The sequence below is a fragment of the Polistes fuscatus genome, unplaced genomic scaffold (genome assembly GCF_010416935.1).
Source record: "Polistes fuscatus isolate 324 unplaced genomic scaffold, CU_Pfus_HIC Scaffold12, whole genome shotgun sequence".
Taxonomy (NCBI): Eukaryota; Metazoa; Arthropoda; class Insecta; order Hymenoptera; family Vespidae; genus Polistes; species Polistes fuscatus.
This window is the reverse complement of record NW_025113020.1, coordinates 944,400-1,016,488: the sequence shown is the minus strand read 5'-3', so window position 1 is coordinate 1,016,488 and position 72,089 is coordinate 944,400. Positions and strand designations below refer to the sequence as shown.

Genomic DNA, 72,089 nt, shown 5'->3' with positions numbered 1-72,089 from the left:
CGTCATTTTCTTTTTTCAAATCGTTTATTTCAGTTTTTGTCGAATCAACATCCTAACCGAAACTCTAGGGATCAGTTGTTGTTTTGTTCCTCTCTAATTATCTACACACTACCATTTTATTTTCAAATGGTAATCGTAATTTTCATCATCTTATATGTTACGTTTATTTTAATCTATTATTGGTTATTAAGCTATGACTGTTTTTTGTCCTTAAATCATTATATTTTTTAATAGTTAATTTGAAAATAAAAAGAAATACATCTTCTATTAGCGTTATTAATTATAATATTGTTGTGACATGTGATTTTCTATAAATACTATATAAATTGTTTATTAATGCAGCTGTATGAGCTTTTCACTACTAAATTGATCGTGCAATCAACTATTAAACTAATTCAAAGAGTAATTTCCGGCCTTATTTTCATTTCTGCTTATACTATTAGTTATTTCCGCTACGTAACAGTAAGTAGACTTTAATTTTATAATTATATTCCTTGCTTTAGTTTAATAATAATTTATATAGAAAAAATTTATTTCTAATTTCAAGATTAAATTACTTATTGTTCGATTTAAACTTGATCACGAGAAATTTTCCGATCCCCAAGAACTTAATGTTCTGGAAATGTATACTGTTCAAAGCAAATCTTTTGTATATACTTCAATGTGTAAGTTCGAGTAATTATTAGAGAATAGTATTTGATTCATATTTCTGCAATATATATTTTCTTTAACTTTTACAGTTTTCTTTAATGTTAACTGGTTTTTTATAATATCTCCATCAATTTTCAATGCTTTTTTATATTCTCTTGGCATATTAGAAGATAACCAATTAACATTACCTTTAATCAAAAATAATATTGGTAACGCTGGGATGCTATATTTTACCATGCTTATTGGCCAATCAGTAGCAATTGCAATGGTAACAGTAGTTGGCAGTCTAAGTCTTTCAACATTTTTGGTTTTCATCCAGCACGCTTGCTGCCAATGTAGCATTCTTAAGTACGTTTTATCTAGGAAATTCAATTTTTAGTTTTTTGCGTATTAAATATTTTCGAAACAATTTTTTTACGGTATTATTTCTTATACACAGAATAAAAATTCGTCAACCATTTGAAATAAATCAGAAAACAGGACAAAATATTAAATATTTTAGAACATTAACGGAAGAATACAAATGGATAAGTGACATTGTAAATCGTCATAAAATATCTATTGAGTAAGTGGAAATAAATATTTCTGTTTATTAAATTTTTTTAATATTTAATAATTCTTTTTTTTTAAGATACGTCGAGATGCTTAGACACGTTTCGAATGTTGTCTACTTGATTATAATTCTTCTAGTAATAATTCTTTTCATGATTAACTTTCTATGTGTAAGTTAAAGACGCTGCAATTAGTAGCGAATTTTTATATGTTATCAAAATTTTGTTTTGTTTAGATTTTCTTGACAAATATTTTGAAGTTATACTTCTTTTGGCGCGTTTGAAAAAATTTAATATGAGTGATTTTTTTCCATGCGCATGGTAAAAATCGACTTTACGAAGTATGTCGGTGTTGATGCGACCGATGCCTTAATCGGTACTCCAGTGGATAGTAGTGAATCGAAAAATGCCCTTACGAGTGATATCGAGATTCCTTATTAATGGGAAGGAGGATAGGAAAATAAAGAACACAATAACAACTTTATTTGAGCCCAATCAGTACTAAAAAGTACGCTTTATTGGCTCGTCAGTGAAAAGCCTTTCGGCATAAAAACCCTGGTTGAAAACGATGAAGAAGAATCCACAAATCCGGATAATTCTGGCCACGTGCAGGACCTTTGTCCCTTGTCGCTGGCCGAACTTAGATGATATGGTATTACGCAATACAAAGAATTCTCCTTGAAGTAGTTCTCGCAAGTCTCAGCTAAATGAATCTCGAGCGATGAATCCAGAGTGACAACAGGCACAAAAACGCGCTGGCTTTTATACCAAAAGGCGATGCAATGCTGCACCAATCACCGAAAAGTCCGAGCATAACGCGGCTGTCGATACATATGATTGGCGTAATAAATGTAGTGGGAGAACGCGAGCTAGAATAAAGAAAGAGCCCTTGCAGGCATCTTAGCGCTACCGTGGTTATCACTAAAAACAACGATATTGCTTTGTCGCACGCGTCTAACGCTTTGGCAGGGCCGTACGCGCCTAGGTGCTTCGCCCTACTCACTCGTTGCGTGGGATACGCAACAGTCGGTATTTACGATATAATATATCGATCGATTGAAAATATGTTTATTTTCTTCTTTTTGGTAATAAATAAATAATAATAATTAATAGCTTATCTTCTCGTACTTCCAATCTTCCCCATTTTAACTGGTAACGCTATATATATATTTATAAAGTTAAATAAATGAATAAAAATATAATAATAAAAGAAAAATAATCGGCTTACATTAGGAAATATTATCGATTATCAAGCAAGGAGGAGGGAACAGGTTTCTTCATCAACTATATTCTATATATAAAGAAAATTGATAATAATATTAATAATAAAAATATATTATTAATACCATTAGTTACAAATAAACAAGGAAAAATTAAAAAGTAACAAGGAAAATAATAATGACAATAAAAAAAACAATAATTATTATTATTTTTTTTTTTGAAATTATTTTTTTTTTAGTTATTTTTTTGAAGTTATTTTTGAGGGTATAAAGATTATATTCGTTTTGGTACGTTAAAGAAGTATAACTTCTTACGTGTGTACATAAGTACAAACACCAGTCTATTTTATTATTTTAATGGATTATTAAGAAATTAATAAATATTATACTATATATTATATTATATATTATACTTTATATTATTTATTATACATTATATAATGTAGTATAGTATATAATATATATATTTGTAATATAATTGTAAAATATATAATAATATATAAATAGTATAATATATAATAAATATTATAATATATAATAGTATTTAATATTTAATAGTATATAATATATTATACTTTATACTATATATTTATTGAATATTGTACTATAAATTATACTAAATATTCGTATTATATTATTATTCGTATTATATTTTAGTATAAACATAGTATAAACACGACGATTTTTAAGCTACGTCGTTTACGTAAAGATTGCTGTTTTATTACTTGTGCTGTTGTTACCGTTTGTTAAAAAACATATTTAAAAACATAAGTTTTCACGATTATTGCACTTTAAAATATTAAAATTTCGTTTCAATAAAGATGTGTTATTATAGAATTATGTTTTTTGTGTTTAAAACAAGTTAAAAAATATGGAATAAACGCTTTTTACTACCAATTTATTCTTTTACATTTTCTTTTAGATTTTTCAATTTTCGGTATTATTAAAAACTGTAGAAGACAAAATTGAATGCATCTTTTGTGTAACTGGTGCAGCAATTACTGTGTATATCAATTTTTATCTTGGACAAAGGTTATTGGATCATAGCGTTTCAGTTCTTGAAGAATTGTAAGGACATATTAAATTTGCTTATTTTGTAATCTTCTAATATTTATTGGTCAGTAATATGAAGTGAAAAAATGTTTGTTATAGATCTTTAAAATATTTTTTTCTCATTGCTTTTTCTTCTATCGTTTAAAAAAGCAAGCTTGTATAAAAATGACAATAGAATATCTGTTTATAGGTATGACGTTCCGTTTTATACATTATCTATACATACACAAAAATTGCTACTATTTATAATAACTAGAAGTGGAAAACTGTGCTTTCTATCAATCGGAAATATGTTTGTATCTTCTCACCAAGTTTTTGCTGGGGTAAGTATTTAATTAATATCGATATTGCATTGACTGTTTTCATGATAATTTCAATTCTTTTTAGCTTATGCGAAAAGCACTGTCTTTTGCAATGGTATATAAAAGTGTACAATAATTGAAGGCTCTCGAAAAGCAAGAGACACAAATCTGTTACAGAAATTTTAAATAAAAATAACAAATGATTGTTTATAGTTGAAATACTTACTTATATTAGAAATAATTGACTCATCTAAGTATATTAATGTTTTGACAGGTACATTTGCTTTACAAATTAATAAGTTTATATTTTTTTCCTACTTTCTAATTAGAATATTCTTTAAGGTGAGATTATATGTATAAATATCTTGTTATTGTATTCTTAATAAGAACCCTCACGAAAGAAGAAAACATTTGTAGGAATAGTTTTTGCGTAATAGCCAAGCGTAATATACTAACTGTCGTAGGAAATGAACTCCATTTTAAAGCAAGTGTCCTGCACGGCAGTCGAAGTCCAACTGACACGGACTGCAATCAAGCAACCCTTCTGCGCATGTCCACAGATATTGAAAGTAAAAAGTATTTTTTCCCCCTGTTTAATTATGCGAATCACCATATGTTCCAATAAATGCAAGCAAGTATGTCCCGATAGAAAATATTTTACGTAGAATAGCTATAAGATTGGAAAAAATTCTCACTAGTAATTATATTGATTAATTTATAGCACTTCAATTATTAGACTGCTTGTTTCAATTTTACATTATTTGTAAAAGATAGCAATTTGAATTAATTAAGTGCACGTAGATAGTTGTATTTCGTTCAGTTTGCTGGAGAAGTTCATAAGAAACTTTACCATGTCTCCGATAAATCTTGATCTCGCGAAACATCATTTTCTTTTTTCAAATCGTTTATTTCAGTTTTTGACGAATCAACGTAAAAACCGAAACTCTAGGGATCAGTTGTTATTTTGTTCCGCCGTAATTATCTACACGATTCCAATTTATTTTCAAATAGTAATCGTAATTTTCATTATTTTATATGAAATCTTTATTTTAATTTATTATTGGTTATTAAGCAATGTCTGTTTTTTGTCCCAAAATCATTATATTTTAAATAGTTACATTGAAAATAAATATAAATACATCTCCTTTTAGCGTTATTAATTATAATATTGTTGCGACATGTAGCTGTCTAAAAATATTATATAAATTGTTTATTCATGCAGATGTATTAGCTTTACACAACTAAAATGATCAGGCAATCAACAATACAACTGATTCAGAGAGCAGTTTCAGGCCTTATTTTCATTTCTACTTATACTAATAATTATTTTTGCTTTGTAACAGTTAGTAGACTTTTATTTAATAATTATATTTCTTGCTTTAGTTTAATAATTTTTTATATAGAAACAATTTCTTTCTAATTTCAAGATTAAATTACTTATTGTTCGTTTTAAACTTGATCACGAGAAATGTTCCGACCTTCAAGAACTTAATATTTTGGAGAAGTATACTGTTCAAAGCAAATCTTTTGTATACGCTTTAATGTGTAAGTTTGAGTAATTATTAGCGAATGGAATTCGGTTCATATTTCTTCAATATATACTTTCTTTAACATTTACAGTTTTCTTTAATGTTAACTGCTTTTTAATAATATCTCCATCAATTTTTAATGCTTTATTATATTATCTTGGTATATTAGAAGATAACCAATTAACATTACCTTTAATCGAAAATAATATTGATAACGCTGGGATGCTATATTATACGATGCTTCTTTACCAAACTATAGGGGTTTTAATGGTGACAGTAATTGGCAGTCTTAGTATTTCAACATTTTTGGTTTTCATCCAGCACGCTTGCTGCCAATGTAGCATTCTTAAGTACGTATCTTGTAGGAAAGTCAGTTTTTATTTATTTGCGTATTATATTGTCGAATCAATTTTTTTACGGTATTATTTCTTATACACAGAATAAAAATTCGGCAACCATTTGAAAGAAATCAGCAAGCCGGACAAAACACTACATACTTCAGTACACTAACGGAAGAATACAAATGGATAAGTGACATTGTAAATCGTCATAGAATATCTATTGAGTAAGCGGAAAATTATTCTTTTAATTCTTTATAATAATTTTTAAAACTTATCTATTCATTTATTTTTAAGATACGTCGAGATGCTTAGACACGTTTCGAATGTTGCCTACGTGATTTTAATTCTTCTCATAATGATTGTTTTCATGATTAACTTTTTATGTGTAAGTCAAAGACGTTGGAATTAGTAGCCAATTTTTATATGCTATCAATATCTTGTCTTTTCTTTGTTTTAATGAAAAATTTTTTTCTATTATTTTTATAGCGTTTTTAAGATATTATTGAATAATATACTATATATATATATATTATACTATATATGATGCAGTATAGTATATAAATTATAATTACAATATATAAATATTTTTATAATATAATAACATAAAAATATAATTATATTATATATTATACTATATACTACATATTATACGGAATATTATACTATATATTATACTATATGTTCGTATTGTATTTTATTATAAAGGTTTTGAGATGTAAAAATAACGATATTTCGACTATGTCGTTTACGTAGGGACTGCTATGTTTTATTAATTGTGCTGTTATAAATGTTTTTTATGAAACACTTTAAAAACATAGGTTTGCACGATGTCTGCACTTTAAAGAATTACGATTTTGTTTCAATAAAGATGTGTTATTATAGAATTATGTGTTTTGTGTTTGAAACAAGTTTAACAATATCAAAGAAAGTCTTTTTACTAAAAATATGCTTTTATCTTTTCTTATAGATTCTTCAATTTTCGGTATTATTAAAAACTCTAGAATACAAAATAGAATGCATCCTTTATGTAACTGCTGCAGCTTTTACTGTATATATCAATTTTTACCTTGGACAAAGGTTGTTGGATCATAGCGTTTCAGTTCTTGAAGAATTGTAAGGACATATTAAATTTGTTTATTTTGTAATCTTCTAAAATTTATTGGTCAGTAATAGGAAGTAAATAATTTTTGTTATAGATCTTTAAAATATTTTTTTCCAATTGCTTTTTCTTCTATCATTTAAAAAAGCAAGCTTGTATAAGGATGACAATATAATATTTGTTTATATATATATAGGTGTGACGTTCCATTTTATACATTATCCATAAATACACAAAAATTGCTACTATTTATAATAACTAGAAGTGGAAAACCGTGCTTTTTATCAATCGGAAGTATGTTTGTCTCTTCGCACCAAGTTTTTGCTGGGGTAAGTATTAAATTATTATTGATATAGCATTGACTGCTTTCATGATAATTTCAATTCTTTTTAGCTTATGCGGAAAGCACTTTCTTTTGCAATGGTATATAAAAGTGTACCATAATTCAAGACTTTCGAAAAAACAATAGATAAAAATATGTTAGGAAAATTAAAAATAAAAATTACAAATAAATATTAATTTTAAAAATACTTACTTATATTAGAAATAAATGACACATCTAAGTATATTAATGTGTTGACAGATACATTCGCTTTACAAATTAATAAGTTTCTGTTTCTATTATACTTTCTATTTAGAATATTTATTAAGGTAAGATTTAATATATTAATATCTTGTTGTTATATTCTTAATAAAAACCTTTACAAAAGTAGAAAACATTTGTAGGAATGGTTTTTGCGTAAAAATCAAGCGTACTATAATAACTGTTGTAGGAAATGATTCTCCTTTTTTAAAGCTAGTGTCCTGCACGGCAGTCGAAGTCCAACTGACACGGACTGCAATCAAGCAACCCTTCTGCGCATGTCCACAGGTATTGAAAGTAGAAAGTATTTTTTCCCCCTGTTTAATTATGCGAATCACCATATGTTTCAATACATGCAAGCAAGTATGTCTCGATAGAAAATATTTTACATAGAATAGCTACAAGATAGGAAAAAATTCTCACTAGTAATTATATTGATTAATTTATAACACTTCTATTATTACACTGCTTATGTCAATTTTACTTCATTTGTAAAATGTAGCAATTTGAATTAATTAAGTGCACCTAGATAGTAGTATTACTTTCAGTTTGCTGGAGAAGTTCGTAAGACACTTTACCATGTCTTCGAAGAATCGTTATTTTGCGAAAAATCATTTTCTTTTTTCAAATCGTTTATTTCAGTTTTTGACGAATCAACGTCCTAATCGGAACTCTAGGCATCAGTTTTTGTTTTGCTCCGCTCTAATTATCTACACACTACCATTATGTTTGCAAATGGTAATCGTAATTTTCGTTATCTTATATATCATCTTTATTTTAATATAATTCGTTATTAAGCAATGACTGTTTTTTGTCTCAAAATCATTTTATTCTTACTAACAACATGGAAATAAATACAAATGTATCTTCTATTAGCGTTATTAATTATAGTATTGTTGCGAAATGTAGTTGTCTAAAAATATTATATAAATTGTTTATTCATGCAGCTGTATGAGCTTTTCACTACTAAATTGATCGGGCAATCAACTATTAAACTGATTCAAAGAGTAGTCTCCGGTCTTACTTTTATTTCTGCTTATAGTATTAGTTATTTCCGCTACGTAACAGTTAGTAGACTTTTATTTAATAATTATATTTCTTGCTTTATTTCAAAAATATTTTATATACAAGCAATATACTAATATTTTCAAGATTAAATTACTTATTGTTCGTTTTAAACTTGATCACGAGAAATGTTCCGACCTTCAAGAATTTAATATTTTGGAGAAGTATACTGTTCAAAGCAAATCTTTTGTATACGCTTTAATGTGTAAGTTTGAGTAATTATTAGCGAATGGAATTCGGTTCATATTTCTTCAATATATATTTTCTTTAACATTTACAGTTTTCTTTAATGTTAACTGCTTTTTAATAATATCTCCATCAATTTTTAATGCTTTTTTATATTCTACTGGAAAATTAAAGTATAAAAAAATAACATTACCTTTAATTGAAAATAATATTGGAAACGCCGGGATGCTATATTATACCATGCTTCTTTACCAAACAATAGAGGTTTTAATGGTGACAGTAATTGGCAGTCTTAGTCTTTCATCATTTTTGGTTTTCATACAGCACGCTTGCTGTCAATGTAGCATTATTAAGTACGTATCTTGTAGGACAGTCAATTTTTATTTATTTGCGTATTAAATATTTTCCAATCAATTTTGTTAGTTTGTTATTTCTGTTATACAGAATAAAAATTCGTCAACCATTTGCAAAGTATCAGCAAGCCGGTCAAAATACTAAATACTTCAATACACTAACGGAAGAATACAATTGGATAAGCGACATTGTAAATCGTCATAGAATATCTATTGAGTAAGTGGAAAATTAATCTTCTAATTCTTTATTATAATTTTTAAAATTTAAATATTCATTTATTTTTAAGATACGTCGAGATGCTTAGATATGTTTCGAATGTTGTCTACTTGATTTTAATTCTTCTCGCAATGATTCTTTTCATGTTTAACTTTTTATGTGTAAGTCCAAGATGCTGGAAATAGCAGCGAATTTTTACATGTTATCAAAATCTTGTTTTGTTTTTATTTTAATGAAAAATTTTTTTATTATTTTAATTGATCATTAAGATATTATTGAATGTTATATAATATATCTTATATTATATTATACTACATATTATTTATAATTATATATATATTTATATATTATATATTAAATATTATACATTATGTATTTGCCAAAATTCCTCCAACATGGAGTTCTCCGGAGATTGTGTTAAGCTAATTATGAGGGAGGTGAAAAGGTGAATTAAAATAAATAAAACACTTGGTTGAGCCAATAAGTGCAATGCTTTATTGGCTAGTCAGGGAAAAGCCTTGCGGTATAAAAACCCTGGTTGGTATCAAAATACTAGTAAATATCGATGAACCACGGACTATGCACGTGATCCACTTCTCGTCACGATTAACCTGAATGGGCATTCAAGTTGAAAAGAATTAGAAATAATATTTCTTACCGTTAATTATCTTCTGTCTTTCGCTACCGTAATTATGTGTTAAATATCGCTTCTGCGATCTACCACTGTCGTTATGTTATCTGTAAGGTATAGTCGCTTTAGTATATGAATTCTCTGTTTTTCTAATAATGCTCTCGCTCGTTGTCTCCAAGTATCCTCATAAGCATCCAGCGAAAGAATAGACCGAATGTCTTTGGTAATGGGCCCTGCAGTGTCTACGCACTCGAGATCCGAGTAGTGGGGGTATGGATGCTAGTGTCTAGTAACTCCCTATCTGCTAGGGGCACGTATTATGAATATGGATTTTGGTTACGATCGGTTCCGATCGTACACATTATATAATGTTTAGTATAGTATATTATATAATTATAATATATAATAAAAAAATATATAATAATATATAAATAGTATAAATATAATAATTATTATAATATATAATAGTATATAATTTATAATTACATTATATATTATACTATATACTACATATTATACAGAATATTATACTATATGTTCGTATTGTATTTTACTATAAACGTTTTGAGCTGTAAACATGATTATTTTAGACTATATCGATAGCGTAGAGATTGCAATGTTTTATTACTTGAGCTGTTATAACCGTTTGTTAAAACATTTTTAAAAACATAGGTTTGCATGATTTCTGCACTTTAAAATATTACGATTTCGTTTCTATAAAAATGTGTTATTATAGAACTATGTGTTTTGTGTTTGAAACAAGTTTAAAAATATCGAAGAAAGGCTTTTCACTATATAAATATGCTTTTATCTTTTCTTTTAGATTCTTCAATTTTCGGTAATATTAAAAACTCTAGAAGACAAAATAGAATTTATCCTTTATGTAACCGGTACTGCTTTTACTGTGTATATCAATTTTTATCTTGGACAAAGGTTGTTGAATCATAGCGATGCAGTTCTTGAAGAATTGTAAGAAAATAATTAATTTGTTTAATTAGAAATATTTAAATATTTATTAGTAAGTTATAAGTAATAAGTCAGGGGAAAATAACTAAAAGCTTTAGAACAGAGCAGGTTGTGCGGCAAAGCTGCGCGCTAAGCGCAGTATTGTTCAATCTGTACACAGAAAATCTGAAAGAAAGATGGATTCTAAAGAATGATGGAGGAGCCGTAATAGGGAAAGAACAAATATTCGCGTTAAAATATGCAGATGACATTGAGGAACTGGCGGGGACAGTGGAAGGGTTGAGAAGCATATTAGAGGATTTAGAAAAATTGGCAAAGGAAAATAAAACAAGAGTAAACGCAAAGAAAACAAATATCACGCTATTCAGAAACAGAAGAAAGGTTAGGAAAGGGGAGGAATGGGAAATTAATAGGACAAAAGTTGAGGTAGTAAATGAATTTAAATACTTAAGATATTGGTTCACAAGTAAAAATTCGGTTTAAGGAAGCGCAAAAAATGGTGAATATTGTTTGGGGGACATGGTAGAGGGCAGGAAGAAATGCTATGGAGGATAGGCCACGCCTTCTGGACTCAATAGTGAAAGCAGGAGTAATGTATGGAGTAGATGTATAAGGGTTGGGAGAAATATTAATATTTGAAAAGATACAAAGCAGATATTTGAAAATGGCATTAGGAATGAGGAGAACAACACTAAATAAAATATATAGAAGAGAGCTGGGAATCCTAGTGATGGAATTTGTGATAAGAGAAAGAGCGTTAAGATATATCAAAAAGATGTTAAAAAAAGAGGAAACAAGATGCCCAAAGATATGCGTGGTGGAAAAAATAAGACCGATAACAACGGTAAACCCTCAAAATGGGGAGAGAATTTAATTAAAGTGTTGAAGGAATTGGATATTGAGGATATAATAGAGATAATAAGAGAATTAAGTGAAGATGGGAGGATAGAGGAGAAGATAAAAAAAGGAATTGAAAGAATTGAAAAAGAGAAGCCTATGGGAAGGATAGGAAAAAGTAAGATAGTCATTATATAATAATATGTGCAAACATATAATAGATAACGATGAAAGGTTATGGAAGTATTAGTCAGAAGAAAGAGTGAGGGAAGGGATTAATGAAATTTGGCAAGGATAGGATATGATAACATAGAAAAGGCGGAAAAAAAGGAGAAAAGGACAGAAAATGTAGGTTACGCAAAGAACAAGAAAAACGTTGGAGCATTTGATAACGCGAAAAAGGAAGAGAAATGGTTTCAGAGAAGAGAAGGAAGGACATAAAGGAATTGATAGATGGAATAGAGGAAGGCGCTATAAGAGGGGAATTAGTAAACATTTTAGGCGGCAAGATTCAGATTGGGATTTGTGAATATTTCAGAAAAATTGAGGTGCTGTGTAAAAGGTGGTGGACAGGGGAAAATAGGAGAGAACACGAAAACGAATACGAGTGTAATTTAGTTATTTATAGTTAGAAATAGTTTGATTTTAAGATTGTTGATAAATATTGGTAGAGGAGGGGTAGGTAGAGCATAAAAAAAAATATTTGAGAAAAAAATAAGTAAAGTAATGATAAGACAATGTAAAAAAATTTGTAAGTTGGGCAATAAAAACCTGATTATATATTAATTATATATAAATATATATATATATATTCAGTAATAGAAAGAAAATAATTTTTGTAATAGAACTTATAAATATTTTTCTTCAATTACTTTTCCTTCTATCATTTAAAATAGTAAGCTTCTATAAGAATGATAATAGAGAGAAAATTTATTTATAGGTGTGACGTTCCGTTTTATAGATTATCTATACATACACAAAAATTGCTACTATTTATAATAGCTAGAAGTAGGAAACCGTGCTTTTTATCAATCGGAAATATGTTTGTCTCATCGCACCAAGTTTTTGCTGGGGTAAGTATTTAATTATTAATGATACTGCATTGAATGGTTTAATGATAATTTAAATTCCTTTTAGCTTATGCGAAAAGCACTTTCTTTTGCAATGGTATATAAGAGTGTACAATAATTTAAGAATTTCAAAAAACAATAAACTATAAAATGTTACAAAAATTCTAAATAAAAAAAAAAATTATTATTTCTGGATACAATACTTACTTTTATTCTAAATCAATGGAAAAACTAAGTGTATTAATGTGTTAACTGGTACATTCATTCTAAAAATTATAAGTTTATATTTTTATCATACTTTCTAATTAGAATATTCTTTAAGGTGAGATTATATGTATGAATATCTTGTTATTGTATTCTTAATAAAAACCCTCACGAAAGTAGAAAACATTTGTAGGAATATTTTTTCGTTACAACCAAGCGTACTATACTAACTGCTGTAGGAAATGATACTGATTTTTTAAAGCAAGTGTCCTGCACGGCAGTCGAAGTCCAACTGACACGGACTGCAATCAAGCAACCCTTCTGCGCATGTCCACAGGTATTGAAAGTAGAAAGTGTTTTTTCCCCCTGTTTAATTATGTGAATCACCATATGTTTCAATACATGCAAGCAAGTATGTCTCGATAGAAAATATTTTACATAGAATAGCTACAAGATAGGAAAAAATTCTCACTAGTAATTATATTGATTAATTTATAACACTTCTATTATTACACTGCTTATGTCAATTTTACTTCATTTGTAAAATGTAGCAATTTGAATTAATTAAGTGCACCTAGATAGTAGTATTACTTTCAGTTTGCTGGAGAAGTTCGTAAGACACTTTACCATGTCTTCGAAAAATCGTTATTTTGCGAAAAATCATTTTCTTTTTTCAAATCGTTTATTTCAGTTTTTGACGAATCAACGTCCTAACCGGAACTCTAGGCATCAGTTGTTGTTTTGTTCCGTCGTAATTATCTACACGCTACCATTTTATTTTCAAATAGTAATCGTAATTTTCATCATCTTATATGTGACGTTTATTTTTATCTATTATTGCTTATTAAGCAGTGACTGTTTTTTGTCCCAAAATCATTATATTTTGAATAGTTACATTGAAAATAAATAGAAATACATCTTCTATTAGCGTTATTAATTATACCATTGTTGTGACATGTGGTTGTCTAAAAATATTATATAAATTGTTTATTCATGCAGCTTTATGAGCTTTTAACTACTAAATTGATCGGGCAATCAACTATTAAACTGATTCAAAGAGTAATTTCCGGCCTTATTTTCATTTCTGCTTATACTATTAGTTATTTCCGCTACGTAACAGTAAGTAGACTTTTATTTTATAATTATATTCCTTGCTTTAGTTTAATAATTTTTTATATAGAAACAATTTCTTTCTAATTTCAAGATTAAATTACTTATTGTTCGTTTTAATCTTGATCACGAGAAATGTTCCGACCTTCAAGAACTTAATATTTTGGAGAAGTATACTGTTCAAAGCAAATCTTTTGTATACGCTTTAATGTGTAAGTTTGAGTAATTATTAGCGAATGGAATTCGGTTCATATTTCTTCAATATATACTTTCTTTAACATTTACAGTTTTCTTTAATGTTAACTGCTTTTTAATAATATCTCCATCAATTTTTAATGCTTTTTATATTATCTTGGTATATTAGAAGATAACCAATTAACATTACCTTTAATCGAAAATAATATTGATAACGCTGGGATGCTATATTTTACGATGCTTCTTTACCAAACTATAGGGGTTTTAATGGTGACAGTAATTGGCAGTCTTAGTATTTCAACATTTTTGGTTTTCATCCAGCACGCTTGCTGCCAATGTAGCATTCTTAAGTACGTATCTTGTAGGAAAGTCAGTTTTTATTTATTTGCGTGTTAAATATTTTCTAATCAATTTTTTTACTGTGCTGTTTCTTATACTTAGAATAAAAATTCGTCAACCATTTGAAAGGAATCAACATGCCGGGCAAAATACTAAATACTTCAGTACACTAACGGAAGAATACAAATGGATAAGTGACATTGTAAATCGTCATAGAATATCTATTGAGTAAGCGGAAAATTATTCTTTTAATTCTTTATAATAATTTTTAAAACTTATCTATTCATTTATTTTTAAGATACGTCGAGATGCTTAGACACGTTTCGAATGTTGCCTACGTGATTTTAATTCTTCTCGTAATGATTGTTTTCATGATTAACTTTTTATGTGTAAGTCAAAGACGTTGGAATTAGTAGCAAATTTTTATACGCTATCAATATCTTGTCTTTTCTTTGTTTTAATGAAAAATTTTTTTCTATTATTTTTATAGCGTTTTTAAGATATTATTGAATAATATACTATATATTATATTATATATTATACTATATATGATGCAGTATAGTATATAAATTATAATTACAATATATAAATATTTTTATAATATATAATAATATAAAATATATAATTATATTATATATTATACTATATACTACATATTATACAGAATATTATACTATATATTATACTATATGTTCGTATTGTATTTTATTATAAAGGTTTTGAGATGTAAAAATAACGATATTTCGATTATGTCGTTTACGTAGGGACTGCTATGTTTTATTAATTGTGCTGTTATAAATGTTTTTTATGAAACACTTTAAAAACATAGGTTTGCACGATGTCTGCACTTTAAAGAATTACGATTTTGTTTCAATAAAGATGTGTTATTATAGAATTATGTGTTTTGTGTTTGAAACAAGTTTAACAATATCAAAGAAAGTCTTTTTACTATAAAAATATGCTTTTATCTTTTCTTATAGATTCTTCAATTTTCGGTATTATTAAAAACTCTAGAATACAAAATAGAATGCATCCTTTATGTAACTGCTGCAGCTTTTACTGTATATATCAATTTTTACCTTGGACAAAGGTTGTTGGATCATAGCGTTTCAGTTCTTGAAGAATTGTAAGGACATATTAAATTTGTTTATTTTGTAATCTTCTAAAATTTATTGGTCAGTAATAGGAAGTAAAATAATTTTTGTTATAGATCTTTAAAATATTTTTTTCCAATTGCTTTTTCTTCTATCATTTAAAAAAGCAAGCTTGTATAAGGATGACAATATAATATTTGTTTATATAGGTGTGACGTTCCATTTTATACATTATCCATAAATACACAAAAATTGCTACTATTTATAATAACTAGAAGTGGAAAACCGTGCTTTTTATCAATCGGAAGTATGTTTGTCTCTTCGCACCAAGTTTTTGCAGGGGTAAGTATTAAATTATTATTGATATAGCATTGACTGCTTTCATGATAATTTCAATTCTTTTTAGCTTATGCGGAAAGCACTTTCTTTTGCAATGGTATATAAAAGTGTACCATAATTCAAGACTTTCGAAAAAACAATAGATAAAAATATGTTAGGAAAATTAAAAATAAAAATTACAAATAAATATTAATTTTAAAAATACTTACTTATATTAGAAATAAATGACACATCTAAGTATATTAATGTGTTGATAGGTACATTCGCTTTACAGATTAATAAGTATCTGTTTCTATTATACTTTCTATTTAGAATATTTATTAAGGTAAGACTCAATATATTAATTCTTGTTGTTATATTCTTAATAAAAACCTTTACGAAAGTAGAAAACATTTGTAGGAATGGTTTTTGCGTAAAAATCAAGCGTACTATAATAACTGTTGTAGGAAATGATTCTCTTTTTTAAAGCTAGTGTCCTGCACGGCAGTCGAAGTCCAACTGACACGGACTGCAATCAAGCAACCCTTCTGCGCATGTCCACAGGTATTGAAAGTAGAAAGTATTTTTTCCCCCTGTTTAATTATGCGAATCACCATATGTTTCAATACATGCAAGCAAGTATGTCTCGATAGAAACAATTTTACATAGAATAGCTACAAGATAGGAAAAAATTCTCACTAGTAATTATATTGATTAATTTATAACACTTCTATTATTACACTGCTTATGTCAATTTTACTTCATTTGTAAAATGTAGCAATTTGAATTAATTAAGTGCACCTAGATAGTAGTATTACTTTCAGTTTGCTGGAGAAGTTCGTAAGACACTTTACCATGTCTCCGATAAATCTTGATCTCGCGAAAAATCATTTTCTTTTTTCAAATCGTTTATTTCAGTTTTTGACGAATCAACGTCCTAATCGGAACTCTAGGCATCAGTTTTTGTTTTGCTCCGCTCTAATTATCTACTCACTACCATTATATTTTCAAATGGTAATCGTAATTTTCGTTATCTTATATATCATCTTTATTTTAATATAATTCGTTATTAAGCAATGACTGTTTTTTGTCTCAAAATCATTTTATTCTTACTAACTACATAGGAAATAAATACAAATGTATCTTCTATTAGCGTTATTAATTATAGTATTGTTGCGAAATGTGGTTGTCTAAAAATATTATATAAATTGTTTATTCATGCAGCTGTATGAGCTTTTCACTACTAAATTGATCGAGCAATCAACTATTAAACTGATTCAAAGAGTAGTCTCCGGTCTTACTTTTATTTCTGCTTATAGTATTATTATTTTCGCTACGTAACAGTTAGTATACTTTTATTTTATAATTATATTCCTTGCTATAGTTTAATAATAATTTATATAGAAAAAATTTATTTCTAATTTCAAGATTAAATTACTTATTGTTCGATTTAAACTTGATCACGAGAAATTTTCCGATCCTCAAGAACTTAATGTTCTGGAAATGTATACTGTTCAAAGCAAATCTTCTGTATATGCTTTAATGTGTAAGTTTGAGTAATTATTAGAGAATAGTATTTGATTCATATTTCTTCAATATATTTTCTTTAACTTTTACAGTTTTCTTTAATGTTAACTGCTTTTTCATTATATCTCCATCAATTTTTAATGCTTTTTTATATTCTACTGGAAAATTAAAGGATAACCAACTAACATTACCTTTAATCGAAAATAATATTGGTAACGCCGGAATGCTATATTATACCATACTTCTTTACCAAACAATAGGGGTTTTAGTGATAACAGTAGATGGCTGTCTTAGTCTTTCAACATTTTTAGTTTTCATACAGCACGCTTGCTGTCAATGTAGCATTATTAAGTACGTATCTTGTAGGACAGTCAATTTTTATTTATTTGCGTATTAAATATTTTCCAATCAATATTGTTAGTTTGTTATTTCTGTTATACAGAATAAAAATTCGTCAACCATTTGCAAAGTATCAGCAAGCCGGGCAAAATACTAAATACTTCAATACACTAACGGAAGAATACAATTGGATAAGCAACATTGTAAATCGTCATAGAATATCTATTGAGTAAGTGGAAAATTAATCTTCTAATTCTTTATTATAATTTTTAAAATTTAAATATTCATTTATTTTTAAGATACGTCGAGATGCTTAGATATGTTTCGAATGTTGTCTACTTGATTTTAGTTCTTCTCGCAATGATTCTTTTCATGTTTAACTTTTTATGTGTAAGTCCAACATGCTGGAAATAGCAGCGAATTTTTAAATGTTATCAAAATCTTGTTTTGTTTTTATTTTAATGAAAAATTTTTTTATTATTTTAATTGATCATTAAGATATTATTGAATGTTATAATATATCTTATATTATGTATTATACTACATATTATTTATAATTATATATTATATGTTATATATTATATATTAAATATTATACATTATGTATTTGCCAAAATTCCTCCAACATGGAGTTCTCCGGAGATTGGGTTAAGCTAATTATGAGGGAGGTGAAAAGGTGAATTAAAATAAATAAAACACTTGGTTGAGCCAATAAGTGCAATGCTTTATTGGCTAGTCAGGGAAAAGCCTTGCGGTATAAAAACCCTGGTTGGTATCAAAATACTAGTAAATAACGATGAACCACGGACTATGCACGTGATCCACTTCTCGTCACGATTAACCTGAATGGGCATTCAAGTTGAAAAGAATTAGAAATAATATTTCTTACCGTTAATTATCTTCTGTCTTTCGCTACCGTAATTATGTGTTAAATATCGCTTCTGCGATCTACCACTGTCGTTATTGTTATCTGTAAGGTATAGTCGCTTTAGTATATGAATTCTCTGTTTTTCTAATAATGCTCTCGCTCGTTGTCTCCAAGTATCCTCATAAGCATCCAGCGAAAGAATAGACCGAATGTCTTTGGTAATGGGCCCTGCAGTGTCTACGCACTCGAGATCCGAGTAGTGGGGGTATGGATGCTAGTGTCTAGTAACTCCCTATCTGCTAGGGGCACGTATTATGAATATGGATTTTTGGTTACGATCGGTTCCGATCGTACACATTATATAATGTTTAGTATAGTATATATTATATAATTATAATATATAATAAAAAAATATATAATAATATATAAATAGTATAATATATAATAATTATTATAATATATAATAGTATATAATTTATAATTACATTATATATTATACTATATACTACATATTATACAGAATATTATACTATATGTTCGTATTGTATTTTACTATAAACGTTTTGAGCTGTAAACATGATTATTTTTAGACTATATCGATAGCGTAGAGATTGCAATGTTTTATTACTTGAGCTGTTATAACCGTTTGTTAAAAACATTTTTAAAAACATAGGTTTGCATGATTTCTGCACTTTAAAATATTACGATTTCGTTTCTATAAAAATGTGTTATTATAGAACTATGTGTTTTGTGTTTGAAACAAGTTTAAAAATATCGAAGAAAGGCTTTTCACTATATAAATATGCTTTTATCTTTCCTTTTAGATTCTTCAATTTTCGGTAATATTAAAAACTCTAGAAGACAAAATAGAATTTATCCTTTATGTAACCGGTACTGCTTTTACTGTGTATATCAATTTTTATCTTGGACAAAGGTTGTTGAATCATAGCGATGCAGTTCTTGAAGAATTGTAAGAAAATAATTAATTTGTTTAATTAGAAATATTTAAATATTTATTAGTAAGTTATAAGTAATAAGTCAGGGGAAAATAACGAAAAGCTTTAGAACAGAGCAGGTTGTGCGGCAAAGCGGCGAGCTAAGCGCAGTATTGTTCAATCTGTACACAGAAAATCTGAAAGAAAGATGGATTCTAAAGAATGATGGAGGAGCCGTAATAGGGAAAGAACAAATATTCGCGTTAACATATGCAGATGACATTGAGGCACTGGCGGGGACAGTGGAAGGGTTGAGAAGCATATTAGAGGATTTAGAAAAATTGGCAAAGGAAAATAAAACAAGAGTAAACGCAAAGAAAACAAATATCACGCTATTCAGAAACAGAAGAAAGGTTAGGAAAGGGGAGGAATGGGAAATTAATAGGACAAAAGTTGAGGTAGTAAATGAATTTAAATACTTAAGATATTGGTTCACAAGTAAAAATTCGGTTTAAGGAAGCGCAAAAAATGGTGAATATTGTTTGGGGGACATGGTAGAGGGCAGGAAGAAATGCTATGGAGGATAGGCCACGCCTTCTGGACTCAATAGTGAAAGCAGGAGTAATGTATGGAGTAGATGTATGGAGATTGGGAGAAATATTAATATTTGAAAAGATACAAAGCAGATATTTGAAAATGGCATTAGGAATAAGGAGAACAACACTAAATAAAATATATAGAAGAGAGCTGGGAATCCTAGTGATGGAATTTGTGATAAGAGAAAGAGCGTTAAGATATATCAAAAAATGTTAAAAAAAGAGGAAACAAGATGCCCAAAGATATGCGTGGTGGAAAAAATAAGACCGATAACGAACGGTAAACCCTCAAAATGGGGAGAGAATTTAATTAAAGTGTTGAAGGAATTGGATATTGAGGATATAATAGAGATAATAAGAGAATTAAGTGAAGATGGGAGGATAGAGGAGAAGATAAAAAAAGGAATTGGAAGAATTGAAAAAGAGAAGCCTATGGGAAGGATAGGAAAAAGTAAGATAGTCATTATATAATAATATGTGCAAACATATAATAGATAACGATGAAAGGTTATGGAAGTATTAGTCAGAAGAAAGAGTGAGGGAAGGGATTAATGAAATTTGGCAAAGATAGGATATGATAACATAGAAAAGGCGGAAAAAAAAGGAGAAAAGGACAGAAAATGTAGGTTACGCAAAGAACAAGAAAAAACGTTGGAGCATTTGATAACGCGAAAAAGGAAGAGAAATGGTTTCAGAGAAGAGAAGGAAGGAGATAAAGGAATTGATAGATGGAATACAGGAAGGCGCTATAAGAGGGGAATTAGTAAACATTTTAGGCGGCAAGATTCAGATTGGGATTTGTGAATATTTCAGAAAAATTGAGGTGCTGTGTAAAAGGTGGTGGACAGGGGAAAATAGGAGAGAACACGAAAACGAATACGAGTGTGATTTAGTTAGTTATAGTTAGAGATAGTTTGATTTTAAGATTGTTGATAAATATTGGTAGAGGAGGGGTAAGTAAAGCATAAAAAAAAAGATTTGAGAAAAAAATAAATAAAGTAATGATAAGACAATGTAAAAAAATTTGTAAGTTGGGCAATAAAAACCTGATTATATATAATAATTATATATAAATATATATATATATTCAGTAATAGAAAGAAAATAATTTTTGTAATAGAACTTATAAATATTTTTCTTCAATTACTTTTCCTTCTATCATTTAAAATAGTAAACTTCTATAAGAATGATAATAGAGAGAAAATTTATTTATAGGTGTGACGTTCCGTTTTATACATTATCTATACATACACAAAAATTGCTACTATTTATAATAGCTAGAAGTAGAAAACCATGCTTTTTATCAATCGGAAATATGTTTGTCTCATCGCACCAAGTTTTTGCTGGGGTAAGTATTTAATTATTAATGATACTGCATTGAATGGTTTCATGATAATTTAAATTCCTTTTAGCTTATGCGAAAAGCACTTTCTTTTGCAATGGTATATAAGAGTGTACAATAATTTAAGAATTTCAAAAAACAATAAACTATAAAATGTTACAAAAATTCTAAATAAAAAAAAACAAATTATTATTTCTGGATACAATACTTACTTTTATTCTAAATCAATGGAAAAACTAAGTGTATTAATGTGTTAACTGGTACATTCATTCTACAAATTATAAGTTTATATTTTTATCATACTTTCTAATTAGAATATTCTTTAAGGTGAGATTATATGTATGAATATCTTGTTATTGTATTCTTAATAAAAACCCTCACGAAAGTAGAAAACATTTGTAGGAATATTTTTTCGTTACAACCAAGCGTACTATACTAACTGCTGTAGGAAATGATACTGATTTTTTAAAGCAAGTGTCCTGCACGGCAGTCGAAGTCCAACTGACACGGACTGCAATCAAGCAACCCTTCTGCGCATGTCCACAGGTATTGAAAGTAGAAAGTATTTTTTCCCCCTGTTTAATTATGCGAATCACCATATGTTTCAATACATGCAAGCAAGTATGTCTCGATAGAAAATATTTTACATAGAATAGCTACAAGATAGGAAAAAATTCTCACTAGTAATTATATTGATTAATTTATAACACTTCTATTATTACACTGCTTATGTCAATTTTACTTCATTTGTAAAATGTAGCAATTTGAATTAATTAAGTGCACCTAGATAGTAGTATTACTTTCAGTTTGTTGGAGAAGTTCGTAAGACACTTTATGATGTCTTCGAAGAATCGTTATTTTGCGAAAAATCATTTTCTTTTTTCAAATCGTTTATTTCAGTTTTTGACGAATCAACGTCCTAATCGGAACTCTAGGCATCAGTTGTTGTTTTGTTCCGTCGTAATTATCTACACGCTACCATTTTATTTTCAAATAGTAATCGTAATTTTCATAATCTTATATATATATATATGTGACGTTTATTTTTATCTATTATTGATTATTAAGTAGTGACTGTTTTTGTCCCAAAATCATTATATTTTGAATAGTTACATTGAAAATAAATAGAAATACATCTTCTATTAGCGTTATTAATTATACCAATGTTGTGACATGTGGATGTCTAAAAATATTATATAAATTGTTTATTCATGCAGCTTTATGAGCTTTTAACTACTAAATTGATCGGGCAATCAACTATTAAACTGATTCAAAGAGTAATTTCCGGCCTTATTTTCATTTCTGCTTATACTATTAGTTATTTCCGCTACGTAACAGTAAGTAGACTTTTATTTTATAATTATATTCCTTGCTTTAGTTTAATAATTTTTTATATAGAAACAATTTCTTTCTAATTTCAAGATTAAATTACTTATTGTTCGTTTTAAACTTGATCACGAGAAATTTTCCGATCTTCAAGAACTTAATGTTCTGGAAATGTATACTGTTCAAAGCAAATCTTTTGTATATACTTCAATGTGTAAGTTCGAGTAATTATTAGAGAATAGTATTTGATTCATATTTCTTCAATATATATTTTCTTTAACTTTTACAGTTTTCTTTAATGTTAACTGCTTTTTCATTATATCTCCATCAATTTTTAATGCTTTATTATATTATCTTGGCATATTAGAAGATAACCAACTAACATTACCTTTAATTGAAAATACTATTGGTAACGCTGGGATACTATATTATACCATGCTTATTGGCCAATCAGTAGCAATTGCATTGGTAACAGTAGTTGGGTGTATTAGTCTTTCAACATTTTTGGTTTTCATACAGCACGCTTGCTGTCAATGTAGCATTATTAAGTAAGTTTCTTGTAGGACTGTTAGTTTTGATTTATTTGCGTGTTAAATATTTTCGAATCAATTTTTTTACTGTGCTGCTTCTTATACTTAGAATAAAAATTCGTCAACCATTTGAAAGGAATCAGCAAGATGGGCAAAATACTAAATACTTCAATACACTAACGGAAGAATACAATTGGATAAGCGACATTGTAAATCGTCATAGAATATCTTTTGAGTAAGTGGAAAAAAATATTTTAATTTATTATATTTTTTTTGTTTAATAATTCTGTTTTTTTTTAAGATACGTAGAGATGCTTAGATACGTTTCAAACGTTGTCTACTTGATTAATGTTGTTCTTATAATGATTGTTTTCATGTTTAACTTTTTATGTGTAAGTCAGAGACGCTGGAAATAACAGCGAAATTTTATATGTTATCAATATCTTGTATTGTTTTTTTTTAATGAAAAAATTATTTTATTATATTAATGAATTTTTAGAAAATTATTCAATATATTACTATATATTATTTATTACTATATATTATATTTTATGTAATATAATATATATATTATATATTATACTACATATATATTATATATTATACTACATACTATATATTATATTGAATATTATACTATACATTATACTATATGTTCGGATTCTATTTTACAATAACCGTTTTAAGCTGTAAACACGAGGATTTTTACACTATTTTGTTTACGTAAAGATTGCTATGTTTTATTACTTGTGCTGTTATAACCGTTTGTTAAAAAACATTTTTAAAAACATATGTTTTCACGATTACTGCACTTAAAAATATTACAATTTCGTTTCAATAAAAATGTGTTATTATTGACTTATGTGTTTTGTGTTTGCATCAAGTTTAAAAATTTCACAGAAAGTCTGTTCACTATAAAAATAAGCATTTATTTTTTCTTTTAGATTCTTCAATTTTCGGTATTATTAAAAACTCTAGAAGACAAATAGAATGCATCCTTTATGTAACTGGTACAGCATTTACTGTGTATATCAATTTTTATCTTGGACAAAGGTTGCTGAATCATAGCGATGCTGTTCGTGAAGAATTGTAAGGACATAATAAATTTGTTTATTAAGTAATATTTTAATATTTATTGGTCATTAATAGGTAGAAAAATAATTTTTGTTATTGAACTTTTAAATATTTTTTTCTAATTTCTTTTTCTTCTGTCGTATAAAAAAACAAGCTTGTATAAGGATGACAATGGAATATTTGTTTATAGGTGTGACGTTCCGTTTTATACATTATCTATACATACACAAAAATTGCTACTACTTATAATAGCTAGAAGTGGAAAACCGTGCTTTCTATCAATCGGAAATATGTTTGTCTCATCCCACCAAGTATTTGCTGGGGTAAGTATTAAATTATTATTGATATTGCATTGACTGCTTTACTGATAATTTAAATTCCTTTTAGCTTATGCGAAAAGCACTTTCTTTTGCAATGGTATATAAGAGTGTACCATAATTCAAGGCTTTCGAAAAAACAATATATAAAAATATGTTACAAAAATTCAAAATAAAAATAACAAATGTTGATTTATTGTTACAATACTTACTTATATTATAAATCAATGGAACAACTAAGTATATTAATGTATTAACTGGTACATTCGATCGAAAAATTGTAAGTTTATATTTTTGTCATACTTTCTAATTAGAATATTCTTTAAGGTGAGATTATATGTATGAATATCTTGTTATTGTATTCTTAATAAAAACCCTCACGAAAGTAGAAAACATTTGTAGGAATATTTTTTCGTTACAACCAAGCGTACTATACTAACTGCTGTAGGAAATGATACTGATTTTTTAAAGCAAGTGTCCTGCACGGCAGTCGAAGTCCAACTGACACGGACTGCAATCAAGCAACCCTTCTGCGCATGTCCACAGGTATTGAAAGTAGAAAGTATTTTTTCCCCCTGTTTAATTATGCGAATCACCATATGTTTCAATACATGCAAGCAAGTATGTCTCGATAGAAAATATTTTACATAGAATAGCTACAAGATAGGAAAAAATTCTCACTAGTAATTATATTGATTAATTTATAACACTTCTATTATTACACTGCTTATGTCAATTTTACTTCATTTGTAAAATGTAGCAATTTGAATTAATTAAGTGCACCTAGATAGTAGTATTACTTTCAGTTTGTTGGAGAAGTTCGTAAGACACTTTATGATGTCTTCGAAGAATCGTTATTTTGCGAAAAATCATTTTCTTTTTTCAAATCGTTTATTTCAGTTTTTGACGAATCAACGTCCTAATCGGAACTCTAGGCATCAGTTGTTGTTTTGTTCCGTCGTAATTATCTACACGCTACCATTTTATTTTCAAATAGTAATCGTAATTTTCATAATCTTATATATATATATATGTGACGTTTATTTTTATCTATTATTGATTATTAAGTAGTGACTGTTTTTTGTCCCAAAATCATTATATTTTGAATAGTTACATTGAAAATAAATAGAAATACATCTTCTATTAGCGTTATTAATTATACCAATGTTGTGACATGTGGATGTCTAAAAATATTATATAAATTGTTTATTCATGCAGCTTTATGAGCTTTTAACTACTAAATTGATCGGGCAATCAACTATTAAACTGATTCAAAGAGTAATTTCCGGCCTTATTTTCATTTCTGCTTATACTATTAGTTATTTCCGCTACGTAACAGTAAGTAGACTTTTATTTTATAATTATATTCCTTGCTTTAGTTTAATAATTTTTTATATAGAAACAATTTCTTTCTAATTTCAAGATTAAATTACTTATTGTTCGTTTTAAACTTGATCACGAGAAATTTTCCGATCTTCAAGAACTTAATGTTCTGGAAATGTATACTGTTCAAAGCAAATCTTTTGTATATACTTCAATGTGTAAGTTCGAGTAATTATTAGAGAATAGTATTTGATTCATATTTCTTCAATATATATTTTCTTTAACTTTTACAGTTTTCTTTAATGTTAACTGCTTTTTCATTATATCTCCATCAATTTTTAATGCTTTATTATATTATCTTGGCATATTAGAAGATAACCAACTAACATTACCTTTAATTGAAAATACTATTGGTAACGCTGGGATACTATATTATACCATGCTTATTGGCCAATCAGTAGCAATTGCATTGGTAACAGTAGTTGGGTGTATTAGTCTTTCAACATTTTTGGTTTTCATACAGCACGCTTGCTGTCAATGTAGCATTATTAAGTAAGTTTCTTGTAGGACTGTTAGTTTTGATTTATTTGCGTGTTAAATATTTTCGAATCAATTTTTTTACTGTGCTGCTTCTTATACTTAGAATAAAAATTCGTCAACCATTTGAAAGGAATCAGCAAGATGGGCAAAATACTAAATACTTCAATACACTAACGGAAGAATACAATTGGATAAGCGACATTGTAAATCGTCATAGAATATCTTTTGAGTAAGTGGAAAAAAATATTTTAATTTATTATATTTTTTTTTGTTTAATAATTCTGTTTTTTTTTAAGATACGTAGAGATGCTTAGATACGTTTCAAACGTTGTCTACTTGATTAATGTTGTTCTTATAATGATTGTTTTCATGTTTAACTTTTTATGTGTAAGTCAGAGACGCTGGAAATAACAGCGAAATTTATATGTTATCAATATCTTGTATTGTTTTTTTTTAATGAAAAAATTATTTTATTATATTAATGAATTTTTAGAAAATTATTCAATATATTACTATATTATTTATTACTATATATTATATTTTATGTAATATAATATAGTATATATTATATATATATACTACATATATATTATATATATATACTACATACTATATATTATATTGAATATTATACTATACATTATACTATATGTTCGGATTCTATTTTACAATAACCGTTTTAAGCTGTAAACACGAGGATTTTTACACTATTTTGTTTACGTAAAGATTGCTATGTTTTATTACTTGTGCTGTTATAACCGTTTGTTAAAAAAACATTTTTAAAAACATATGTTTTCACGATTACTGCACTTAAAAATATTACAATTTCGTTTCAATAAAAATGTGTTATTATTGACTTATGTGTTTTGTGTTTGCATCAAGTTTAAAAATTTCACAGAAAGTCTGTTCACTATAAAAATAAGCATTTATTTTTTCTTTTAGATTCTTCAATTTTCGGTATTATTAAAAACTCTAGAAGACAAAATAGAATGCATCCTTTATGTAACTGGTACAGCATTTACTGTGTATATCAATTTTTATCTTGGACAAAGGTTGCTGAATCATAGCGATGCTGTTCGTGAAGAATTGTAAGGACATAATAAATTTGTTTATTAAGTAATATTTTAATATTTATTGGTCATTAATAGGTAGAAAAATAATTTTTGTTATTGAACTTTTAAATATTTTTTTCTAATTTCTTTTTCTTCTGTCGTATAAAAAACAAGCTTGTATAAGGATGACAATGGAATATTTGTTTATAGGTGTGACGTTCCGTTTTATACATTATCTATACATACACAAAAATTGCTACTACTTATAATAGCTAGAAGTGGAAAACCGTGCTTTCTATCAATCGGAAATATGTTTGTCTCATCCCACCAAGTATTTGCTGGGGTAAGTATTAAATTATTATTGATATTGCATTGACTGCTTTACTGATAATTTAAATTCCTTTTAGCTTATGCGAAAAGCACTTTCTTTTGCAATGGTATATAAGAGTGTACCATAATTCAAGGCTTTCGAAAAAACAATATAAAAATATGTTACAAAAATTCAAAATAAAAATAACAAATGTTGATTTATTGTTACAATACTTACTTATATTATAAATCAATGGAACAACTAAGTATATTAATGTATTAACTGGTACATTCGATCGAAAAATTGTAAGTTTATATTTTGTCATACTTTCTAATTAGAATATTCTTTAAGGTGAGATTATATGTATGAATATCTTGTTATTGTATTCTTAATAAAAACCCTCACGAAAGTAGAAAACATTTGTAGGAATATTTTTCGTTACAACCAAGCGTACTATACTAACTGCTGTAGGAAATGATACTGATTTTTTAAAGCAAGTGTCCTGCACGGCAGTCGAAGTCCAACTGACACGGACTGCAATCAAGCAACCCTTCTGCGCATGTCCACAGGTATTGAAAGTAGAAAGTATTTTTTCCCCCTGTTTAATTATGCGAATCACCATATGTTTCAATACATGCAAGCAAGTATGTCTCGATAGAAAATATTTTACATAGAATAGCTACAAGATAGGAAAAAATTCTCACTAGTAATTATATTGATTAATTTATAACACTTCTATTATTACACTGCTTATGTCAATTTTACTTCATTTGTAAAATGTAGCAATTTGAATTAATTAAGTGCACCTAGATAGTAGTATTACTTTCAGTTTGCTTGAGAAGTTCGTAAGACACTTTACCATGTCTTCGAAAAATCGTTATTTTGCGAAAAATCATTTTATTTTTTCAAATCGTTTATTTCAGTTTTTGACGAATCAACGTCCTAATCGGAACTCTAGGCATCAGTTGTTGTTTTGTTCCGTCGTAATTATCTACACAATACCATTTTATTTTCAAATAGTAATCGTAATTTTTATCATCTTATATGTGACGTTTATTTTTATCTATTATTGGTTATTAAGCAGTGACTGTTTTTTGTCCCAAATTCATTATATTTTGAATAGCTACATTGAAAATAAATAGAAATACATCTTCTATTAGCGTTATTAATTATACCATTGTTGCGACATATGGTTGTCTAAAAATTTTTATATAAATTGTTTATTCATGCAGATGTATGAGCTTTTCACAACTAAATTGATCAGGCAAACAACAATAAAACTGATTCAGAGAGTAGTTTCCAGCCTTATTTTCGTTTCTGCTTATTCCAATAGTTATTTTTACTTCGTAACAGTTAGTAAACTTTTATTTTATAATTATAATCCTTGCTTTAGTTTAAAAATATTTTATATACAAGCAATGTCTTTTTAATTTCAAGTTTCAATTACTTATTGTTCGTTTTAAACTTGATCACGAGAAATTTTCCGATCTTCAAGAACTTAATATTTTAAAAAAGTATACTGTTCAAAGCAAATCTTTTGTATATGCTTTAATGTGTAAGTTTAAATAATTATTAGCCAATAGTATTTGATTCATATTTCTTCAATATATATTTTCTTTAACTTTTACAGTTTTCTTTAATGTTAACTGCTTTTTAATAATATCCCCATCAATTTTCAATGCTTTTTTATATTCTACTGGCAAATTGAAGGTTAACCAATTAACATTACCTTTAATCGAAAATAATATTGGTAACGCTGGGATGCTATATTATACGATGCTTCTTTACCAAACAATAGGGGTTTTAATGGTGACAGTAATTGGCAGTCTTAGTATTTCAACATTTTGTGTTTTCATCCAGCACGCTTGCTGTCAATGTAGCATTCTTAAGTACGTATCTTGTAGGACAGTCAGTTTTTATTTATTTGCGTATTATATATTTTCGAATCAATTTTTTTACGGTATTATTTCTTATACACAGAATAAAAATTCGGCAACCATTTGAAAGAAATCAGCAAGCCGGACAAAACACTACATACTTCAGTACACTAACGGAAGAATACAAATGGATAAGTGACATTGTAAATCGTCATAAAATATCTATTGAGTAAGCAGAAAATTATTCTTTTAATTCATTATAATAATTTTTAAAACTTATCTATTCATTTTTTTGTAAGATACGTTGAGATGCTTCGATACGTTTCAAACATTGTCTACTTGATTATAATTCTTCTCGTAATAATTGTTTTCATGAGTAACTTTTTATGTGTAAGTTAAAGACGCTGCAATTAGTAGCCAATTTTTATATGTTATCAAAATCTTGTTTTGTTTAGATTTTCTTAACAAGTATTTTGAAGTTATACTTCTTTTTGCGAGTTTGAAAAAATTTAATATGAATGATTTTTTTCCGAGCGCATGGTAAAAATCGACACCAAAAAGATTGTCGGTATTTACGATATAATATACCGATTTATTGAAAATATGTTTATTTTCATCTTTTTGGTAATAAAAAAATAATAATATTAGCTTATCTTCTCATACTTCCAATCTTCTTCCGTTTTATCTCTGGTAACGCTATATATATATATTTATAAAGTTAAATAAATGAACAAAAATATAATAAAAGAAAAATAATTGGCTTATATTAGCGAGTATTATCGATCATCAAGCAAGGAGGAGGGAAAAGGTTTCTTCATCAACTATATTTATGTATAAAGAAAATTGATAATATTAATAATAATAATAATGTAATATTAATACAATTAGGTAAAAATAAACAAGGAAAAATTAAAAAGTAACAAGGAAAATTATAATGACAATCAAAATAATAATAATTATTATTATTATTTTTTTTTTTTTATTTTTTTGAAGTTATTTTTGAGGTTATTAGGATTTAATTCGTTTTGGTACCTTAAAGAAGTATAACTTCTTACGTGCGTACATAAGTACACACGCCAATCTTTTTTATTATCTTAATAGATTATTAAGAATTTTTAAACATTATACTAAATATTATATTATATATTATATTTTATATTACTTATTATAGATTATATAATGTAGTATAGTATATAATATATATATTGTGATATAATTGTATAATATATAATAATATATAATAGTATAATATATAATATTTATTTTAATATATAATATTATATAATATATTATTCATTATACTATATTTTGTGAATATTGTACTATATATTATACTAAATGTTTGTATTGTATTTTAGTATTAACGTTTTGAGCCGTAAAAACGACGATTTTTAAGCTACGTCGTTTACGTACAGATTGCTATGTTTTATTACTTGTGCTGTTATAACCGTTTGTTAAAAAACATTTTTAAAAACATAAGTTTTCACGATTACTGCACTTAACAATATTAAAATTTCGTTTCAATAAAAATGTGTTATTATAGTATTATGTGTTTTGTGTTTGCATCAAGTTTAAAAATTTCACAGAAAGTCTGTTCACTATAAAAATAAGCATTTATTTTTTCTTTTAGATTCTTCAATTTTCGGTATTATTAACAACTCTAGAAGACAAAATAGAATGCATCCTTTATGAAACTGGTGCAGCTTTTACTGTATATATCAATTTTTATCTTGGACAAAGGTTGCTGAATCATAGCGATGCTGTTCGTGAAGAATTGTAAGGACATATTAAATTTGTTTATTTTGTAATCTTCTAATATTTATTGGTCAGTAATAGTAGGTGAAAAAATTTTTGTTATAGATCTTTAAAATATTTTTTCTCATTGCTTTTTCTTCTATCGTATAAAAAAGCAAGCTTGTATAAGGATGTTAATAGAATATTTGTTTATAGGTGTGATGTTCCGTTTTATACATTATCCATAAATACACAAAAAATGCTACTATTTATAATAACTAAAAGTAGAAAACCGTGCTTTCTATCAATCGGTAATATGTTTGTCTCTTCGCACCAAGTTTTTGCTGGGGTAAGTATTATATTATTATTGATATAGCATTGACTGCTTTCATGATAATTTCAATTCTTTTTAGCTTATGCGGAAAGCACTTTCTTTTGCAATGGTATATAAAAGTGTACCATAATTCAATGCAACGAAAAAACAACAGACAAAAATCTGTTACGAAAATTCAAAATAAAAATAACAAATGATTATTTATGAATAAAATACTTACTTATATTAGAAATAAATGACACATCTAAGTATATTATTGTGTTGACAGGTACATTTGCTTTAAAAATTTATAAGTTTATGTTTTTATTATACTTTCTATTTAGAATATTCTTTAACGTAAAATTTAATATATTAATTTCTTGTTGTTATATTCTTAATAAATCCCTTACGAAAGTAGAAAACATTTTTAGGAATGGTTTTTGCGTAAAAATCAAGCGTACTATAATAACTGTTGTAGGAAATGATTCTCTTTTTTTAAAGCTAGTGTTCTGCACGGCTATCGAAGTGCAACTGACCAAGATTGCAATCAAGCAACCCTTCTGCGCATGTCCACAGATATTGAAAGTAGAAAGTATTTTTTCCCCCTGTTTAATTATGCGAATCACCATATGTTTCAATACATGCAAGCAAGTATGTCTCGATAGAAAATATTTTACATAGAATAGCTAAAAGATAGGAAAAAATTCTCCCTAGCAATTATATTGATTAATTTATAACACTTCTATTATTACACTGCTTATGTCAATTTTACTTCATTTGTAAAATGTAGCAATTTGAATTAATTAAGTGCACCTAGATAGTAGTATTACTTTCAGTTTGCTGGAGAAGTTCGTAAGACACTTTACCATGTCTTCGAAAAATCGAGATCTCGCGATACATCATTTCCTTTTTTCAAATCGTTTATTTCAGTTTTTGATGAATCAACTTCCTAATCGAAATTCTAGGGATCAGTTGTTGTTTTGTTCCGTTCTAATTATCTACACAATACCATTTTATTTTCAAATGGTAATCGTAATTTTCATTATCTTTTATATCACCTTTATTTTAATATAATTCGTTATTAAGCAATTACTGTTTTTTGTCTCAAAATCATTTTATTTTTACTAACTACATTGGAAATAATACAAATGTATCTTCTATTGGCGTTATTAATTATAGTATTGTTGCGAAATGTGGTTGTATAAAATATTATATAAATTGTTTATTCATGCACCTGTATGAGCTTTTCACTACTAAATTGATCGGGCAATCAACTATTAAACTGATTCAAAGAGTAATTTCCGTCCTTATTTTCATTTCTGCTTATACTATTAGTTATTTCCGCTACGTAACAGTAAGTAGACTTTTATTTTATAATTATATTCCTTGCTTTAGTTTAATAATAATTTATATAGAAAAAATTTATTTCTAATTTCAAGTATAAATTACTTATTGTTCGTTTTAAACTTGATCACGAGAAATTTTCCGATCCTCAAGAACTTAATGTTCTGGAAATGTATACTGTTCAAAGCAAATTTTCTGTATATGCTTTAATGTGTAAGTTTGAGTAATTATTAGCGAATAGTATTTGATTCATATTTCTTCAATATATATTTTCTTTAACTTTTACAGTTTTCTTTAATGTTAACTGCTTTTTCATTATATCTCCATCAATTTTTAATGCTTTTTTATATTCTACTGGAAAATTAAAGGATAACCAACTAACATTACCTTTAATCGAAAATAATATTGGTAACGCCGGGATGCTATATTATACCATACTTCTTTACCAAACAATAGGGGTTTTAGTGATAACAGTAGTTGGCTGTCTTAGTCTTTCAACATTTTTTGTTTTCATACAGCACGCTTGCTGTCAATGTAGCATTATTAAGTACGTTTCTTGTAGGACAGCCGATTCTTATTTATTTGTGTATTAAATATTTTCTAATTAATTTTTTTACTGTGCTGTTTGTTATACTTAGAATAAAAATTCGTCAACCATTTGAAAGGAATCAGCAAGCCGGGCAAAATACTAAATACTTCAATACACTAACGGAAGAATACAATTGGATAAGCGACATTGTAAATCGTCATAGAATATCTTTTGAGTAAGTGGAAAAAAATATTTTAATTTATTATATTTTTTTTTGTTTAATAATTCTGTTTTTTTTTAAGATACGTAGAGATGCTTAGATACGTTTCAAACGTTGTCTACTTGATTATAATTCTTCTCGTAATAATCCTTTTCATGATTAACTTTTTAAGTGTAAGTTAAAGACGCTGGTATTAGTAGCGAATTTTTATAAGTTACATTTTCTTGTTTTGTTTTGATTATTTTGACAAATATTTTGAAGTTATACTTCTTTTGGCGCGTTTGGAAAAATTTAATATGAGTGATTTTTTTCCTTGCGCATGGTAAAAATCGACTTTACGAAGTATGTCGGTATTTACGATATAATATATCGATCGATTGAAAATATGTTTATTTTCTTCTTTTTGGTAATAAATAAATAATAATAATTAATAGCTTATCTTCTCGTACTTCCAATCTTCCCCCTTTTATCTGGTATATATATAACGCTATTTATATATATATATTTATAAATGAATAAAAATATAATAATAAACGAAAAATAATCGGCTTAAATTAGCGAGTATTATCGATCATCAAGCAAGAAGGAGGGAACAGGTTTCTTAATCAACTATATTCTATGTAAAAAGAAAATTAATAATAATAATAATAAAAATAATAATAATAATATAGTAATAATAACAATAATTAAAAAATAAACAAGAAAAATAAACAGTAACCAAGAAGATAATAGTGACAATACTAATAATAATAATAATTATTATTATTATTTTTTTTGAAATTATTTTTTTTAAGATATTTTTTCGAAGTTATTTATAATGTTATTGAGGTTATATTCATTTTTGTACGTTAAAGAAGTATAACTTCTTACGTGGGTACATAAGTACACACACCAGTCTTTTTTATTATTTTATTAAATTATTAGGAAATTATTGAATATTATACTATATATTATATTATATATTATACTTTATGTTATTTATTATACATTATATAATGTAGTATAGTATATAATATATATATTTGTAATATATAATTGTATAATATATAATAATATATAAATAGTATAGTATTTAATAATTATTATAATATATTATATGTAGGATTCGTGAAAAAATTGGGCCGTTGGACTGACTGGACCGGGACTCGAACCCGGGTCTTCCGCTTTCCGGGCGACTGGTCTTAACCATTGAGCTATCCAGGGGCCACCGTCCAATCTCTTCACGAATGCCTATTTAAGTGTTTGGCTTGGAGGTGCTCGCATCCCACATATACTTTACACTATATATTATATTGAAAATTATACTATATATAATACTAAATGTTTGTATTGTATTTTAGTATTAACGTTTTGAGCAGTAAAAACGACGATTTTTAAGCTACGTCGTTTACGTAAAGATTGATATGTTTTATTACTAGTGCTGTTATAACCGTTTGTTAAAAAACATTTTTAATAACATAAGTTTTCACGATTACTGCACTTTACAATATTAAAATTTCGTTTCAATAAAGATGTGTTATTATAGAATTATGTGTTTTGTGTTTGAAACAAGTTTAAAAATATCGAAGAAAGGCTTTTTACTACCAAATTATACTTTTACCTTTTCTTTTAGATTCTTCAATTTTCGGTATTATTAAAAACTCTAGAAGACAAAATAGAATGCATCCTTTATGTAACTGGTACAGCATTTACTGTGTATATCAATTTTTATCTTGGACAAAGGTTGCTGAATCATAGCGATGCTGTTCGTGAAGAATTGTAAGGACATAATAAATTTGTTTATTAAGTAATATTTTAATATTTATTGGTCATTAATAGGTAGTAAAATAATTTTTGTTATTGAACTTTTAAATATTTTTTTCTAATTTCTTTTTCTTCTATCGTATAAAAAAACAAGCTTGTATAAGGATGACAATGGAATATTTGTTTATAGGTGTGACGTTCCGTTTTATACATTATCTATACATACACAAAAATTGCTACTACTTATAATAGCTAGAAGTGGAAAACCGTGCTTTCTATCAATCGGAAATATGTTTGTCTCATCCCACCAAGTATTTGCTGGGGTAAGTATTAAATTATTATTGATATTGCATTGACTGCTTTACTGATAATTTAAATTCCTTTTAGCTTATGCGAAAAGCACTTTCTTTTGCAATGGTATATAAGAGTGTACCATAATTCAAGGCTTTCGAAAAAACAATATATAAAAATATGTTACAAAAATTCAAAATAAAAATAACAAATGTTGATTTATTGTTACAATACTTACTTATATTATAAATCAATGGAACAACTAAGTATAATAATGTATTAACTGGTACATTCGATCGAAAAATTGTAAGTTTATATCTTTGTCATACTTTCTAATTAGAATATTCTTTAAGGTGAGATTATATGTATGAATATCTTGTTATTGTATTCTTAATAAAAACCCTCACGAAAGTAGAAAACATTTGTAGGAATATTTTTTCGTTACAACCAAGCGTACTATACTAACTGCTGTAGGAAATGATACTGATTTTTTAAAGCAAGTGTCCTGCACGGCAGTCGAAGTCCAACTGACACGGACTGCAATCAAGCAACCCTTCTGCGCATGTCCACAGATATTGAAAGTAAAAAATATTTTCTCCCCTTGTTTAATTATGCGAATCACCATATGTTTCAATACATGCAAAGCAAGTATGTCCCGATAGAAAATATTTTACATAGACTAGCTAGAAGATAGGAAAAAATTCTCACTAGTAATTATGTTGATTAATTTATAGCACTTCAATTATTACACTGCTTATGTCAATTTTGCTTTATTTGTAAAAGGTAGCAATTTGAATTAATTAAGTGCACCTAGATGGTAGTATTTCGTTCAGTTAACTTCAAGATTTCGTAAGACACTTTACCATGTCTTTGAAAAATCAAGATCTCGCGAAAAGTCATTTTCTTTTTTCAAATCGTTTATTTCAGTTTTTGGCGAATCTACATCCTGACCGAAACTCTAGGGATCAGTTGTTGTTTTGTTCCGTTCTAATTATCTACTCAATACCATTTTATTTTCAAATAGTAATCGTAATTTTCATTATTTCATATGTAATCTTTATTTTAATTATTTATTGGTTCTTAAGCAGTGTCTGTTTTTTGTCCCAAGATCATTATTTTGAATAGTTACATTGATAATAAATAGAAATACATCTTCTATTAGCGTTATTAATTATAATATTTTTGGGATGTGTGGTTGTCTAAAAACATTAATTAAGTTGTTTATTCATGCAGCTGTATGAGCTTTTCACTACTAAATTGATCGGGAAATCAACTATTAAACTGATTCAAAGAGTAATTTCCGGTCTTACTTTCATTTCTGTCTATACTATTAGTTATTTTCGCTTCGTAACAGTAAGTAGACTTTTATTTTATAATTATATTTCTTGCTTTAGTTTAAATATATTTTATATACAAACAATGTCTTCTTAATTTCAAGATTAACTTACTTATTGTTCGCTTTAAACTTGATCACGAGAAATGTTCCGACCTTCAAGAACTTAATATTTTGAAAAAGTATACTGTTCAAAGCAAATCTTTTGTATATGCTTTAATGTGTAAGTTTGAGTAATTATTAGCCAATAGTATTTGATTCATATTTCTTCAATATATATTTTCTTTAACTTTTACAGTTTTCTTTAATGTTAACTGCTTTTTAATAATATCTCCATCAATTTTCAATGCTTTTATATATTCTCTTGGTATATTAGAAGATAACCAATTAACATTACCTTTAATCGAAAATAATATTGGTAACGCTGGGATCCTATATTATACGATGCTTCTTTACCAAACAATAGGGGTTTTAATGATGACAGTAATTGGCAGTCTTAGTTTTTCAACATTTTTGGTTTTCATCCAGCACGCTTGCTGTCAATGTAGCATTATTAAGTACGTTTCTTGTAGGACAGCCGATTCTTATTTATTTGTGTATTAAATATTTTCTAATTAATTTTTTTACTGTGCTGTTTGTTATACTTAGAATAAAAATTCGTCAACCATTTGAAAGGAATCAGCAAGCCGGGCAAAATACTAAATACTTCAATACACTAACGGAAGAATACAATTGGATAAGCGACATTGTAAATCGTCATAGAATATCTATTGAGTAAGTGGAAAAAAATATTTTATTTCCTTAAATTTTTTTTAAATTTAATAATTCTTTTTTTTTTAAGATACGTTGAGATGCTTAGATACGTTTCAAACGTTGTCTACTTGATTATAATTCTTCTCGTAATAATTGTTTTCATGATTAACTTTTTATGTGTAAGTTAAAAACGCTGCAATTAGTAGCGAATTTTTATATGTTATCAAAATCTTGTTTTGTTTAGATTTTCTTGACAAATATTTTGAAGTTATACTTCTTTTGGCGAGTTTGAAAAAATTTAATATGAGTGATTTTTTGCCAAGCGCATGGTAAAAATCGACATTAAGAAGATTGTCGTTATTTACGATATAATATACCGATCTATTAAAAATATGTTTATTTTTATCTTTTTGGTAATAAATAAATAATAATAATTAGTAGCTTATCTTCTCATACTTCCAATCTTCTTCCGTTTTATCTGGTAACGCTATATATATATATGTGGGGTTTTGAATTGTAAGAAGTGTAGATATGAATGTGTGAATGGTATGAGTGTAAAGTGATTGAAAGAAATAAAAGAATGCATCCGGTCGAGACAAAGGAAGAGCGTTAGATAGAAATGTTAGTTTAGGTTTAAGGTTACATCATCTGGACTTGTCGCCTTTGTATCGCTACATCGAAGTCTCCCGAACGTTCTCGAAAATGTGAAATAACGGAAAAGCCTTCGCGCGTGGCTTGGAATGATCGGGAAGTTTCCAGGGAGATGACGAGAATCAACGGGTGACGATGGAGGGGATGTTGGATATAAGTGGGTGACGGGAAGGACGGTGCGTGGCGTTTTTCTGAGAGTTGAATAACACTTTGAGGAGTGATAAGTGTAACGGGAGGTACGAAAGACAACGGGGAACGGCGAAGGATTACGATAGGCGACGACGAGTCGGATTCGGGTGTTCCTAGCGGTTGATTTCGGAACGTGGGGAGTTACACTTATTATTAGATTATTAGATTATTAGATTATAGATACTTACTATTCTATCTCTTAAAAACATTATAGCTTGTTAAGTATTTATTAACAAATACTACTTTATTATTACCATTATAAATATATATATCACCATTATACGTATATATATATATAAACTCTTACATATATATATATTTATAAAGTTAAATAAATGAACAAAAATATAATAATAAAAGAAAAATAATTGGCTTACATTAGCGAGTATTATCGATCATCAAGCAAGGAGGAGGGAAAAGGTTTCTTCATCAACTATATTCTATGTATAAAGAAAATTCATAATATTAATAATAATAATAATGTAATATTAATACCATTAGTTAAAAATAAACAAGGAAAAATTAAAAAGTAACAAGGAAAGTAATAATGACAATCAAAAAAATAATAATTATTATTATTATTTTTTTTTTAAGTTATTTTTTTGAAGTTATTTTTGAGGTTATTAAGATTTAATTCGTTTTGGTACGTTAAAGAAGTATAACTTCTTACGTGCGTACATAAGTACACACGCCAGTCTTTTTTATTATCTTAATAGATTATTAGGAATTTTTAAACATTATACTGAATATTATATTATATATTATACTTTATATTACTTATTATAGATTATATAATGTAGTATAGTATATAATATATATATTTGTGATATATAATTGTATAATATATAATAATATATAAATAGTATAATATATAATATTTATTATAATATATAATAGTATATAATATATTATACTTTATACTATATATTTATTGAATATTGTACTATATATTATACTAAATGTTCGTATTATATTTTAGTATAAACATTTAGAGCTGTAAAAACGACGATTTTTAAGCTACGTCGTTTACGTACAGATTGCTATGTTTTATTACTTGTGCTGTTATAACCGTTTGTTAAAAAACATTTTTAAAAACACAAGTTTTCACGATTACTGCACTTAACAATATTAAAATTTCGTTTCAATAAAAATGTGTTATTATAGAATTATGTGTTTTGTGTTTGCATCAAGTTAAAAAATATCGAAGAAAGGCTTTTTACTACCAAATTATACTTTTACCTTTTCTTTTAGATTCTTCAATTTTCGGTATTATTAAAAACTCTAGAAGACAAAATAGAATGCATCCTTTTTGTAACTGGTGCAGCTTTTACTGTATATATCAATTTTTATCTTGGACAAAGGTTGCTGAATCATAGCGATGCTGTTCGTGAAGAATTGTAAGGACATAATAAATTTGTTTATTTTGTAATCTTCTAATATTTATTGGTCAGTAATAGTAAGTGAAAAAATTTTTGTAATAGATCTTTAAAATATTTTTTCACATTGCTTTTTCTTCTATCGTATAAAAAAGCGAGCTTGTATAAGGATGTTAATAGAATATTTGTTTATAGGTGTGATGTTCCGTTTTATACATTATCCATAAATACACAAAAAATGCTACTATTTATAATAACTAAAAGTGGAAAACCGTGCTTTCTATCAATCGGAAATATGTTTGTCTCTTCGCACCAAGTTTTTGCTGGGGCAAGTATTATATTATTATTGATATAGCATTGACTGCTTTCATGATAATTTCAATTCTTTTTAGCTTATGCGGAAAGCACTTTCTTTTGCAATGGTATATAAAAGTGTACCATAATTCAATGCTATCGAAAAATCAACAGACAAAAATCTGTTACAAAATTCTAAATAAAAATAACAAATGATTATTTATGAATAAAATACTTACTTATATTAGAAATAAATGACACATCTAAGTATATTAATGTGTTGACAGGTACATTTGCTTTAAAAATTTATAAGTTTATGTTTTTATTATACTTTCTATTTAGAATATTCATTAACGTAAAATTTAATATATTAATTTCTTGCTGTTATATTCTTAATAAACCCTCTTACGAAAGTAGAAAACATTTTTAGGAATGGTTTTTGCGTAAAAATCAAGCGTACTATAATAACTGTTGTAGGAAATGATTCTCTTCTTTTAAAGCTAGTGTCCTGCACGGCTATCGAAGTGCAACTGACCAAGATTGCAATCAAGCAACCCTTCTGCGCATGTCCACAGATATTGAAAGTAAAAAGTGTTTTTTCCCCCTGTTTAATTATGCGAATCACCATATGTTTCAATACATGCAAGCAAGTATGTCCCGATAGAAAATATTTTACATAGACTAGCTAGAAGATAGGAAAAAATTCTCACTAGTAATTATATTGATTAATTTATAGCACTTAAATTATTACACTGATTGTGTCAATTTTACATTATTTGTAATAGGTAACAATTTGAATATATTAAGTGCCCGTAGATAGTAGTATTTCTTTCAGTTGGCTGGAGAAGTTCGTAAGGCACTTTACCATGTCTTCGAAAAATCGAGATCTCGCGATACATCATTTTCTTTTTTCAAATCGTTTATTTCAGTTTTTGATGAATCAACGTCCTGACCGAAACTCGAGGGATCAGTTATTGTTTTGTTCCGTTCTAATTATCTACTCAATACCATTTTATTTTCAAATGGTAATCGTAATTTTCATTATCTTATATATCACCTTTATTTTAATATAATTCGTTATTTAGCAATGACTGTTTTTTGTCTCAAAATCATTTTATTTTTACTTACTACATTGGAAATAAATACAAATGTATCTTCTATTGGCGTTATTAATTATAGTATTGTTGCGAAATGTGGTTGTCTAAAAATATTATATAAATTGTTTATTCATGCAGCTGTATGAGCTTTTCACTACTAAATTGATCGGGCAATCAACTATTAAACTGATTCAAAGAGTAATTTCCGTCCTTATTTTCATTTCTGCTTATACTATTAGTTATTTCCGCTACGTAACAGTAAGTAGACTTTAATTTTATAATTATATTCCTTGCTTTAGTTTAATAATAATTTATATAGAAAAAATTTATTTCTAATTTCAAGATTAAATTACTTATTGTTCGATTTAAACTTGATCACGAGAAATTTTCCGATCCTCAAGAACTTAATGTTCTGGAAATGTATACTGTTCAAAGCAAATCTTTTGTATACGCTTTAATGTGTAAGTTTGAGTAATTATTAGTGAATGGAATTCGGTTCATATTTCTTCAATATATATTTTCTTTAACATTTACAGTTTTCTTTAATGTTAACTGCTTTTTAATAATATCTCCATCAATTTTTAATGCTTTTTTATATTCTACTGGAAAATTAAAGGATAACCAACTAACATTACCTTTAATCGAAAAAAATATTGGTAACGCCGGGATGCTATATTATACCATACTTCTTTACCAAACAATAGGGGTTTTAGTGATAACAGTAGTTGGCTGTCTTAGTGTTTCAACATTTTTGGTTTTCATCCAGCACGCTTGCTGTCAATGTAGCATTATAAAGTACGTTTCTTGTAGGATAGCCGATTCTTATTTATTTGTGTATTAAATATTTTCTAATCAATTTTTTTACTGTGCTGTTTGTTATACTTAGAATAAAAATTCGTCAACCATTTGAAAGGAATCAACATGCCGGGCAAAATACTAAATACTTCAATACACTAACGGAAGAATACAATTGGATAAGCGACATTGTAAATCGTCATAGAATATCTATTGAGTAGGTGGAAAAAAATATTTTAATTCATTAAATTTTTTTTAAATTTAATAATTCTTTTTTTTTAAGATACGTTGAGATGCTTAGATACGTTTTAAACGTTGTCTACTTGATTTTAATTCTTCTCGTAATAATTCTTTTCATGATTAACTTTTTATGTGTAAGTTAAAGACGCTGCAATTAGTAGCGAATTTTTATATGTTATCAAAATTTTGTTTTGTTTAGATTTTCTTGACAAATATTTTGAAGTTATACTTCTTTTGGCGCGTTTAGAAAAATTTAATATGAGTGATTTTTTTCCTTGCGCATGGTAATAATCGACTTTACGAAGTATGTCGGTATTTACGATATAATATATCGATCGATTGAAATATGTTTATTTTCTTCTTTTTGGTAATAAATAAATAATAATAATTAGTAGTTTATCTTCCCATACTTCCAATCTTCCCCCTTTTATCTGGTAACGCTATTTATATATATATTTATAAAGTTAAATAAATGAATAAAAATATAATAATAAACAAAAAATAATCGGCTTACATTAGCGAGTATTATCGATCATCAAGCAAGGAGGAGGGAACATGTTTCTTCATTAATTATATTTTATGTAAAAAGAAGATTAATAATAATAATAATAATAATAATAATAATAATAATAATAATAATATAATAATAATAACAATAATTAAAAAATAAACAAGGAAAATTAAAAAGTAACCAAGAAGATAATAGTGAAAATACTAATAATAATAATAATAATTATTATTATTTTTTTTGAAATTATTTTTTTTAAGTTATTTTTTCGAAGTTATTTATAATGTTATTGAGGTTATATTCATTTTTGTACGTTAAAGAAGTATAACTTCTTACGTGGGTACATAAGTACACACACCAGTCTTTTTTATTAATTTATTAAATTATTAGGAAATTATTGAATATTATACTATATATTATATTATATATTATACTTTATGTTATTTATTATACAATATATAATGTAATATAGTATATAATATATATATATTTGTAAGATATAATTGTATAATATATAATAATATTTAAATAGTATAATATATAATAATTATAATAATATAAAACAGTATAAAATATATTATACTTTATACTATATATTATATTGAATATTATACTATATATTACACTAAATGTTTGTATTGTATTTTAGTATTAACGTTATGAGCTGTAAACACGACGATTTTTAAGCTACGTCGTTTACGTAAACATTGCTATGTTTTATTACTTAAGCTGTTATAACCGTTTGTTAAAAAACATTTTTAAAAACATAAGTTTTAACGATTACTGCACTTTACAATATTAAAATTTTGTTTCAATAAAGATGTGTTATTATAGAATTATGTGTTTTGTGTTTGAAAAAAGTTTAAAAATATCAAAGAAAGTATTTTCACTATAAAAATATGCTTTTATTTTTCTTATAGATTTTTCAATTTTCGGTATTATTAAAAACTCCAATAGACAAAATAGAATGCATCCTTTATGTAACTGGTGCAGCTTTTACTGTGTATATCAATTTTTATCTTGGACAAAGGTTGTTGGATCATAGCGTTTCAGTTCTTGAAGAATTGTAAGGACATATTGAATTTGTTTATTTTGTAATCTTCTAATATTTATTGGTCAGTAATATGAAGTAAAAAAATTTTTGTTATAGATCTTTTAAATATTTTTTTCTCATTGCTTTTTCTTCTATCGTTTAAAAAAGCAAGCTTGTATAAGGATGATAATAGAATATTTGTTTATAGGTGTGACGTTCCGTTTTATACATTATCTATACATACACAAAAATTGCTACTATTTATAATAACTAGAAGTGGAAAACTGTGCTTTCTATCAATCGGAAATATGTTTGTCTCTTCGCACCAAGTTTTTGCTGGGGTAAGTATTAAATTATTATTGATATAGCATTGACTGCTTTCATGATAATTTCAATTCTTTTTAGCTTATGCGAAAAGCACTGTCCTTTGCAATGGTATATAAAAGTGTACAATAATTGAAGGCTCTCGAAAAGCAAGAGACAAAAATCTGTTATAGAAATTCTAAATAAAAATAACAAATGATTATTTATAGTTAAAATACTTACTTATATTAGAAATAATTGACTCATCTAAGTATATTAATGTTTTGACAGGTACATTTGCTTTACAAATTAACAAGTTTATATTTTTATTAATATTTCTAATCTTTTTTATTCTATACTAATCTTTTTTTATTAATATATTTTTATAAAAGACTGATATTTTATACTAACTATCATAGAAAATAGTTTTCTTCTTTTAAAGCTAGTGTTCTGCACTGCATTTGGAGCATGACCGACAAAGATTACAATCAATGAACCCTTCTACGCATGTCCCTTGACATTGAAAGTAAAAAGTATTTTTCCCCTTTGTTTAATTACAGGAACAATCATCTGTTTCAATACATGCACGCAAGTATGTCTCAATAGAAAATATTGTACATTGAAAAGAAATAAAGTACTAGACAAATTTAACTAGTAATTTTATTGATTAACACTGAACCTACTACGCGCTGTCAAATGATCGCGTCCTGTAATTTGTAAAAATTCTGTAATTTATTAAAAATACGGTGAAAAGGGATGAAATGTACATTATTCATTTCTAAGTAAAAGAAATTATTTTGTTCACCATCCAATTGACTAAAATCTCATTCAATATTAAAATATATGTTTTTATTTTAAAGTGGACATTTAATCACTCTCGGTACAAATTGGTATACATGAAGTGTCGGTAGGTTTAGTGGTTATTTATATATTTATATATTTAGTGGTTCAATCATTTCACTGATTGTATCAAATTTACACTATTCATAATAGGTGGCATTTTGAATTAGTTAGGGGTCAGTAAATTGTAATATTTCGTTAGATTTGCTGTCACATTTTCTGAAACCCTGCCCAGTAACAAGAGTTTGTATAACAGCTATTTGACGTAAAGATATTTCTGTGAAATAATTCTTTTAAGAATTACCTTTAATCTTTCACCTTACACAGCCGGGATCAGTGGCTTACAGGGCTCTAGTTTAGACGTTAATAATTTTGAACAATTAGTTGGGCGCCAGTTAGTTTCTTAAGTAACAAAATTCTGTTGCCTGTTCGTGCAGTCACGGTTAGCAGTCGAAGACGTAAAACAAACACAAGGCGAGTAAAATAGGAAGACCCACTGCAAGGAATTGCGAAATATTAATATTTAAAAAAGCAGAAAATGAGGGAGATAAAGAATTTACCTTGATCCAGGAAACACTAAACACTTCTTCTAATTTTAATACAAAACTAATTGATTACTAATTAGTATAAAGTTAAACAAACAACTACGCAATGTAATATAATTAATAATTAAGAGAACTTACCTAAGTGAATTTCTATTATAATTATACGAAGTGCTTCGTCCGAAAAGATTAGTACGTGAAATATTTAAACTACCTGTAGATTTTGAGAGTACAAATTCAGGAAATATCCTTGATATTAAACAACAACATCTTATTGAAATCCTTCCATTCATAACAAACCCAAGAGAGACCCACCCTAAGGTTAACAGTTTTGTAGTTTTGTTTGTCTTTCATAAATATTAACCTCAACATTATCTCTCTTTTTTTTTTTTAAAGAACACCCGAAGAAAATAAATCAAGAAGGAAAAAACTTATCTAATAATTATTGTACTCACCAATGAAGTACTGTCCTTTTCTTTGTCCACTATTACAAACTCTGACCTAACTCGTCTTTATTATTATATTTATTTTTGTGATTCGTCAATATTGTACACATTCAGACAACTGTAATCTAACTACTGAAACATTTGGTTACGTATTTTGATCTATTTTACAATAAAATAAGAAGACAAAAATAACTAAGTTCAAATTGACAAGATTTTATCGAAAACACAAACAATACATAAGTACATTTGTTGCATAATCCTACGCATGCGAGTGAGTGAGATCAGCTGGACGTGTCGAGACGTCGACGCGTGCCGAGATATTAAGCGACAAAGAAACATCTTAGTTACGGTGTAACAAAGGAGCGCAGCGAGCTCCTTGCAGGGCGCCGTCGTTCTTCTAGCACGCGTTCTCCCACCATTTCTATTAGTCCAATCATATGCATCGACAGCTACATTGTCTAGCTTTTCGGTAATTGGTCCGCGAGTTGCATCATCTTTTTCTATAAAAGCTTTCACGCTTAAATGTTATTCTACCACGAGACCTGCGAGCGATCACATCGAAGAGAACTACACTCCTGCGCTACTATTACATCAGCAGAACAAAGGAACAAAAGAAGAAAGCACGTGGCCAAAATTATATTCTGCTTTTGGAAGACCATCATCATCGATAGCTGCCGATAGGCAAGCCAGCGACACATCATCATCAACTGTATTTCAACGAGGGTTTTTATGTCGAAAGGCTTTTCCCTGCAACGAGCCAAATAAATTGTACTTAATAGTACTGACTGGGCTCAAAAAATATATTTTAATTTATTTTCACCTACCCTCATTCCTCATAAATAAACGATTCCCAACATCCACCTATAAGTGCATTTTCGACGACAAGAAAACAACCGGAGTACCGATACAAGGCGTCGGTCATTCAAAAACATTTTTGTCACAGAAGTAAAACAACAACAATGAATTCGATGTAAAAAGAACGGAATAAAAGAAAAATTGTTGTGAATTTCACGTAATTACCTCTGCAATCAATATTTTTAATTTTTTATATCATTACAGTAAACTCTCAATTTAATTACTGTTTTAATAGTTACCTTTCTCTAGTGGGCGTTTTTTTTACATGTAAAATGATAAATTTATATGAGTCGATAAACAAGCATTCTATTATAACCAATAAATAAAAATATACAGGGTCCTTCACCAAACTTGAGCACCTTAAATATATCGGTTATTTTTTATGATAGAAAAAATTGTAAAAAGTTTGTCAGGAATTTCAGTACGCGCTCGAAGGACGGTATAGAAGAAACAAATGCAATCAACGTGTAAGACACTCATCCAAGCAAAAAATCTTCTCATGTACAAGAGACAATATTTCACAATTTTCTCGGTAAAAGTCATCTGGAAGTCAACATGTTGCACCTCTCTAGATTTGGTTTTTAATAAGCTATAAGACTAGCGTAGTGAAAATATGTAATCCTATTTAAAAAAAATATGATGACCTTGAAATCTCAAAAAAACGAGATGAGAAAAAATTGAGAAAAATTTGAGCCCTTTTGATTTGAGAAAAAATTTCGGCCCATCACCGTATTGGAGCCTTTGAACAGAATATTTTTTTCCTCTTGACATTTTTTCTATCATAAAAAATAAGCGATATATTTAAGGTGCTCAAGTTAGGTGAAAGACCCTGTATATACCTAACCTCCAAATTAAGATTTAATGTCCCATTCTCAGAGATAAAGGTCACCAATGGAACTGGTCTTGGACTAAGTTTAATAATGTTTATAGAGCAGGCAAAAATATCGTGAATGAAATAAGAAGAGTTATTTGTAAACAATTAAAAAAAACATTCAACAGAGTAGTTAGAAATACTACTAAACAATATAGCAACTTTAATTAAGAAACAAGGTCACAACAGGCATATTCATATACATTTTTGTCTTATTTTAGCATATTAAATCTATCACCGAAATTATGCCCACATTTTCCGAAACAACATGTATATTAATAAAACTGCTAGAAAAAAGTGATACAACAATTATGTAAAATATAAATTCAGTATTTATTAATATTAATAATGCTGATTCATTATAGACATTTTGCTTTATCGGAATAGGATAACAGACAAGATATAAGTCATATTTAAATGCAGATACATAATTTAAGTAGATTATTTAAAGTGTGCGCAAAAAGTTTCGTGACATAACGTGACATTTGAAAGAAAATATAGCATTGTTATAAAAAAGGATTTATCTCCGATTTCAATAATCGTGAAAATACGCTTAACTTAAAGTTCAGTTCATATTTCTATTTGCTACTTCGCGGTGGATAAACGAAAAAAACATCATGAATAAGAGTGAAGCAGCAACGGAATCAAACAAATATTTCGATTTTGCTCACCCAGAATCAGGCGAAGAAGTTGTCATTTCTGGGATAGCTGGAAGATTTGCCGAGTCTAGTAATGTAGAGGAATTAAAAGATAATCTATTTAATCGTAAAGATTGTGTCACTGATGACTTTCGTCGTTGGAAATCAGGTATCGATTATATAAACATAAATTATTAGATTTAACGGATAATTTAACATTAAAATGTTTCTATTATTATCATTTGTTCACACATAAGACAATCCGGAAATTCCACAACGAACCGGAAAAATTAACAACATTCAGAAATTCGATGCATTATTTTTTGGAATTCATTCTAAGCAAGCTCACGCGATGGACCCTATGAGTAGAATGTTGTTGGAACATACTTACGAAGCTATTATAGATGCTGGAGTAAATCCACAAGATTTGAGCGGGACGAATACAGGTGTATTCATTGGCGTAGGTTTCTGCGAATCCGAGAAATCATTTTTCTATGACAATAGTATGGTAGGTTAAACGTTGAAGTGATTCAACTTACAGATTACACGATTACTCGTATATAGGTTCATCAAATAAACAATACATCTTTTTATTGATAGATAAATGGCTTTGGGGTCGTTGGTTGTAACAAATCTACATGGGCTAATAGAATTTCATTTTGTTTAAATTTATCTGGACCATCATATAATATAGAAGCCGCTTGTAGTTCAAGTCTTCATGCGATAGAACACGCTTATAAAGCTATACGTAGCGAAGAATGCGATTACGCAATCGTCTGTGGATCAAATCTTTGCCTTAATCCAAACATATCTTTGCACTTTAATCGTTTAGGTATTGAATATATAAATTTGTTGAAATATTTGTACTTTTGTCTTTATTTTATGTTTCCAAATATTACGACTTTATTAATTCTTGGAACATTTTAAAAGGGGTGTTATCTAAGGATGGTCGTAGCAGATGTTTCGACCAAGATGCAACCGGTTTCGCGCGTAGCGAAGCCGCCGTTGTAGCATTTCTGCAAAAAGCAAAGAATGCTAAAAGAATCTATGCTACAGTTTGTCATGCGAAAACAAATTGCGATGGTTATAAAGAAGAAGGAATAATGTTTCCTTCTAGCAAAATGCAAAGTACTCTTTTTAGAGAACTTTATAACGAGTGCGGTGTACCAACGACTAGTGTTTCTTACGTCGAAGCTCATGGTACTGGAACGACAGTTGGTGATGTTGAAGAAGCGAATGCTATAGACAGCGTTTTCACTAAAAACAGAACTAATTCTCTATTGGTCGGTTCTTTAAAATCAAATATGGGTCATGCTGAAGCTGCCAGTGGACTTTGTTCCGTCGTTAAGGTAAGTAAACGTAAAAGGTAAACGTAAAACGAGAAAATTATTCTTCAATATTTGTTTCTTATAGGCAATTATATCAATGGAGTCAAGCCTAATACCACCAAACCTAAATTTTAATCGACCACGCAAAGAAATAAAAGCTCTTATGGAAGGACGAATTAAAATTGTTACTGAGACGACTCCGTTAGATGGTGAATATATAGGCATTAATTCTTCCGGCTTCGGTGGTACTAATGCTCACGTGTTACTCAAATCAAACCCAAAGAAAAAGGTCAATAATGGATTGCCGAACGACGATTTGCCTAGACTCGTAGTTGTTTCTGGACGTACAGAAGAAGCAGTAATAGCCATATTAAATGACGTACGTAATACGAAGCAGTATTTTGTATTATAGAAAGAAGAAGAATTCTATTTGTTAACATCGCGTTAATACAATTTTTATAATTTTTTCGGTAGATCAAAAACAGATCGGTAGACGTCGAATATATTCGTCTTCTTCATGATATTTATCTTAAAAACATACCGAAGCATTTATATCGAGGATACACGATAACTGGTTTTCAAAAATTTAATAAACAAATCCAGGAAATCGAGCATTTTTCTGGTATGAAGAGGCCAATTTTCTTTGTCTTCTCTGGAATGGGTTCACAGAGTCTTGGAATGGGTACGAACACTTTTTTCATTTGTTTTTTTATACACGTTAAATTATAATATTTACAAACAATTACTATTACAATGATTAAACGTATCGTATGGAACTGGAAATCTACTAGGTCAAGCACTGATGAAGTTTCCAATATTTGCTAAAGCGTTACAAAAATGCGACGAAGTGTTAAAACCATATAAACTGAATATTTATAAGATTTTTAGCGACAACGATAAAACGATATTTGACAATATCTTGCACTCGTTCGTTGGAATTTCTGCTTTTCAGGTAATGCTGATAAATATGTTTATATTTGCAATATATGAATACATTTGATAAGATCTAATAATAGAAAAGAAAATCTGTACAGATCGGCTTGATGGATCTTTTAACTTCTGTGGGTATAGTACCGGACTATATAATCGGACATTCTTTTGGGGAACTTGGTTGCGCATACGCAGACGGATGTTTGACTGCGGAGGAAATGATTTTGGCAGCCTATTGGCGAGGAAGAGTCTCGATAGAAGAAAAAATAATGTACGGTTCTATGGCGGCGGTAGGGCTTGGTTATAAAGATATAACAAAATTATGTCCGCCTGATGTTGACGTCGCATGTCATAATGGACCTCAAAATTCAACAATTAGTGGACCAGCTGAATCGGTTAAAATATTTATTAAAAAACTGCAGGTTCGTTTTCAGCAGATTATGATACGAGGTCTGTTCAAAAAGTATCAATATGTTGTGTGTGTAAAAAAGTGTAAGTATGTTGGTACTCATGTTCCTAACTTATGCTGACAAGTTTGGCAACTTTGAATGTTCTGTTAATTTTGGATAGCTATTTTTCTTGGTCGTGTTTATGTCTTCATCTTCAATTTTTGCTTATTTTTCGGCTTTTGCATCGAACGCCCGAACCGATAACGCCCCTGTGCACACATAGATGCTTGTGCTCGAATTTTTGGCCAAAAACAACACAATAATGATACCGCAGTCACTGTATTCACTAGATCTGGCCCCCTGTGACTTTTTCTCGTTCCCGAAACTGAAGATTGAGAAGATAAAGACGGCATCGAAGGAGGAGCTGAAAAAGATCACTAAAAATGATTTTTTGAAGTGCTTCGAGGATTGGAAAAAACGTTAGTACAAGTGTATAATATTTGATGGCGATTACTTTGAATGGGGCAAAGGGGGCTGTAGCATCATTATCGTGTTGTTTTTGGTTTTTTTATTTGTGTTGTTATCATGATGCGAAAGCCGAAAAATAGGCAAAAATCGAAGATGAGCCAAAACACGACCAAGCAAAATAGCTGTCAAAAATTAACCGAACATTCAAAGTAACCGAACTTGTCAGTATAAGTGAGGAACATGAGTACAAATATAACACCACAAAAAAATTGAAAATCGAATATACGTAACCCGCGAGAATTCAAAATTTATGATACTTTTTGAGCAGACCTCGTACAAACGATGAAAAGAATTACCTAATTGTAAAATAATTTTGTAAATTAGCTCATGTAATATATTTACGTTTACTAGGAAATGAACATTTTTGTACAAGAGGTATCGTGCTGTAATATACCTTATCATAGCCGTTACGTCGAAGCTGCTGGAAAGAAATTTTTGGCACAGTTAAAAAACGCAATACCTGTAGCTAAACCTCGAAGTAAAAAATGGCTTAGTACATCGGTACCTCGTAACGAATGGTCGAGTTCAGCCGCTCAATTCTCGTCCAGCGAGTATCATGCCAATAACTTTATGAAACCTGTACTTTTCGAAGAAATGTTAGATCTTATCCCCAACAATGCTGTCACGATTGAAATTGCACCGCACGGTCTATTACAAGCGATATTGAGAAAATCATTGCAACCCACGGTAACGAATATTGTATTAAATCAACGAGATCATGAAGATAATTTGGCAGTTTTTCTACGAGGTTTAGGAAAGCTTTATAATACTGGCGTACAACTAGACCTTTCTAAATTATATCCACACGTAGAATACCCAGTTAGTCGAGGTACTCCAATGATATCTCCACTTATTAGGTAACAAATATTTGAATATTCAAAGGACAAAAAATGAATAATCGAAAAAATTTGGGAATCTTGCATAAAAGTTGAATATAATTTGATGTTTAGATGGGAACATTCGTATGATTGGTACGTAACATCCTACAAGGTGGAAGAGAAAATTAACTCCGGAGATCAAATGATTGAGATATCGATCCAGGATGAACATTTCCAATACTTACAAGGTCACATGATCGATGGCAGAAATTTGTTTCCTGTAACAGGATATTTATGTCTAGTCTGGGAAACCATGGGTAGGAATATAGGACAGCTGTACACAGAAGTATCTGTTATCTTTGAAGATGTAAAGATTATTCGTGCTACAAATATTCCAAAAGAAGGCAAAGTGGTAATGACTGTCATGATTAAAAAAGGTAATTACTTTCAGAAATATGAGCAAATTATTTTGAAAGAATGTAATATGTTTTGATTTACAAATTTATAGGCAGTGGTAAATTCGAAATAATTGAGAGTAATGATGTTATTGTAACCGGAATTATTAATATTGCAAAAAATTTATCGAGAGATAAAGAACTTCTTGATTTGATAAAAGATAATAATGACGAGGAGGAAGAAGAATTAAATGAGGAGGATATCTACAAAGAATTAATGTTACGTGGTTACCAATATTCCGGCATCTTTCGAAGTATGCATAGTGCATCAGTTTCTGCAAGTAAAGGACACATCGAATGGAAGCAGAATTGGGTTGCATTCATTGATAACATTCTGCAGATGAAAATCTTAAGTTTAGATAATAGAGATTTACTTGCGCCAATTGGAATTCGAAAATTGGTAATAGATGTTGAAACTCATCAAAAATATCTTGAAAGTATTACCAATGATAAACAATGTAAATTTTTAATCTTATTAGAATATAATCATATTTATTAAATCATTATTTATCCATTATTCATAGCACAGAATCATTTAATTTCAGATATACCTATACGATTATTTAAACAGATTGACGTAATTGTAGCTCCTGGTATAGAAATTAGTAATACGAGATTCCACACGATAACTCGAAAAAGATCTACCAATCATCCAATTATCGAAGAATATCGATTCATTGCTTATCGTGATAAGAAGGAAATGTCATTGCGAAAAGTATTAACGTTATCTATGCACATTACTTTGGAAAATATACCAGTTAGAAATGTGAAGACAATAGAACTCGTTGATGATAAAGACAACATATCAGCAGAGGAACTTGTTTCTCCAATTCTTTCAGATATTCTAAGTAAATTACCTTCGATTCAAGCAAACGTTAATGTAGTTGCACCACCAAACAAATTTCACAAACAAGATATTCCTAAAGAGATCACAGTTACCAAATTGAATAACAGAGAATTAAATAGTTCCTCGCTATTAGCTGTGGGATCTTGTTTGTTGACCAAAGAGAAGAAGAACAACTTGAAGGAACTTTTACAATCAACGATATCCGGCGCTTTTATTTTATCTCGTGAGAAAACCTTTACACCATTGGATTCTTCAATTTTACAGGAGTTTCAATTAGGTATAGTTTTGGAGAAACGTACCTCTAAGGAATCATGGGTATTGTTAAGAAAGATACAGAAAATTCCACAAAAAACTCTGTTTATTAACGTTAATAGTAATGAATTTCAATGGTTAAAACAAGTGCAAACAATGCTGGCCAATAAATCAAAACGAATCAATAATGACACCAGAGTGATACTTGTTGAGGAAAAAAACTTCGAGAGTGGTCTTTTAGGATTCATCACTTGTTTACGGAAAGAACCAGGTGGTGAAATATTTCGAGCACTTCTAATTCAAGATAACAAAGCACCCAAATTTTCATCAGAAATATCTCTTTATTCCGAACAATTGAAAACAGATCTTGTTATGAATGTCTTACGACCAGGAAATATTTATGGATCATATAGGCATCAACTACTTCCACCTTCGGAACCCAAGCTTGCATATCATGCATTCATCAGTCAATTGGTATTTTTATTCGAAAACTTAATATTATATTTATTAGCATTAATATATTATAAAATAATATAATAATATTTCTTAACAGCTCCATGGAGATTTGAGTTCGATGCGTTGGGTTGAAGGACCAATTACAGAAGACTATCAAAAGGAAGATCTTGTAAATATTTATTACGCATCGCTGAATTTTAAAGACGTATTGATTGCGACGGGTAAATTAGCATCAAAAGTTGAAAGTAAAAGAGAAATATTCAACGAAATTGGATTTGAATATAGCGGAATCAGTTTTAATGGTCGTCGCATTATGGGGATGAATCGAAATAGGTAAACTGAAACGTACAAGACGAACATAAATTCAGTTTTCATTTTGAAATAATAGAAAATGGCGTACATAATATTCATTGCAGGTGTATATCAAATTTTTGCAAATTAAACGAGACTTTTTCTTGGACTGTACCTGAGAATTGGAGTTTAGAAGATGCAGCGACAGTACCGTCTGTATATTGCACATCTGTTGCTGCTCTTTATACGTACGGAAAAATGAAGAAGGGTGATAAAGTTCTTATCCATGCTGGTAGTGGTGGTGTTGGCCAAGCTGCGATAAATTTAGCCCTTTATGAAGGCTGCGAAGTATTTACTACCGTTAGTACACTAGAAAAACGTCAATTCATTAAAAAAACATTTCCTAGCATCGATGATAATCATATTGGAAATTCTCGAGATACTAGCTTCGAACAACTTGTATTGAAACAAACCGATGGCGCAGGTGTAGACATTGTTCTAAATTCTTTAGCTGATGAGAAACGTTTGGCATCCCTCCGTTGTCTGGCCTACGGAGGACGATTTTTAGAAATTGGGAAGTTTGACTTTGTCGCAGATGTTCCGTTAAGCATAGAATTCTTTATGAAAGAGATCAGTTTTCATGTCATAATGTTGGATACAATTATGAGTTCTTTTGAAATAATGAGTAACGAAATTAGTTCGGAATTCAGCAAACTACTTAAGAAGAATGTTATTAAACCGCTAAATAGAACAGTTTTCGATAAAGACCAAGTAGAAGCGGGAATTAGATACATGGTAGCTGGAAAACATATTGGAAAAGTAAGTCTATGTTAGTTGTTTGAACGCTCATATACTTAAACAATCTTAAATTGTTCAGAAATATACATTAGAAATTTCGTAGGTACTCATAAAGATACAGGAAGAAAAGGAACCAATGATAAGACCCATCTTAGCTGAACCTTCTTACATGTGTATTCCGAACAAAAGTTATATTATTGTTGGTGGCTTAGGAGGTATCGGTTTAGAATTAATCGATTGGTTAATTCTAAGAAACGCTAAAAATATTATCATTACTTCGCGGAACGGTGTAAAAACTGGTTATCAGCGCATGAGAATGAAAATATGGGAATCGTATGGCGTGAATATCAAAATCCTTGTTGGTCTCGATGCCACTAAAAGAGAAGACTGTGAGCTTATTGTGAAAACGGCTATAGATGAAGGTCCCGTTGATGGTATATTTAATCTCGCGGCTTCTTTGGATGATCGAATTTGTGCAAATCAAACGATTGATAGTTTTCAAGAGCCTTTCAAAGGAAAAGCTTGGGCAACGAAATATTTTGACGAGGTAACTAGAGAACTCTGTCCAGATCTTCGACACTTCGTAGTCTTCTCCTCTGTTTCTTGTGGAAGAGGATGTGGCGGTCAAACGAATTACGGCATGGCTAATTCTATTATAGAAAGAATATGTGAAAAACGAATAAAAGATGGTTTTTCTGGATTAGCCATTCAATGGGGACCAATCAAAGAAGTCGGTATTGTTGCCGGCATGCAAAAGGACGATAAAGAACTTTTAATTGCTGGTACCCAACAACAAGACATAGCATCATGTTTACAAGAGCTTGGTAAATTTTTGTTACAAAGTAAACCTGTGGTTTCTAGTATGATGATACCTGAAAAACAAGTAATTAGCAAAAATGTGAATAACATTGTAGATACTATGCTAAACATTATGAGTAAGTTTTATTTTAACAATACTATTGCTGCAATTATTATTTTTGTGAGAGTGAGCACTTTTATTCCAAATATAATGAGCATTCGTAAAGAGGGTTGACCGGAGGTATTACCCGTGAATACTTGAATGGTTATAGAAGTCTGCCAGAAAACGAAAATTCCGGTTCGGGTAATTCAACGGATTGACTCACCTCTTTTCGAATCCCATATTATTATATTTGTAAAAATATAAATTCTTGATTGCAGATATTAAGGACATGAAGAGTATCAGTAAACACACTCCCTTGGCTGAACTCGGAATGGATTCAATAATTGTTGTAGAAATAAAACAGACGTTAGAGCGCGAATTTCAAATATATCTAACCACACAAAATATTCGAAACTTAAATTTCGCCAAAATAATGGATATAAATAGTAAGGAGATCGATTTTAATAATCGTGATTCCTAAGTACTTAATTATATTGAGAAAAGCAATTGTCTGATGTCTACAGAAGAGAAAATCTGATTGTTTAGAGAATTATCTGAGGAATCATTAGTTAGAGCATTTCGTAGACAGACCATGCATAAATCATACACAAATTCATCACGATTTAGGATCCTATATATTTATAATATTAAAGTTCAAATAAATAGATACAAATAGCACAAGCATTAGAAAAAAACGCATGTATAATATGTTATTCAAGTATAAAACCAACTCAACAGTGTGGTAAAATAAAAGAAAAATATATAAAGGAACCATCAAATCATTGTTAATATTATCTTGAAAATCCTCGGTAGTTTCTTACTATTTGTATATTCAATTTAATTTTTGAATTAAATCATTGTTACATGTCCTAACGACAAGTATACTAGTATTTAGTTGCTAAGCCTGTTTTAGCCACTCTACATTCACCGAGTTTAACAAGGACCAGGAAGATTCGTTTTTCCAAAAGATTAAATAACAATAAAGAATAACAAATAATGAGAAGATTTCGAGAAAATCAAGTGGATAAGGAGGAATTGAGGATTTCTAGGTGAATTGCGTAGAATATCGTTCACCGTAGCTCTGGTTCTCAAAACATTTAATACAAAAATTAGATTACATACAGTGTTGATAACAAATGTGCGACCCTAAATTTAATTAAATTTTTATGCTTCCCTCAGAGTAACAATGTTTCCCTTCGCTGAGTCTCTTAACTCTCTATGGGCCGAATTTTTGTTATAAATAAAAAATAATTCTTAGAACTGAAAATCAAAATTATAAACATATATATGCAGATGAAAAAAATTTTCGGGTTTAAACAATTTTATTACAATAAATTCACAGTGTTACTTTCAGGAAAAAACGGCCCAAAATGTTTCCACTTCTACATAGAAAAACTTAAGCGTGAAATTCTACGAAGTATTTTTTATCTGACGTTAAACATACATGTACATTGCATTTTTTACATTTTATTTTCGGAATTCTTTTACTCCTGGAATTTTTGCAGCATCCTCTATTGTCCGAAAACATTGGCCAATGTGCTACTTCATTTTTTTGTACGTTTTATATTGGAAGTACTGTTTTTGGTCTCTTTTTAATATTTTTATGTAATTGTTTATCTACATTGGTAAAAACAGGATACCCTCTTTTCTTACGGATTCCTTTGTGTTCCTGATGTAAACAAAATGTAAAGTCAGTTTTAAAAGTCAATAAATTATATCGATTCCTGCGGCTTACAGAATACGATGAATTTTGTCAAAGGATACGCGACCGGTGTAAATTAAGTAAGTATCACCAATTTTTTTCGTAAAAATCTATCCCCTCTGGTAACTTTATAGCTCTTCTGTAATAAAACTAATAAACATGGTCAAGAATTGTTCGCTAAAACAAATTCCTCAACTTGTTTCAACATTTGACTGAACACACATGCTTTATCCTAAATATACAGAAATTTCCCTTATAGGCCATTGTTACTTCAAAGTAACAGAACTGTATCATAAAAAAAAGTAACAAAATGATATTTGAAATACAAAAAGATAAGTTGTTATCGATATTCAAACTCAGGATTATTATATACATAATTTTTTATTCGATAAACACCGACAGAAGCACAAATAATATCGATTGAAACAAAACATTTTGCTTGCTTCTATTGCAAACAGCTTGCATAACATTTATTTTTTATTTCAGGTTGATTGTATTAGCAACTATCATGAATATTGGTATTAGTTGTCTCGGAGACATTATACAATTAAGATGTATACGCCATCTCATTAAAAAAAAACTAGAAGTATTTAGTAAAATATCGAAAAATTATCATGTTACCTGAAATTAACACGGATCGATAGAGGGTAATAATTCTTTAAACTTATAATGGCGGCTAGTGACAATAATTAGTAACAACAATGGTTTAACAATTCTCTAAACTTAATAATCTTCCGCACTGATTTTTACCACTTATTACTATTTCCTACACTGATTCTCAATATTTGTTGGATAATTAATAATTGATAAAGACGGTCAAGAGCACAAAAGAATACGCAACGAAGTTAAATCAAGGTACGCAGAAAGGTACGCAGAAGAATCCAACGATAAGAACAGAGCGACACGGAGCCAAAATAACCCTTCTTATATAGACCAAAAATTATCCCTGGTGAAGGTTCTCTTGCACCTATTTTCCAATACATTCAGCAGTGTTAATCATAATCGCGGGCGTTCTAAGAAGTCGCATAGGCAGAGGCAGGATTTAATTAATGCACAGTGGCAGCAGCTAGTATATTTTTATATTTGGTTGGCAACTAAGTGATTGCGGATTTTGTCGATAAATTATTATTAAAATAATCCCATTTGAATCCCATATGAATGCAATCTTATTACCGGAGAAAATGTCTGCCGTATAAAACGTAGGCTTCAAATACTATAATAAATAACATATTAAAATTTCAGTTTTTTTAAAGTACATTCGAAATTTGATTTCTTTTTTGCATTTTCGAAAGTGTCTGCCATAACCTCAAAACCGTCACAATTATCTGCAATTATTTTTTTTTAATAAGAATAATAGTAAATAATGAAATATCCAAATAGCAGCATTGGTATAATGCTTTTGAAGTTGATCTAAGTTTTCTAACTGTGCTACCTGAGTACTATTTGCGAAACGAGGTCCAACATGATAATATTTTTATAGATAATTAATAGTTTTTTTTTAAATATTGTAGAAGTAAAGTTGAAACATTATATAAAAACTTTGTGCAATAGCTTTTATAAAACAAACTTAATTATTATAATAAAAAATAACTTAAAAATTCTCCTTTTTTCACGACTCTGACTGCATCTCACTCCTCTTCGCAGAAAGGTAGGCGTACGACATACCGTCCTATTCCGTCGCGTTTCGTGTTTTGAACATAGTGTGTTTCGCATTCTATCTGTTTTACCGTCTCGGACCGTGTCATGGCCGTGTCTTCAAATAACCAAAACTTCTCCAATTGTTCCCTTAACCCCATCATTGAAAAAAACGAGATTTCTCCCTTCTGTTTGTTCGATTCGATTCCGCCGGCGACTAACCAGCCTAACTGCGTCTTCTGGTGCATTAAATCACCGTTTTCTCGTGATAGAAGCAATAGTCCAACAGACATAAGAGATAAAGTGCCTATCAAAAGGTCGACGGACAATGGCAAATAGAATTGAGGATTAGCAAATTTTCGATCAATCGGAATTCTAACGAGTTCGCATGAAAAAAACTTCGTTCACAGCTTTGTCGGCTATTTTAGGAACGATTTGTAAAGAAAGATTTCGTTTATATCTGTTATCTAGCAATTGAAACGTTATTTCGATAATGCCTGTTAAACGAGTCTTATTATCGTTGATTGCGTGAATTGGAATTGAATATGGTTTAATCGGTAAATCTAGTTCTGATTGATTCGATATATTTCGCGTGTTAACATAAAATATTGAAGTTGGTTATATCAATTAGAGATATGCTTGGGACTTTGTCGCGATTGGAACTCCCGAAAATTTTAATGCTCCTTAAACCTAATAAAGATCAGCATGATTTAAACTCTTACAGAACAATATCGCTCTTACCATTACTATCTAAACTGCTGGAAAAAGTAATATACAAAAGAATGAAACGAATAATTTCTGACAAAAACATGATTCCTGACCATCAATTTAGATTCCGAAACAAACAATCTACCGTTGAACAAGTACACAGACTAATTAATACGATAATCACAGCTTTAGAAAGTAAAGAGTAATGTTCCGCCGTCTTCATTGATGTAGAAAAAGCTTTCGATATAGTGTGGATCACGGATTATTACAAACAATCAATAAATACTTTCCACACAAGTATTACAAACTCCTAAGATCTTACCTTTCTAACAGAACATTCTACATAAAAATAAAAGACACTCATTCGAACAACAAACTAATCAAAACTTGGGCTCCGCAGAGAAGTAGAAGAGAGATTAGAAAGGACTTAAATATCCCCACGATACAAGATTAAATAACCAAGACAACCTGTAGATACGAAAGAAGAATTGATACGCACATAAACCCACTAGCCAACGACAACTACAACCAACATATCTCTAGAAGGCTCAAAATAATCCACCCAGAGGACCTAGTAAAAACTATAACTAAATGAAATAAACGATAATAGCGACGCTTTCTCATTGGAGAAATCGTCCACGTGCTATCTTTTTTCACTTATATAACAATTTACCAAATGTCAACGGACAAATTGTAAAGATGTATGGAGTTAATAAAAAAAAAATAAGACGTAGATGTTAGAGAACAATCGCTATTAAATGTGTACGCAGATATTTCTAAAATAGGTAAAGATGTTTTTCTTAAAAGTAATATAGTAAAAAATCAATTAGTTGCTTATAACGTCCAAAAATAAAATTATTAATAAATGTGTCACAGAGAAGTAGGACAGGGTAAGAATTGAAAGCGTTATTTCGATCTTAGTGTTTTTCTTTTGTTTCTTTTTTTCGATCTTATTGAACGTTTTGTCCCTTCATAGGGACTTTTTCAGCAACCGCAATGTTATTACGACTTTTTTTGAAAAATACATATTATAAAACATTTAAAACTTAACTTGATCGTTAAAGTTTAGAGTTTCTTAAATATTATTACAAAATCATACATTCTTATATTTTTTAAATAATAAAACTGTACACTTAACATATCTACAAATCGTTATATAATAAACTGTTATATTTAAACACGTAATCAAAACAATACCAATTCAATCTCTGATTCAATCTCTTCTCAAAATGTTATTCCATTTTATCATTTTATGAAGGAATGAGAGAGTTTAAAATATTGTAAAGATTATGTTTTGCGTAAAGAAGTACGATGAAAAATTTCGGTAAGCATTAAGATGAGTAAAGATATAATAGTTTTGTTAAGAAATAGTTACATATATATTATACAGGGTGATTCACTAACTCTTGCCACCAAGATAGCTCCGAAAGTATGATAGTAGCTGAAAAGTTTGTAGAACAAAAGTTGCATGAAAAATTCGGAAGTATAATATGACGTTATGTTTTTGTTTTCTAGGTTTAGTCACTTTGGAGATTTAAAAGTCAAGTTTGTTTTTTTGAATGGAATGCTATGTTTTGGTACTTATTTTCTGATATATTAAATATTTCAGTACACAAACGGAAGAACACAATTTGATAAGCGACACTGTAAATTGTCATAAAATATCCATTGAGTAAGTGCGAAATTATAAGTAATATTTCTTTATTTAATTATTATAACATTGAATAATCTGTTTACTTTTATGCTACGTTAAATTGCTCAGATGCATTTCGAATGTTAAATATTTAATTGTAATTCTTCTCGCAATGATTGTCACTGTTTTAAACTTTTTATGTGTAAGTAAACTGCTCTAAATAGCAGCTAGATTTTATATGTTACCTATATCTTGTTTAGTTTTTATTTCGATGAAAAATGTTTTTTATTATATAATAATGGAATATTAATACATTACAGCTAATTATACTTATTGTTTATTTTTTTGCAAGAGTTAAGTTAAACCAATTTTTATTGTTTTATTATACGTTTAGTTCATTCCGTGTTGTATTGAAACAATATTAAAAAACAGTGCCATATTATTATTGTCTTGTATTATACATAGAGATTGTTTAAATTTCATTAGTAATTCTATATAATTAGTATGGAATAAGAACAATTTGAAAAATGTAAGTTGGCACAATTTCAGCACTTTAAAGTATTACGATTTCGTTTTAATAAAAAAGTGTTATTAAATAATCATGTGTTTTTAGTCAAATATACGTTTAAAAACGTCGATAGAAATGTTTCGATTTTAAGGAATATACTTTTACCTTTTCTTTATAGATTCTTGAATTTTCGGTATTATTAAAAACTCTAGAAGACAAAATAGAATGCATCCCTTATGTAACTGGTACAGCATTTATATACTGTCTATATAAATTATTATCTTTGACAAAAATTGATGAATCATAGCAATGTGGTTCTTGAAGAATTGTGATGATATAAATAATTTGTTTAATTAGTAATAAGTTAACATTTTTTAGTAAATAATAACAGTAAAAAAAATACTTTCGATAGAATACTAAATATTTTATTAAAATTACTTTACATTCTTTCGTTTTAAAGCGAGCTAGTATGAGAATAAAGAAAAGATTTTTATTTGTAGAAGTAATGTTTCATTTTATACGCTATCAGTAAATACACAAAAATTGCTATTATTTATGACAGTCAGAAGTGGACAACCGTGTTTTCTATAATTTGGAAATATTTTTGTCGCATCGCACGAAATTTTTGCTGAGGTAAGTGATAAAATATTATTGGCATTAAATATTTAGTTTTATAAATATTTTAAATTATTTTTAGCTTATGCACAAAGCATTTTTTTTGGAAATGGTGTACTACAGTGTACAATAATTAAGGGCTTTCAAAAAAAATAAAAATATGTTACAAAATTCCAAATAAAAATAGAAAATAATTATTTATGGTTAAAATACTCACTTATATTATAAATCAATGGAACAACTCAGTATATTAATGTGTTAACTTGTAAATTTGTTTGACAAATTATAAGTTTATATATTTATTCATCTTTCAAATTAGAATATTTATTAACGTAAGATTTAATATATTAATTTCTTGTTTTTGTATTCTTAATAAATCCCTCCCGAAAGTAGAAAACATTTGTAGGAATAGTTTTTGCATAACAGTCAAGCATACTATACAAAATGACGTAGGAAATGATTCTCTTTTTTAAAGCTAGTGTCCTGCACGGCTGTCGAAGTGCAACTGACCAAGACTGCAATAAAGCAACCCTTCTGCGCATGTCTACAAATATTGAAAGTAAAAAGTATTTTTTCCCCCTGTTTAATTATGCGAATCACCATATGTTTCGCTACATGCAAGCAAGTATGTCTCGATAGAAAATATTTTACATAGAATAGCTATAAGATAGGAAAAAATTCTCACTAGTAATTATATTGATTAATTTATAGCACTTCAATTATCACACTGCTTGTGTCAATTTTACATTATTTGTAATAGGTAGCAATTTGAATTAGTTAAGTACAAGTAGATGGTAGTATTTCGTTCAGTTAGCTAGAGGATTTCGTAAGACACTTTACCATGTCTTTGAAAAATCGAGATCTCGAGAAACGTCATTTCCTTTTTTCAAATCGTTTATATCAGTTTTTGATGAATCAACGTCCGAATCGAAACTCTAGGGATCAGTTGTTGTTTTGTTCCGTCGTAATTATCTACACGATACCATTTTATTTTCAAATAGTAATCGTAATTTTCATTATCTTATATATAATCTTTATTTTAATTTATTATTGGTTATTAAGCAGTGTCTGTTTTTTGTCCAAAAATCATTATATTTTGAATAGTTACATTGAAAATAAATATAAAAACATCTCCTATTAGCGTTATTAATTATAATATTGTTGGGAAATGTGGTTGTCTAAAAACATTAAATAAATTGTTTATTCATGCAGATGTATGAGCTTTTCACAACTAAATTGATCAGGCAATCAACAATAAAACTGATTCAAAGAGTAGTTTCCGGCTTTATTTTCATTTCTGCTTATACTAATAGTTATTTTCGCTTCGTAACAGTTAGTAGACTTTTATTTTATAATTATATTTCTTGCTTTAGTTTAAAAATATTTTATATACAAACAATGTCTTTCTAATTTTAAGATTAAATTACTTATTGTTCGTTTTAAACTTGATCACGAAAAATATTCCAACCTTCAAGAACTTAATGTTTTGAAAAAGTATACTGTTCAAAGCAAATCTTTTGTATATGCTTTATTGTGTAAGTTTGAGTAATTATTAGCGAATAGTATTTGGTTAAAATTTCTGCAATATATTTTCTTTAACTTTTACAGTTTTCTTTAATGTTAACTGCTTTTTAATTATATCTCCATCAATTTTTAATGCTTTTTTATATTATCTTGGCATATTAGAAGATAACCAATTAACATTACCTTTAATCGAAAATAATATTGATAACGCTGGGATGCTATATTATACGATGCTTCTTTACCAAACAATAGGGGTTTTATTGGTGACAGTAATTGGCAGTCTTAGTATTTCAGCATTTTTGGTTTTCATCCAGCACGCTTGCTGTCAATGTAGCATTCTTAAGTACGTATCTTGTAGGAAAGTCAGTTTTTATTTATTTGCGTATTATATATTTTCCAATCAATTTTGTTAGTTTGTTATTTCTGTTACACAGAATAAAAATTCGTCAACCATTTGCAAAGTATCAGCAAGCCGGGCAAAATACTAAATACTTCAATACACTAACGGAAGAATATAATTGGATAAGTGACATTGTAAAACGTCATAGAATATCTATTGAGTAAGTGGAAATAAATATTTTAATTCATTAAATTTTATTAAAATTTAATAATTCTTTTTTTTTAAGATACGTTGAGATGCTTAGATACTTTTCAAACGTTGTCTACTTTATTAATGTTGTTCTTATAATGATTGTTTTCATGTTTAACTTTTTATGTGTAAGTCAGAGACGCTGGAAATAACAGCGAAATTTTATATGTAATCAATATCTTGTATTGTTTTTTTTTTAATGAAAAAATTATTTTATTATATTAATGAATTTTTAGAAAATTATTCAATATATTACTATATATTATTTATTACTATATATTATATTTTATGTAATATAATATAGTATATATTATATATATTATACTACATATTATTATTATATATTATACTACATACTATATATTATATTGAATATTATACTATACATTATACTATATGTTCGGATTGTATTTTACAATAACCGTTTTAAGCTGTAAACACGAGGATTTTTACACTATTTTGTTTACGTAAAGATTGCTATGTTTTATTACTTGTGCTGTTATAACCGTTTGTTAAAAAACATTTTTAAAAACATATGTTTTCACGATTACTGCACTTAAAAATATTACAATTTCGTTTCAATAAAAATGTGTTATTATAGAATTATGTGTTTTGTGTTTGCATCAAGTTTAAAAATTTCACAGAAAGTCTGTTCACTATAAAAATAAGCATTTATTTTTTCTTTTAGATTCTTCAATTTTCGGTATTATTAAAAACTCTAGAAGACAAGATAGAATGCATCCTTTATGTAACTGGTACAGCATTTACTGTGTATATCAATTTTTATCTTGGACAAAGGTTGCTAAATCATAGCGATGCTGTTCGTGAAGAATTGTAAGGACATATTAAATTTGTTTATTAAGTAATATTTTAATATTTATTGGTCAGTAATAGGAAGTAAATAATTTTTGTATTTGAACTTTTAAATATTTTTTTCCAATTTCTTTTTCTTCTATCGTATAAAAAAATAAGCTTGTATAAGGATGACAATGGAATATTTGTTTATAGGTGTGACGTTCCGTTTTATACATTATCTATACATACACAAAAATTGCTACTACTTATAATAGCTAGAAGTGGAAAACCTTGCTTTTTATCAATCGGAAATATGTTTGTCTCATCGCACCAAACTTTTGCTGAGGTAAGTATTAAATTATTATTGATATTGCATTGACTGCTTCATGATAATTTAAATTATTTTTAGCTTATGCGAAAAGCACTTTCTTTTGCAATGGTATATAAGAGTGCACAATAATTCAAAGCTTTCAAAAAAACAGTAAAAGAAAATCTTTTACAAAAATTCAGAATAAAAATAACAAATGAATATTAATTGTTAAAATACTTACTTATATTAGAAATAAATGACACATCTAAGTATTTTAAAGTGTTGATGGGTACATTCGCCTTAGAAATTAATAAGTTTATATTTTTATTATACATTCTATTTAGAATATTCATTAAGGTAAGATTTAATATATTAATTTCTTGTTATATTCTTAATAAATTCCTCACAAAAGTAGAATACATTTGTCGGAATAGTTATTGCGTAAAAATAAAGCGTACTATAAATACTGTCGAAGGAAATGATTCTCTATTTTGAAGCTAGTGTCCTGCACGGCTGTCGAAGTGCAACTGACCAAGACTGCAATAAAGCAACCCTTCTGCGCATGTCTACAAATATTGAAAGTAAAAAGTATTTTTTCCCCCTGTTTAATTATGCGAATCACCATATGTTTCGCTACATGCAAGCAAGTATGTCCCGATAGAAAATATTTTACATAGAATAGCTATAAGATAGGAAAAAATTCTCACTAGTAATAATATTGATTAATTTATAGCACTTCAATTATCACACTGCTTGTGTCAATTTTACATTATTTGTAATAGGTTGCAATTTGAATTAGTTAAGTACAAGTAGATGGTAGTATTTCGTTCAGTTATCTAGAGGATTTAGTAAGACACTTTACCATGTCTTTAAAAAATCGAGATCTCGAGAAACGTCATTTCCTTTTTTCAAATCGTTTATTTCAGTTTTTGATGAATCAACGTCCAAATCGAAACTCTAGGGATCAGTTGTTGTTTTGTTCCGTCGTAATTATCTACACGCTACCACTTTATTTTCAAATAGTAATCGTAGTTTTCATTATTTTGTAGGAAATCTTTATTTTAATTTATTATTGGTTATTAAGCAGTGTCTGTTTTTTGTCCAAAAATCATTATATTTGAATAGTTACATTGAAAGTAAATATAAAAACATCTCCTATTAGCGTTATTAATTATAATATTGTTGGGAAATGTAGCTGTCTAAAAATATTATATAAATTGTTTATTCATGCAGATGTATGAGCTTTACACAACTAAAATGATCAGGCAATCAACAATACAACTGATTCAGAGAGCAGTTTCAGGCCTTATTTTCATTTCTACTTATACTAATAATTATTTTCGCTTCGTAACAGTTAGTAGACTTTTATTTTATAATTATATTTCTTGCTTTACTTTAAAAATATTTTATATATAAACAATGTCTTCTTAATTTCAAGATTAAATTACTTATTGTTCGCTTTAAACTTGATCACGAGAAATGTTCCGACCTTCAAGAACTTAATATTTTGAAAAAGTATACTGTTCAAAGCAAATCTTTTGTATATGCTTTAATGTGTAAGTATAAATAATTATTAGCCAATAGTATTTGATACTTCAATATATATTTTCTTTAACTTTTACAGTTTTCTTTAATATTAACTGCTTTTTAATAATATCTCCATCAATTTTTAATGCTTTTTTATATTCTCCTGGAAAATTAAAGGATAACCAAATAACATTACCTTTAATCGAAAATAATATTGGTAACGCTGGGATGCTATATTATACGATGCTTCTTTATCAAACAATAGGGATTTTAATGGTGACTGTAATTGGTGGTCTTAGTCTTTCAACATTTTTGGTTTTCATACAACACGCTTGCTGTCAATGTAGCATTATTAAGTACGTATCTTGTAAGACAGTCAGTTTTTATTTATTTGCGTATTAAATATTTTCGAATGAATTTTGTTAGTGTGTTATTTCTGTTACACAGAATAAAAATTCGTCAACCATTTGAAAGAAATCAGCAAGCCGGACAAAATACTACATACTTCAATACCCTAACGGAAGAATACAAATGGATAAGTGACATTGTAAATCATCATAGAATATCTATTGAGTAAGTAGAAAATTAATCTCCTAATTCTTTATTATAATTTTTAAAATTTAAATATTCGTTTATTTTTAAGATACGTCGAGATGCTTAGATACTTTTCAAACGTTGTCTACTTGCTTGTAATTCTTCTCATAATGATTGTTTTCATGTTTAACTTTTTATGTGTAAGTCAAAGACGCTGGAAACAGCATCGAATTTTTATATGCTATCAATATCTTGTTTTGTTTTTATTTTAATGAAAAATTTTTTTTATCATTTTGATAGCGTTTTTAATATATTATTGAATAATATACTATATATTATATTATATATTATACTATATACTATATATTATACAGAATATTATACTATATATTATACTATATGTTTGTATCGTATTTTATTATAAACGTTTTGAGCTGTAAAAACGACGATTTTTCGACTATGTCGCTTACGTAGGGACTGCTATGTTTTATTACTTGTGCTGTTATAACCGTTTGTTAAAAAACATTTTTAAAAACACAAGTTTTCACGATTACTGCACTTAACAATATTAAAATTTCGTTTCAATAAAAATGTGTTATTATAGAATTATGTGTTTTATGTTTGCATCAAGTTTAAAAATTTCACAAAAAGTCTGTTCACTATAAAAATAACCATTTATTTTTTCTTTTAGATTCTTCAATTTTCGGTATTATTAAAAACTCTAGAAAACAAAATAGAATGCATCCTTTATGTAACTGGTGCAGCTTTTACTGTGTATATAAATTTTTATCTTGGACAAAGGTTGATGAATCATAGCAATGCAGTTCTTGAAGAATTGTAAGGACATAATAAATTTGTTTATTTTGTAATATTTTATTATTTATTGGTCAGTAATATGATGTAAAATAATTTTTATTATAGAACTTTACAATATTTTTTTCCAACTACTTTTTCTTCTATCGTTTAAAAAAGCAAGCTTGTGTAAGGATGATAATAGAATATTTGTTTATAGGTGTGACGTTCCGTTTTATACATTATCCATAAATACACAAAAATTGCTACTATTTATAATAGCTAGAAGTGGAAAACCGTGCTTTTTATCAATCGGAAATATGTTTGTCTCATCGCACCAAGTTTTTGCTGGGGTAAGTATTTAATTATTATCGATATTGCATTGGCTGTTTTCATGATAATTTAAATTCTTTTTAGCTTATGCGAAAAGCACTTTCTTTTGCAATGGTATATAAAAGTGTACCATAATTCAAGAGTTTCGAAAAAACAGTAGATAAAAATATGTTACAAAAATTCAAAATAAAAATAACAAATGAATATTAATTGTTAAAATACTTACTTATATTAGAAATAAATGACACATCTAAGTATATTAATGTGTTGACAGGTACATTCGCTTTACAAATTAATAAGTTTATGTTTCTATTATACTTTCTATTTAGAATATTCATTAAGGTAAGATTTAATATATTAATTTCTTGTTGTTATATTCTTAATAAAAACCTTTACGAAAGTAGAAAACATTTGTCGTAATAGTTATTGCGTAAAAGTCAAGCATATTATACGAAATGCCGTAGGAAATGATTCTCTTTTTTTAAAGCTAGTGTCCTGCACGGCGTTCGAAGTCCAACTGACACGGACTGCAATCAAGCAACCCTTCTGCGCATGTCCACAGATATTGAAAGTAAAAAATATTTTCTCTCCTTGTTTAATTATGCGAATCACCATATGTTTCAATACATGCAAGCAAGTATGTCCCGATAGAAAATATTTTACATAGAAAAGCTATAAGATAGGAAAAAATTCTCACTAGTAATTATATTGATTAATTTATAGCACTTCAATTATTAGACTGCTTTTTTCAATTTCACATTATTTGTAATAGGTAGCAATTTGAATTAATTAAGTACAAGTAAATGGTAGTATTTCGTTCAGTTGGCTGAAGAAATTCGTAAGACACTTTACCATGTCTTTGAAAAATCAAGATCTCGCGAAAAGTCATTTTCTTTTTTCAAATCGTTTATTTCAGTGTTTGGCGAATCTACATCCTGACCGAAACTCTAGGGATCAGTTGTTGTTTTGTTCCGTTCTAATTATCTACTCAATACCATTTTATTTTCAAATGGTAATCGTAATTTTCATTATCTTATATATAATCTTTATTTTAATATAAGTCGTTATTAAGCAGTGCCTGTTTTTCCCAAAATCATTATATTTTTAATAGTTAAATTGAAAATAAATAGAAATACATCTTCTATTAGCGTTATTAATTATAATATTGTTGCGACATGTGGTTTTCTAAAAACATTATATAAATTGTTTATTCATGCAGCTGTATGAGCTTTTCACTACTAAATTGATCGGGAAATCAACTATTAAACTGATTCAAAGAGTCATTTCCGGTCTTACTTTCATTTCTGCTTATACTATTAGTTATTTTCGCTTCGTAACAGTAAGTAGACTTTTATTTTATAATTATATTTCTTGCTTTAGTTTAAAAATATTTTATATACAAACAATGTCTTCTTAATTTCAAGATTAAATTACTTATTGTTCGCTTTAAACTTGATCACGAGAAATGTTCCGACCTTCAAGAACTTAATATTTTGAAAAAGTATACTGTTCAAAGCAAATCTTTTGTATATGCTTTAATGTGTAAGTTTGAGTAATTATTAGCCAATAGTATCCGATTCATTATTCTGCAATATATATTTTTTTCAATTTTTACAGTTTTTTTTGATATTAACTGCTTTTTAATCATTTCTCCATCAATTTTCAATGCTTTTTTATATTCTACTGGCAAATTGAAGGTTAACCAATTAACATTACCTTTAATCGAAAATAATATTGGTAACGCTGGGATGCTATATTATACGATGCTTCTTTACCAAACAATAGGGGTTTTAATGGTGACAGTAGTTGGCAGTCTTAGTCTTTCAACATTTTTGGTTTTCATACAGCACGCTTGCTGTCAATGTAGCATTATTAAGTACGTTTCTTGTTGGACTGTTAGTTTTTATTTATTTGCGTGTTAAATATTTTCTAATCAATTTTTTTACTGTGCTGTTTCTTATACTTAGAATAAAAATTCGCCAACCATTTGAAAGGAATCAGCAAACCGGACAAAATATTAAATATTTTAATACACTAACGGAAGAATACAATTGGATAAGTGACATTGTAAATCGTCATAAAA

At 28.2% G+C, this 72,089-nt stretch overlaps 5 protein-coding genes and 8 long non-coding RNA genes across 13 annotated transcripts; 9 read left to right on the top strand and 4 right to left on the bottom strand.

Moving 5' to 3' along the window:
• Positions 1–8,805: 8,805 nt before the first annotated feature.
• LOC122513553 lies at positions 8,806–9,398 on the top strand. The gene is made up of 3 exons (XM_043629957.1): positions 8,806–8,933; positions 9,025–9,150; positions 9,221–9,398. Exons 1-3 carry the CDS (start codon positions 8,806–8,808, stop codon positions 9,333–9,335), a joined length of 369 nt encoding a protein of 122 aa, XP_043485892.1. The 3' UTR covers positions 9,336–9,398.
• Positions 9,399–15,254: 5,856 nt separating this feature from the next.
• On the bottom strand, positions 15,255–17,206 carry LOC122526744. Its single transcript, XR_006306196.1, has 2 exons — positions 16,145–17,206; positions 15,255–16,060 (listed from the first exon to the last, which is right to left on the bottom strand). It is a non-coding gene; the product is annotated as an uncharacterized LOC122526744 (long non-coding RNA).
• Positions 17,207–23,308: 6,102 nt separating this feature from the next.
• On the top strand, positions 23,309–24,360 carry LOC122526742. The gene is made up of 3 exons (XR_006306192.1): positions 23,309–23,395; positions 23,487–23,612; positions 24,322–24,360. It is a non-coding gene; the product is annotated as an uncharacterized LOC122526742 (long non-coding RNA).
• A 2,196-nt stretch (positions 24,361–26,556) lies between these two features.
• Positions 26,557–28,161, top strand: LOC122526734. The gene is made up of 5 exons (XR_006306184.1): positions 26,557–26,643; positions 26,735–26,860; positions 27,574–27,719; positions 27,894–28,026; positions 28,091–28,161. It is a non-coding gene; the product is annotated as an uncharacterized LOC122526734 (long non-coding RNA).
• Positions 27,866–28,309, bottom strand: LOC122526740. The gene is made up of 2 exons (XR_006306190.1): positions 28,231–28,309; positions 27,866–28,148 (listed from the first exon to the last, which is right to left on the bottom strand). It is a non-coding gene; the product is annotated as an uncharacterized LOC122526740 (long non-coding RNA).
• A 3,253-nt stretch (positions 28,310–31,562) lies between these two features.
• LOC122526741 lies at positions 31,563–32,102 on the top strand. The gene is made up of 3 exons (XR_006306191.1): positions 31,563–31,646; positions 31,821–31,953; positions 32,018–32,102. It is a non-coding gene; the product is annotated as an uncharacterized LOC122526741 (long non-coding RNA).
• A 2,227-nt stretch (positions 32,103–34,329) lies between these two features.
• On the top strand, positions 34,330–36,276 carry LOC122513552. Its single transcript, XM_043629956.1, has 5 exons — positions 34,330–34,360; positions 35,250–35,263; positions 35,623–35,768; positions 35,944–36,076; positions 36,141–36,276. The coding sequence occupies exons 1-5, from the start codon at positions 34,330–34,332 to the stop codon at positions 36,189–36,191; spliced, it is 375 nt and encodes a 124-aa protein (XP_043485891.1). The 3' UTR covers positions 36,192–36,276.
• Positions 36,277–39,889: 3,613 nt separating this feature from the next.
• On the top strand, positions 39,890–40,651 carry LOC122526735. Its single transcript, XR_006306185.1, has 2 exons — positions 39,890–40,367; positions 40,542–40,651. It is a non-coding gene; the product is annotated as an uncharacterized LOC122526735 (long non-coding RNA).
• A 27-nt stretch (positions 40,652–40,678) lies between these two features.
• LOC122513551 lies at positions 40,679–44,350 on the top strand. The gene is made up of 5 exons (XM_043629955.1): positions 40,679–41,290; positions 41,570–41,665; positions 41,876–41,995; positions 42,081–42,198; positions 44,238–44,350. The coding sequence occupies exons 1-5, from the start codon at positions 41,255–41,257 to the stop codon at positions 44,348–44,350; spliced, it is 483 nt and encodes a 160-aa protein (XP_043485890.1). The 5' UTR covers positions 40,679–41,254.
• A 1,093-nt stretch (positions 44,351–45,443) lies between these two features.
• LOC122526749 lies at positions 45,444–46,753 on the bottom strand. The gene is made up of 4 exons (XR_006306201.1): positions 46,454–46,753; positions 46,213–46,314; positions 45,761–45,952; positions 45,444–45,683 (listed from the first exon to the last, which is right to left on the bottom strand). It is a non-coding gene; the product is annotated as an uncharacterized LOC122526749 (long non-coding RNA).
• A 2,034-nt stretch (positions 46,754–48,787) lies between these two features.
• Positions 48,788–54,497, top strand: LOC122513550 (fatty acid synthase-like). The gene is made up of 13 exons (XM_043629954.1): positions 48,788–48,977; positions 49,066–49,316; positions 49,409–49,640; positions 49,739–50,157; positions 50,222–50,515; positions 50,611–50,818; positions 50,928–51,088; positions 51,171–51,488; positions 52,335–52,840; positions 52,934–53,238; positions 53,310–53,714; positions 53,781–54,380; positions 54,478–54,497. The coding sequence occupies exons 1-13, from the start codon at positions 48,788–48,790 to the stop codon at positions 54,495–54,497; spliced, it is 3,909 nt and encodes a 1,302-aa protein (XP_043485889.1).
• LOC122526663 (fatty acid synthase-like) lies at positions 54,190–57,680 on the top strand. The gene is made up of 5 exons (XM_043650181.1): positions 54,190–54,829; positions 54,909–55,144; positions 55,228–55,921; positions 56,004–56,835; positions 57,080–57,680. Exons 1-5 carry the CDS (start codon positions 54,512–54,514, stop codon positions 57,280–57,282), a joined length of 2,283 nt encoding a protein of 760 aa, XP_043506116.1. The 5' UTR covers positions 54,190–54,511; the 3' UTR covers positions 57,283–57,680.
• An 11,670-nt stretch (positions 57,681–69,350) lies between these two features.
• LOC122526752 lies at positions 69,351–70,560 on the bottom strand. The gene is made up of 2 exons (XR_006306204.1): positions 70,233–70,560; positions 69,351–70,109 (listed from the first exon to the last, which is right to left on the bottom strand). It is a non-coding gene; the product is annotated as an uncharacterized LOC122526752 (long non-coding RNA).
• Positions 70,561–72,089: the final 1,529 nt, after the last annotated feature.

Bases quoted from the DNA above. Each gene is read 5' to 3' on its own strand.
- LOC122526663 (XM_043650181.1), top strand. From the start codon at position 54,512: ATGCTGGCCAATAAATCAAAACGAATCAATAATGACACCAGAGTGATA. The intron at 54,830-54,908 runs GTATTTTTATTC...ATTTCTTAACAG, and splicing joins ATGCATTCATCAGTCAATTG to CTCCATGGAGATTTGAGTTC. The intron at 55,145-55,227 runs GTAAACTGAAAC...TATTCATTGCAG, and splicing joins ATGGGGATGAATCGAAATAG to GTGTATATCAAATTTTTGCA.
- LOC122513551 (XM_043629955.1), top strand. From the start codon at position 41,255: ATGCGAATCACCATATGTTTCAATACATGCAAGCAA. The intron at 41,291-41,569 runs GTATGTCCCGAT...CGTTTATTTCAG, and splicing joins GTTTCAATACATGCAAGCAA to TTTTTGATGAATCAACGTCC. The intron at 42,199-44,237 runs GTAAGTTTGAGT...AAACTCCAATAG, and splicing joins TTTTGTATACGCTTTAATGT to ACAAAATAGAATGCATCCTT.
- LOC122513553 (XM_043629957.1), top strand. From the start codon at position 8,806: ATGCTATATTATACCATGCTTCTTTACCAAACAATAGAGGTTTTAATG. The intron at 8,934-9,024 runs GTACGTATCTTG...TCTGTTATACAG, and splicing joins TGTCAATGTAGCATTATTAA to AATAAAAATTCGTCAACCAT. The intron at 9,151-9,220 runs GTAAGTGGAAAA...TTTATTTTTAAG, and splicing joins CGTCATAGAATATCTATTGA to ATACGTCGAGATGCTTAGAT.
- LOC122513550 (XM_043629954.1), top strand. From the start codon at position 48,788: ATGAATAAGAGTGAAGCAGCAACGGAATCAAACAAATATTTCGATTTT. The intron at 50,819-50,927 runs GTACGAACACTT...GAAATCTACTAG, and splicing joins TTCACAGAGTCTTGGAATGG to GTCAAGCACTGATGAAGTTT. The intron at 51,089-51,170 runs GTAATGCTGATA...AAATCTGTACAG, and splicing joins TTGGAATTTCTGCTTTTCAG to ATCGGCTTGATGGATCTTTT.
- LOC122513552 (XM_043629956.1), top strand. From the start codon at position 34,330: ATGGTAAAAATCGACTTTACGAAGTATGTCG. The intron at 35,769-35,943 runs GTAAGGACATAA...ATTTGTTTATAG, and splicing joins GATGCTGTTCGTGAAGAATT to GTGTGACGTTCCGTTTTATA. The intron at 36,077-36,140 runs GTAAGTATTAAA...AATTCCTTTTAG, and splicing joins CCCACCAAGTATTTGCTGGG to CTTATGCGAAAAGCACTTTC.